This window comes from Lampetra fluviatilis, chromosome 12 (assembly GCF_964198595.1).
Source record: "Lampetra fluviatilis chromosome 12, kcLamFluv1.1, whole genome shotgun sequence".
In the NCBI taxonomy this organism is placed as follows: domain Eukaryota; kingdom Metazoa; phylum Chordata; class Hyperoartia; order Petromyzontiformes; family Petromyzontidae; genus Lampetra; species Lampetra fluviatilis.
Genome location: NC_136286.1, coordinates 5,941,701 through 6,013,789, shown reverse-complemented (window position 1 = coordinate 6,013,789; position 72,089 = coordinate 5,941,701). Strand labels below are relative to the sequence as shown.

At 43.0% G+C, this 72,089-nt stretch overlaps 3 protein-coding genes and 2 non-coding genes across 6 annotated transcripts; 2 read left to right on the top strand and 3 right to left on the bottom strand.

Annotated features, from left to right (window-relative positions):
- The first annotated feature begins 28,659 nt into the window (after positions 1 to 28,659).
- NANOS1 (nanos C2HC-type zinc finger 1) lies at positions 28,660 to 36,769 on the top strand. The gene is made up of 2 exons (XM_078861461.1): positions 28,660 to 29,687; positions 32,677 to 36,769. Exons 1-2 carry the CDS (start codon positions 29,025 to 29,027, stop codon positions 33,019 to 33,021), a joined length of 1,008 nt encoding a protein of 335 aa, XP_078717587.1. The 5' UTR covers positions 28,660 to 29,024; the 3' UTR covers positions 33,022 to 36,769.
- A 1,458-nt stretch (positions 36,770 to 38,227) lies between these two features.
- EIF3A (eukaryotic translation initiation factor 3 subunit A) lies at positions 38,228 to 52,926 on the bottom strand. 2 transcript variants are annotated; one of them, XM_078861459.1, is made up of 22 exons: positions 52,712 to 52,926; positions 50,588 to 50,778; positions 50,353 to 50,489; positions 50,023 to 50,186; positions 49,701 to 49,900; positions 49,353 to 49,561; positions 49,074 to 49,245; positions 48,274 to 48,378; positions 46,847 to 46,945; positions 46,375 to 46,491; positions 45,490 to 45,675; positions 44,949 to 45,296; positions 44,712 to 44,816; positions 44,479 to 44,592; positions 44,265 to 44,387; positions 43,912 to 44,065; positions 43,593 to 43,762; positions 43,405 to 43,502; positions 42,804 to 43,183; positions 42,048 to 42,624; positions 40,470 to 40,690; positions 38,228 to 39,363 (listed from the first exon to the last, which is right to left on the bottom strand). In XM_078861459.1, exons 1-22 carry the CDS (start codon positions 52,758 to 52,760, stop codon positions 39,119 to 39,121), a joined length of 4,164 nt encoding a protein of 1,387 aa, XP_078717585.1. In that variant the 5' UTR covers positions 52,761 to 52,926; the 3' UTR covers positions 38,228 to 39,118. The 2 variants fall into 2 exon arrangements, with proteins under 2 accessions (XP_078717585.1, XP_078717586.1); XM_078861460.1 differs by having other exon boundaries at positions 43,599 to 43,762.
- On the bottom strand, positions 47,234 to 47,366 carry LOC144935285 (small nucleolar RNA SNORA19). Its single transcript, XR_013637284.1, has one exon. It is a non-coding gene; the product is annotated as a small nucleolar RNA SNORA19 (small nucleolar RNA).
- TRNAS-GCU (transfer RNA serine (anticodon GCU)) lies at positions 47,883 to 47,964 on the bottom strand. The gene has a single exon. It is a non-coding gene; the product is annotated as a tRNA-Ser (tRNA).
- A 331-nt stretch (positions 52,927 to 53,257) lies between the features above and the next one.
- Positions 53,258 to 61,398, top strand: DENND10 (DENN domain containing 10). The gene is made up of 9 exons (XM_078861458.1): positions 53,258 to 53,312; positions 55,295 to 55,491; positions 55,961 to 56,040; positions 56,705 to 56,853; positions 57,035 to 57,146; positions 57,292 to 57,392; positions 57,498 to 57,605; positions 57,698 to 57,792; positions 60,051 to 61,398. Exons 1-9 carry the CDS (start codon positions 53,267 to 53,269, stop codon positions 60,225 to 60,227), a joined length of 1,065 nt encoding a protein of 354 aa, XP_078717584.1. The 5' UTR covers positions 53,258 to 53,266; the 3' UTR covers positions 60,228 to 61,398.
- The last annotated feature ends 10,691 nt before the right edge of the window (positions 61,399 to 72,089 follow it).

Below are 72,089 nucleotides of genomic sequence, written 5' to 3'. Positions count from 1 at the left end.
TCACTTTATTCCCTTAATTAATTCATATTCGCATCACATTGAGGCATCAAAAATAATTACCATTGTGATTTATTGGATGTGACTTTGTCGAGCTCTCTCCTTTTAGAGCTGGCTCATTCATTAACATTAGAAAATGACAACAGCTATTTTAAAATGAGAGGTGGCTCTGCAAGAGCTGGGCCCAGTAATTAACTTGCTGCTGCTGATCCATGCTATGCTGAAATGGTCTTGCAGTTTTATTACACGAGTGCCTTGTCGGACACAAGCTAATATAATTGGTTTATAACACATCTTCCATTAACCATGTGAGCATATCCAGTTGCTTTATTTAACCCCCTGTGAATAGGAGAATACATACAACTGTACAGTTATTTTATATTCCTCATACGGTGCATGCCGTTTTGACTTTTGTGTGTATTATCCATACTAAATGGAAGAGTTAAATATTGAAAAACCACAATTGACATGTCTCTTGTGATTTATTTATTGCCAGCACGTGTATTGACCCTCATGATATTGTGCTCATCAATACACATTACAAACGTGTAGAGTAAATTTAATAATTATTATACTCACGTGACTTTCCTTGAAAATAGATTGATGCAGCAGAATAGCATTCTGGAGAGATTCAACTGCAAGTAGAGCAGTCGTTTTTTGTATCCTCCCCTCTCCCCAGACCATTGATGACAATACATGTTTGTTTCTCCTTTTTACGGTTTTATGCAAACAGAAACAGGTAATTTTCATCTAAATTCAGAGAGCTCGTTTGCAAACAATGTTAGCCATTCTTCCCCCTGTTGCTGGTTATTTTATTTGCGAATCAGGCCGCAGAATTATCACGGCCAAGTAATAAATGGGGACTACAAATAGTGCGGGTATGCCAGTACAAAGAAAGCAAAGTGTAAATCACTTGAGAATGTTTGGTTTTTACGGCTTGCACACATTCCGACCTGGTGCAAGATAAAATCATTGTTTGCATAGGCAGCAAAAAGTGTGACAAAACAGGCTGATAGTAGGGGGCTTTTAAATAACATTGCTCACAAGTAATGATTCCGATGTCGATGCTGTGAAATATAGCTGTAATACATGTGTATGAAGTTGTACGATAATGTGTTTTTTTCGCATTGGGTCAAAGACCTGTACAATAATTGTTGGTAAAACGGCCTTTGAGTATGTTTTAACCACTGGAGACTAGCAATAGAGCACATTATATGTGCAATATATTTTAATCAATGAAACTAATTACTCTACTTGGATTTTTTAAAAATAGCCGACTGAAATAACAAGGATTGTGTCGAAATTATGCGTAGAAATTGTTAGAATTTTGTATACCAATGATCTAAAAAGTATCCACAAGTGTTCTTCCCCAGATATGGGGGTGTGTTTACACAGGAACTTCCTGACATGATGGTGTTGAGTTTGGTCACGTGACCAGGAAGTGACGAGTTAAGGGTCTCGAAGTCACGAGGCCAGGCGGGGGTGTCAGCCATTACACAGAGTACAAAATGGAGGCACAATTAGCGTCTCGGTGAAGACGGGTGTGGGACTTTAAGAAGCATTGTTTGCAAGTTCGTTTATGTTCTTATAATACTGAGAATGTTGTTATAATGTTAGGATTGCCGTTATAATTATGTAAATGCTTTTATAATGCTGTTAAATTGTTACGATGAAAATGGGGCCTAGTTAACAATGAAGCCTACTACTTGTATTATTGTGAAAGTTATTTGTAGTTGGAGAAGTCGAGCCAGACTTATGCCCATGTAACTTTCACGCGATCTTGAGAGCAAGGGAGAAGAAGTATCTCATCCACAGTTCAGTGTTATATGCAGCACTGTACATTTAGGCTGCAGTATGGTGATTACACAAAGTGACCTTATTTCACACAGTAGCTTATTCTCTTGTTGTATAGCTATTCAGTGCTAACGTAGCTGCCTGGTCCATCCAAGACCTATTGTTGAGATTGATGTTATCTAAGACAATGTTATGATGCTGCACTTCATTCATTGTATTGATATTGCAAGTATTATTAACAGATGCTGTATTTTGTGCTGTGTTTTACCATCAGTTTTACCTCGTTTCATTCATTAAATAATTTTAAGTCGGATGTTCATCCTGGCTCTGAAAGTTTATTGAATGCGAGGTTAACTACTCGGATAGTGGTGCAATGCAGCGCACAGTGAGGCTGAGACAACAAGTTATATTTTTTTCATGCTCCCTGAAATCAATCTTCAACTTTTTGCAATCTCAAGCACTTATATATAAGATGACTGCAGCTTAATTTGTTTGAAGATAAAGCAGGGACCCTGCCGTTACTTACTGAAATCACTGTTGACGGAATATTCTCCAATACAAGCAGCTCTAGAGAGCCTCTCTAGCCTGCTCTTCCACATATCGGCCTGCTCTTCTACGCTGGCCATAAGTATTGTATGTATGTTGAACTACTTTCGCACCATACGTAGGCAACCATGCTAATCGGAGGTGCAGGGTTGGAGTACTCACAGTTTTCCCCACCACGCACAACTATGGTGTAACCATTTATACTTATGGGTGGACAGAGGTGATGGGGAGGGTGGGAGAACTAAGAAACTTGCCCACTGATTTAACTACCATGCTGGGTGTAAAAATGTCAATCTCTGGATTACAAGTCCAGTGTGATAATAATGACACCATGGAAGTATCTTTTCATCTGTGCATTTTTTTAAATCACCATGTTATTTCTATCAGCCCATAATAAAAAAAAACAGCACATGCTCTTGTAATCTGTCAAATGCCAGAAAATCGGCATACAAATCACTCATTTGAAGCCCAAGCAACGAGTGCTGGCATGTCATTTTCTCCGACTGTACATCTCCGGAGAGCCATTGGGCCCCTCCTGTCATAGCCTCAGGGGTAAAATAAGCCAATTTACTATATCCTCACTCCATCCCTCACTCGACCCCACCAACTCACACCAATTACAGCAGCTAGGGACAAGGGCAGGGTGCAAAAGACCTATGCCAGAGTTTGTGGGTGTACCCGGTTTTCAACCCCAAGGGAACAAAACAACTCGGCGTGTTTGTTATCTCTCAAGAAATGGTGTTAATCCACGTGCAGACATCCCGGAACTAGAATGTGGCAAACACTGCGATAACATACTCCTGAATGTTCACACTTAGCACTTCATTCAAATGCACATGAGATTATATTTGTAAATTAAAATACACAGACCTGATACAAGTTCATACTGTTTCCAAGTGAAAATTCCAGAATGCACAAAAACTTAAGAATAGAGTACATGAGACTATCTTTGTAAATTCACATGAACAGGCATCATACCAGTTGATACTCTTTCCTGGAGAGATATCAGTGCAGCCAGATGGATGTGAGTGCCACAAGTGTCTCCAAATGATTCTTGAAAAATATCAAAGAATAAAAACTTAGCAATGTTTTTGTCTTCATTTCAGTAGAAAATTTCTGGGCAGTACTTGCTGGTATCCATCAGATTCTTATTGCTTGACTCTGACCCCAATTTCTGAGTTCTGGCACCTTGCCCTTATGAAGTGACTCACAGGAGACCCAATTATTTGCTACAAATCAATTTTCAAAGCCACGTGTGGCGATTGAAATCATTGAACCTTACCTGTAGTGGTGTATTTTCAAAAATTGTGTGAAATTGCAAGTCACGGTGTGAAATAATTTTCAGTTCTGAGAAACAAAATAATTAAAAATAACAAAATTATTATCAGCTCAAGCACACACTTCCTAGTTTCCCCCAACTCCATCAAGTGTAGTGATATCGGTTTATAAAGTAGGTTTTATATGTAATTTTAATTATATTACACAAGCCTGGGTGTATTAATTAACAAATACTTCTCCATTATATCATTCGGAAGGAATCACCCAACAATACAACACCAAACATTGAAATTCAAAATTGTGCACTAATTAATGTGAATGCTCACACTGCGCCATCTGTTCACTTCAAAACATCAAAAGAGATACAGAAAAACAAAGTAAAACAATTAAAAATGACAGCTATGACAGTCAGTCATATGGAGTAAACCAAGGAATATTCACCATGCTAATGTTGTCCCTCATTACACCACCTACTCCCCCTTTCGGCAGGACGTGTAAGGGCCACTGCGGATCCCTATGATCTTCATGTTAGCGGCCACCTCCCGTGAATGGGGCAGGCAGATCGGAAGGACAAGTGAGTGGGGTGGAAGGAAAATGGGCCCGCAGGGAGCATAAGAGGTGAGACAAGATCAGTGAAAGGTCCAAGAACTGTTATAATAGGTGAGGGATCAAGCATGTGGGTGTGGGCATGTGGGACAAAATAAAGCATTAACGACGCCCAATTGAGGTTAATCATAGCCGCACCCTCATACCAGTGTGTGACATGTGTTCGATTTGATTATGAATATTTAAGATTTCATGAATACCTGGATAAAAAAAACGAGTCGAAGGAGTTAAATTAACTGTGGGATTCGTTCTTCTTTAAGCTTAACAAATTGACCTACAGAGGCACACCGTGATGTTTATAAAAAAAAATACACGTGCTGATGATGTCAGATTAATAAGCAGGGCTGTGTTTACACACGATTTGATTGGGTAAGCAAATCGTATTCTTATTAAACTGCAAATAATGCATCATACCTGTTTATACTACTGCCATAAAAAGGGTATTAAGATTGTGTTGCTGTAATAATGTTACAAAATTCTGCACATGCAATATATATATCCTCTTGTTGTTTTTTTTTGTAAGTGTGTATACATATATATTTTAACCACCAAGCTCAGGGATAAGTGCCGCCTCACACCCATTGGCTGCTGGGCTGCCTCCCGTGTCGCCATGGCAACAAGGCCCTTGCATTGGGAGGGATGAGGGTCACAAAGCAGCCGGGGCCAATCAGAGCGCCGCTCTAAATAGAACGCTTTTGCGTTTTATCTCAAGAATCTATTTTGTGCAGGACCAAGCCAGCGAGAGAGAGAGGCTCTGATTTTTATTGAAGATCTTTATACGAGCTGCCGTGGGTTATCCAAGGACAGCGTGTTTACAATTAGGCCTCGTTATTTGAGGATGACAAAAAAAATGTTGATGAGGGAAAGTGACTCGACGGGCTTCTTTCACGAATGGTGTTTGTTAAGGTGTTAGGAGCTTTGTGAGGCGATACACAAAAGCAAGGCTAAGAGAACAATGCACGGTGAAACCATGGCAAGTTGAAATTAGGTTAATATGCACAACTCCCCCGTGAAGGGAGTTAACCTCAAGTTTTGTTGGCTGTCACTGTTTAGATTTTACATCATTCCCTCCGTGTGACAGCTGACATAACAAAATCACGAGGGGGGCTACATTTGCACCCTGAAAAACTACATGAAAACCATTAAAGTGCAGCATTTGAAAAAATAGGTCATCAGGAAAATTTTCAGTTCACTTTCGATAAAAAAATACATAGCATTTTCATAAAAACTGGCACATATTTGATTAAGCAAACGTGGTTCTCATTACAGTTAATGTTTCTTATACATACAGCACTGCAATGACGTAACAAACCATACCTTCTTGTGCCAGCAAACAGACATTTAATAACGTGCATTTGCAATAACAATCTCGCCCCAACTCCATCCGTGTCAAAACCCATTCTGTTGCCAACAGCACAAACTACGGTACAAACAGTGTAGCATTTAAAAGGCCCTCTCCTAAAGTCCTCAGCAATGGAACCCTAGCCAGCTAAAAGACCGTTTAAAATACACACACTCCACTGATCTTTTTTTTACCTGCGCCTTATGACAAAGCAGTTTTAGGTTGGCATGTTCCTTATGAGCAACAGATGAAGGACAGCTGTGGAAAGTCCGAAATAATTGTATCGTGTCAAAAAGACAAGAAAAACATGCCATGCAATACAGTGTAAATTAGTGATGTTAGCAAAAAAATACTGCACTTGCGAAAAAAGAACGAATACACGAGTTTTTTCCAACTGACCTTTTCCAACTGACCGCACTAGCATGTCATGTTTATGTAAAGGATAACAAAGCAGGAGGTGGTTCCACAAGTTTAGGCGAGCGTTGAGTAAAGGTTGGTAATTTTTTACTACGGTCTTGTTTAAAAATAGTTGGAAGAGTAAATAAGCCAATACGTCATCAGTCAGCATGTGTAAGTAATTTAATGTCCATATGACCAAATCACCCAAAATGGACCCAGTGTTGAGCCTGGATAGTGCGTGCATGGGTGACCACCTTGCATACCAAGTGTTGTAGGCTGTCACTGGGCTACATTGTCAAGAGGGCAGTGTAACAAAATACATTTTCGATTTTTGTACTGTAATATGCTCCCAACATCTATGATCCCCACCTTCACAACCTTGCACTGAGCGGCGTGGTAAAGTGTGGTCAAAATAACCCCCGCCTGTGGTTTGCAAAGCTCGGGGAGGCCTTCATCCAGCAGAGGATTGACAGAAATGATGTACATGCACACCTTTACATGTTAATTTGTGACTGCATAATATATTTTAACCGAAAGCAGCAACTGTATTGTTTGAAGTGCATTTTCTATAATTATGACATTTACTGCATATGCTCAGGATGGAGGACATTTTGTAGAACGATCTGAATAGAAAAATTATCACGTTAGACAAAAACCTCATTGCAGTAAATGTTCTCACATTAAGAGGTCTATAAGCTCATAAGTTTGAGAACATTTGGCCTTGAACTTCACCCCTTCTAAAGAGCAGTTCCCCGAGGCCTGAAAAAAAATCAATGCCTTCCAAATAGAATGCGGACACAAAAACATAATTTCTTTGTACTAAAATCATGAAGCCATTATGCTACACCCACGAAATCAATACATTATCTGGAGATGTAATTTCACTAAAAAATCTAATTAATTTCCAGTTGTTAGCAGATGCCACCCTTCTGTGGCCCCAAAATTGCCTTTGGGTGATCTCATGAAGGTATTTTTAGATCCAAAAGGCAAGCAGTTGACGTACATTCAATACGATTAAAAAAACTTGGAAAAAATGTAAAGCAGGTCCACATTTTCTACTCTGTGTTTTATGAAGCTCTAAATTAAATTTTGACACCATGCAGTTTTCTGTGTGCTAATGATGCCTTTTTTTGCTTAGAAACCACCACTGTGTTAATAAAGAAAGGAATGACATTACAATGACAAAAGAGTTTCCACAGGCACTGCAGCCCTCTGAATTTCTAATTTATAAAACAGGCAAAGAAATCATGAAAACAGCTACTATATTAGAACTCACATTTCGGTTGTGAATTGGAAGTATTATTAGGAGATGGGTATAATTCTTGTTTAAACATGTTTTGCGGTTCATGACATTGTCATAAAGGCCATGTGTTTTTAGCATTGCCTAAACATACAGCATGAGGAAATAGGTGCAGTCAAAAGGCAAATTGTCTCCCTACTCTAGCAAGTAATATGCTTGTGCTCATCTTCAATGGTGGCTTCAAGCCTGGGATGGAAACTCCTTATTCCCATGGTGGGGGTCAGTCTCTTCATAGGATGACCACTGCTGATTTTCCACAAAGTGGTACACTTTTTCTCAACACCACAGGAATGATATGGTTTTGTGTAGTCAGAAATTAAGAACATTTTTATTTTACTGGAAATAGCATAGAACATATATAAACTGGAAATTGATTGTGCTATATGTGTTCACAACAAATAAAAGTATGGAAGGTCTTTGTAAATATATAGGTTTTTAATGTCCACTGTATGTATAGATGTAGAATGATAATACATTACCATTTGGATAAAAATGGACCTGAGGTATTATTTGTAGGGGTGTAACAATTCACTCCCTGAGTGATTCGATGAAGTTCCATAATTCAGGGTCACAATTCGATAAAATATTAATTTCTTTACATTGTAATAAATGTAGTGGCCTCTAGTGCCTGCAGGCGTCAAGTGAACACATTCCACGCCAAATACTGTATATTAATTTTAAAAACATGCAACTCAAGAGGCCTACTTTACTATTTGTAAAACACATAATTTAAATCAAATGTCATTATACTTCACAGCTATGAATGTTGGTCCATTCAATATCCATCTACTGCTGAATTTCATTAAAGTATTTTATTTATTTCCAGACTGAAAACTGCAACATGCGCTCGTCATCAATGGAATTACCAACACCATAAATCAATGCCGAGTGTGATCTGTAAGGATGAGCTGAGCTGAAATTGTTCTCTAGATGCCAGGTTTGCATTCCAGCAGATACCTGGGCATCTACTCCAGGTAAACAAAAATCCCCTTTGGCCACAGAGCCACAGCTAACATACAACAACTTGCCTGAACAGACCCCCCCTCTGTATATTCACTGCAGCAGTATAAGTCAACAGTGGTCGTCCTATGGATAGACTCGTCAAAGCCATAGGAATGTGAAATATTCACAGGCTTAGAGTTGTAAACAGGAGGTGAGCACTGTCTTAATTTTCATTTGGGCAGATTCCTTTGCCTGTTTTTCACCTTTGGAAGACAAAGGATTTCGAGCAATGGTTCTCTGACATTGTGAGTCAGCAGACCAATTTTAACAATCCAATATTTTTCATGAACCACCGTGGAAATAAAAAATGTGTTGTGAAAAAAATATTGTATCTGCTGCAACAGTTCTGCAGACCACTTCCCACGGCCTTGCGGAGCCTCCAGGCCATGGGATGGGAACCGCTGATGTATGTGATGACGTGCTGTGTTATAGCTTTGCATAGATTAAACACACACTGTGCAAAACAAATATAAAGTAATTCCTTACATGAATGCACTGTAATAATATATATACACACACAAAAGTGACTTTACTGTAAGCATGAGATCAGCACAACTCATTCTGAAACAAATTTTGACCACGCCTCTTGCATAAACACAATACAACTCTAACCCTGGGGTAATATAAATAATGATATTTTTGCAATACCATATACATTCTGCATATAAATAACAGAGGCGGGGCAGTTACATAGGCATAAAACTGTGGCAGTCAAGCTATACAGTTGCCCTTTACTGAGTGGAAGCAGCAAAAATATTGCTCTAACCCTACGACCCTCATAAACATTCAGAGATGACGCTTCTAGGCAGCAATCCATCTTCATGTACACCTATCCCCCTCCAGAATCAATGTGCAAGGCTGTAGTATATTTGCAGCGCTGCCTTGCATCTGTCCGGCAAGCTGAATGGGTTTATAACCTGACGACGATTGATTTCTTCCGGGAATGGCCCAGGATACTGCCACCTCTTTGTTACAATCCCTCTGTCTCCCTCTGCCATGTTGGTTACACACAGGCTGACACACAGTAATTACTCGCGGTAATGGATGTTGTTGAGCATGCGGAAAGCTTGTGTTTGAATAGCCGTGCCCATGCGCACATCCTGGTAATGCGTTATCTTCAAATTCCTCTCGGCTTGTAAGAGTTCTAAAATAAGCCCGTGCGTTGGCCACAAATTCCGAGTCCCCTCCCAATAGTTGTAAAAAAATGTTTTAATTCCCTCCCTTATGAAATGATGTCCCGTCCAAAATCTTTAGTGTGAAGAAGCCAAAAAAAACCTTTCATTTCACATACACATGATTACTGTGCAAAAGAGAGCGCTTCGTCTTTTACATGTGACACCTAAATGAAACGCAAGATAAACTGTGGGCAAAATCCAGTGCTTATTCGTACGAGGATGCGCTCATCGTCTGTCCACGCCACTCCTCTGACTTTGGACCCAACCATGAGCCACCGCCACCACCAATTTGCAAATAGCGCTGATGGGTGGCACCACGCAAAAGGGGCCCAGTTTACAAGAGATGGCTTCATACGCGGTGGTACCTTCATCTCGCCCAACCCTGCCCGCCCTCTATACAGAGATTGATGGGAAGTGTGCAGGTGAGACGAGTTACATTTCAGCAGGCCTGCGTGATAATCGCTCAGCTTTTCGTGCCCAGAGCTTTATGAATACAAATGAAATCGTATCAAAGCCAAAGCGCTATACAGTGCGAGAATACGAGCTTGGAATGAAAAGCGTTCAGTCGCACACACACACACAAAACCCCTCTTCACCACCTGCGAATGTGGGGGGGGGGATCATGTTCGCCGGTGTACGATGAACACCGACCCCGTCTGCCGCCAAATTGTCCATTACAGTAGTACTTAAAAAACACACATACACACCAGCCTGGCAGCCTGTTGTCCGGCTCAGCCTGTATTCAAACTCGAATTATGAAGCAAGGGGTGTGTTTGTGTTGTGTGTGTGTCCGCCACACACCAGTTGAGTGGCTTTTGCACGGGTTGTCTAAATTGTAGCTGCTCAATATGCATGACATACGAGGGCGAGATAACCCCATCGCATGTTCGATAAAAAAAATGCGTGGTCTTTTCTGCTGCTATTGTACGACAAGCTTGGGTACACTTTCCGCTGTCAACAATTTCAGGGAAATGTGATGGTCCATTCAGTATGCTGATTAAAAAATGAGCCCTTTTGGGTGCTTTGATCTCGGCAGTCTCCTTCATCTCCCGACCTAACTAAACAAAAGGCAAAAATCATTAAAAGCAATTTTCTTGCCAAGCTTAACTTGAGTGTTGGATTTGACTGATAACACAGCCTCCCTCATGCATTATGCAAAATCTGTTTTCAGATTATAGTTATAAACATTTATGCTAAAGCAATACTAAGATAACTGCCGTATTTGACAATTGTGTATTGGAGATGTTATTAAAATGTATACGAAATACACATGAAAACCATGTCAGGAATGTATTCAAAATACATTTTTAGCGATACCTAAAAATAAACGTGGAACATTTTTGTTTTGCAATACTGCTCTGTATTTCAACAGACACTATTAAAATACATGATATAATTGTGTTTTGTAACAATATTTTTCTCTTGGGATTTATAAAGTACCTATTGAATTATTGTGCCATATGTTACTAATACTACAGTTATCACAAAATATAGTTTCATCGTAATTATGAAATACAATCCCAATATCTATGCATATTATTCCAAGGTTTCTACAATAAGTATTACAGTGCACATCGAAAGTTATGTCAGCACATCTTATTTTTACTTTTTTTCCATCAATCCACTGCTGGGTGAGGGTTTCCCCAATTCCGCTTGGCTCATGATGGTTATTTGTCAAACACATTCCTGCGGAGGGAGCTGGTAGGAACGTTGGGTTGCTCGGTCAATGGCCAGGGTCAACGGCGGCGTGGTGTATTCCGCAAATATGGCCGACTGTGAGGGCAGGCACAAGCCGGCGTGAGTAGGTTAAACGTTGAGTTTTATAAGGGCACCACGGGGTTACCAGCCCCTCCCCACCCAGCCCCACCCTCCCCACCCAGCCCCTCCCCACCCTCCCCTCCCCACCCAGCCCCTCCCCACCCTCCCCTCTCCACCCAGCCCCACCCCTCCCATTTTTGGATGCACGACGGACGGACACAATAATCCCCTGTAGGCTGGTGGAACCAGGTGGTTCCTACCAGTATAACCTTACCACTTAGGTGAGTGCAGGTTGGTGAAGACAGGGGACCCATAGTGCAGTACAACAATGGAGTTGGCTACACTGCCCTCTGCTGGAAACATATCTGCGCAGCAGCCCACAACATATGTTATGCACGGTGGTTACATTCGAGCGCTATCCAGACTCAATTCTGCTTAGCTTCGGATATATGTGATGAGGTAAGGCACATTCCGCGTGACTTGATCATGTGTGGGCAATGTAAAATAAATAGTTGCAAACAGACCTCTACAACACACTGCATATTTCATTTACAAATGGTACAGCAACAAGTATCGTGTATGTAAAGTATGTTGAACATTGCGCACCTTACGTATTATTCTTACATGGGAAATGGGATGCTTTATTTAAACTTTTTTTCATTTCGTATTAAAATTACAGATTACAATATTTACCGTATTTCGATTTAAAAATAATCCTTTCTTTTAAAAAAAAAACTGCCTATCCATTGAATATAAATTAATGTTTACGTCAATTAGCATATTTGTTTACGTCACTATTTTATAGGATTTAAGATTAACTGTATCATGTTGGTCATTGTTGACCTAAGTCTTGGCGACTCGTGATGATTACAAGGCCAGAGTTAATTTTATTTGTAAAATGCAACCCACCCCCAATGGGCAAACGGCAAGCCAAATATTTACTTATTATGGGCCCTTTGATACAACGATAATGCCAGCTCCCCCTGATAAATATAGGCAATCTGTTTTGCCATTGTAATACCATTATGACAGTGCCCTGTATACGATATGTACAGTACTGTGAGGTTGTATCAATGAGTTGCATACATTCAATCATTCTATAACCTATGTCAGTGCGATTTTTGTAAATAATTGTATGATGAATAGAGAGTAATTTGTTAATAATGTAATTTTTTTCCTATACAAATGTTGCTGTTAGATAACATATTAAATGTCATCAAGTGTGGTGGCACCCTTGCACAATTTCACATTAGAAGATCAGTGAGCTCTTATAGTTATGTTTGTCCTCTGAGGATATAGACAAACACTTTTTGATGAATGAAGCTGCAATACGGTGAGCTGTATTAATTGTGGCAACATTTACAAATGGGTCACACGGCTCTAATGAGGACATGAGTATGATTTTGATGTTCACAAAAGTGGCAGGCCAAGTGATGCATTAAATCCAGCCAATGTCGCCTATTTTGAGAGGTGGAGTTATACTTAATGGTAATAAAAACTAAAATAAAATAATTGTATTGGAACCGAGGTTCCAACAAGGCCAAGCGGGAGGGCATGTGGCACAGTTTGACGCTAGCTATCATGGAGTCTGGTCGTGTTGCTACAGTTCTCTGCGGTGAGTACAATGTCTTTAAAAACAATGGCGCTACGCTTCTAAATAAAATTTACGCTAACCGCTTGCGCGTTCCGAGAATTAGCGGTGAACGGGACCCACCCTGCAATTTGCAGACATCTCGGAATGGGAAAGGGTTAAAACACATATCAGCAGCCATCAGGAGAAGTGTGGGAACAGTTCATACAATAATCCTCAACGTTGAATTTCTGTGATGTTTTTTTTCTTTCAATTTGGTGCCAAAAATCTGAACTGAAGACCATAAAGCAAACTGTATCTATGTTTGGTGTGCATTATTGGCTAGATTCCTATATTAAGGCAATGCTTTTGTATTTATATGCAGCTATTCTACTTATATGCAACGTTGCCACAATTCATAACATCGTCAACATATTTACATCTTCAGAGGACATATATATTAGAACAGATGGTTTTTTCGTGTGCAGTTGTGCAATGGCGAAACCGTGTTTTTAATTATATTGCAAAATCTGTAAAAAGAGGGTGATTTCTAGGCAGCAAAAGGCATGACCGTCACCATAAGATCCGTCCTCCCATCATGCCATGCACGTCACGTAACATCACCATGCAGTATAATGCACTCGGCCTTATTTTTTTTTCCAGCCTGCACACACTCTGTCTGATGAGCTTATAGTCATTTGGAGAAACTGTTATAACTATTTTATAATAAAAAAAATTGTACCAAAATTGCACTGACATAGGCTACATAATAACTAAAAGTACTGTACAGTTTATGCGGTTATTGAAACACATGCACACGTACAGTTAAGTAAAACAATACTTACTGATATTGTCACACATATGGAATGATCACTTGTGTGAATGGAAACACTGTTTTCATTGTTTTTTTTAATGTGAGCACAATACGGTATATAGTCTGCGATTACAGTGCACACAAGCATGTATGTTGATCTCAGACTTGAGTACAAGCTGTCAACAGCATCACAGTGAGACCTGGCCTGAAAGCAAAATTACGTGCGATGGAAAGAAGCCTCTTAAAAAAAGTGAGCCTCTTTGTGAAGCCCAAATGGACCAGAGCCACAGAGGAAAAAGAGCTCACGAGCGATATGATCTAAATCCCACCACCATCTGACAGGTCTTGCCCCACTACAAGCAGTAGACATGGGAACGCTTTATTCACACAACACGGGGTTAACTTTATCAAAACTGAATTATTTATCTATTATTTATATGCAATTAAAAATCATTTAGAATCTGCAGCGATAGTTTACATCAATGTAGTTGTTATCCAAGAAGTCATTAGTGGAGTGTGTATGGTGGTACGTTGGTTTGCGCGCTGCGTTATCATTGACCAAAGATGGAAGATTTAAGAAAATTGTACCATTGTTTCAACTGCCGCGCCAGGAGATCGAATCGGTGATCTCTGGATTGCAAATCCAATGTGCTAACCATTACATCATGGCTGCACCCGCTAGGGAGGACCAAGCTTAATTTTTCACTCTCTCCTGTCCAGAGTAATAGTTTTTTTATGATTAATTTATTTACTCTAACAGTGACTGTGGACATTTGGGTATAAACCCAGCATGGCTTAATGTCTCCCAATATCCTGCAAAAACATGAATGTTTGAAAAACTGTAATAAATAATATATTCACGCTTCCTTGCAAATAATACATTTTGTCGGATTATTATTGGGTAAGCATCAAACACAGCAGCATACCTTGCAGTATATTTTTTAATCCAGTAATACTGCATTTAGTTTTGAAGACAAATACCCCACAGTATTGTGTTGCATTTCACATTTAGCACCCTGTATCTGCCAACACGTTTCGATGTAACAAACTGGAACTATTAACAGCCTTAATAACACACACACCAGGTATAAATCCTGCAAAGTATTAATACCTTCAGCAGGGGCACACTTGTGCACCCAATAAGCACAACAGGATTTTCTATAATTTTTAGCTATCTGCAAATTACATCGAAGTGTTGTGACGCAGGTTTATTTACATCTAATCTGGCGTTGCTTCTCTCCTCGGTGTGCTGAAATAAACATGGCCTTCAGATTGCTGGCTGCTGCAGAGCACAGGGCGATCGGCTGTATCAGCACGTGCGCCGAGTGTTCGCAGCACTGAAACAACACAAGCGCAAATCTCATCTCGGCCCCTGCCCCGATAATCTCATGGGCCCGTCCACTCGAGCACTCTGCTACATGATTACTCCAGCTTAACATGGCACATCAAATGTAAGCCTGTGCCTCAATAATCTGCTGCATCCTTTCATAACAGACTGCAATATGCCCAAGTGCAAAATAAAACGAATGCCCTCTTCTGTGTGCTTTGGCCAGTCAACATTGTGACATTTAACAGCTATTTAATAGAACAGATCATTTTTCAAGCCTTATAGCTTAACTTATCAGCAGGATGCCTACATATTTGTCTCAAAAACAAAACACTGAAATTACATTCTTGACATTGATAAACTCAGTTGGCGACGTAAGGTGCGCAATTAGTTCAACATGCAATCAAGTATATAACAAATAATTGTTTTTATAGATATATAAACCAAGTCTTCATAGAAAACATAAACTATGAATTGTAATACACCTTTGATTTCTCAATCATACGACAAGATACATACATAAAAGCATACTATAATTTATGAAGCTCCATCTTGCTGGAGGCCAACTCATTTGTTATAGTTGGCAGTTTCAGATGCGGTTGGTCTAGACCCAGTGGGAACAATGTTAAGTTTTCGCAGTCAAAGGACTGCATGGACAAATAATGAACTGCCTCATTCGTCAATACATGTATAGGCTGCCAAGACTGAGATGGAGAGAATTCAAGGCAGCAGTAGACAATGAGGTAAAAAAAATAAAAGTGTTTTTTTTATGTTACTCTATTAGCGTTTGCACTGTGGGTATGTAGGGATCTAAAGGTAGATAGGGTACCTCTACCCCCACATCCTTACCACATGCCCGTAATTGAATGAAGTCCACAGATACTTGTACTTTCCTACATTGGTACACATAGAAAGGCAGCAACAGCCGCCATGCACTTTACCATTAGATCCCCCTGGGACAGCACATGTCCCACTGGGGAATACTTAAAATCAACCATCTGCACGAGAAAAACTAAAATAATACTTTATTATAGGATCCGCCTCCCAGATCATCGTGGGCCACACGCACAATGCGAGCATTGAAGAGCGAAAACCTCCCCCAAAATGGAGCCCCCACTGCGCACAAACGGAGGTTGCTGCTGGAATGTGATCAAAGCCCCCTCGTAACCAAGCCAGCAATAACAATCCAGGCCTCTTATTCATTTCCCAGACATCTGTCCAATGGAGCCCAAATGTATAGGGATTGACAGAAAAGTTGAAAAAGGTACAAGCTTGCGCCGCCACTGCAGCACACCAAAACCGGCCAGGGGAATGTATTAGACGTATCATCATCAGCAGCCATGGTCATTCCACTGCTGGATGAAGGCTCCCTAAGCCATCACACTCTCATGGTCTCATGCAATGTAATAATCCATCTAGCACCTGTACACAAGCGTATTTCATTCCTCCATCTTCTTAGTGGAAATCCTCCTGAATGCGATTAATTCCTTGGCTGCCGCTCCATTATTATTCTTGACGATCGGCAATCATTGTCCATTATTACACATATAACCGACTTAATAAATTATACTGTAGAGTACTTAAATACTCTATTTGAAATGAATTAAACTTCATAATTGATTACATTATCATATTTCTTAGTTAATGTATTATGGTCATCTATAATAGCCAAATTTTTAGTGGCAATAAATATATTATACTATTACATGTTGATGTCAGATGTTGGAGGTAGATATATTATCACTGAGCAATGCCGTACATCAGACAAATGCACGTCATACATCATTATGGCAGGTCTTAGGGGATTTGTATCCAAGTTGTTGAACAGCAGGATCCATCAGTGAATATGCAAGTACCTAGCAATATACAAGTACCGTTTACACCAGTAATCACTATACAGAGGTATTTATGATGACAATTTTAGAATCAAATTGCATCCTATATAAAAAATATGAAATTTTTATTCACAAAAATAGATTGTACAGTACTTTGATATACCAGGCTGTGTTTCACCCAGATTTTATTTATTGACGCCAGAGTAACAAACAGTCAAGATCAGTCTTATCTCCTAACGGTATTCCTTTTGTCTGTACTCCCAAATCGCTGAGTGTTAATGCATGGAAATGTGGATAAGAGTAACATAGAAGTGGTGGCAAATTCGTCCTATTATCCTGTACCTTTCCAAGTATGAGTCACCTGGACACTGGGAACTTTCTTACTATTATCTGTGAATGCGCAGGTAATAGCAGTAACATGGCAGCGGAGAAACTTAAGTTCTATTCACATTTATCCGCATGGGCAAAACAGCTTGCATGGATAAGCACGGTTTAATAGGATCCCCGTGGTCGCGTGGATTTTTCTTCAGGTCCTCTGGGGTTTTCACTCCAAATTTAGAATCAACATACCTTAAGAGTGTTTGGCTGCTATAAAGTCACTTCGTTGAGCTATCATTTGTGGCGAGGTCGCTTCTGAAAAGAAGCTATACAGCTCAGTGGCCCTTTCCTGGGAAGATATAAAATAGTTTAGTTTTAGTTTAGTCACTGATAGCCCCGAAATGAGGGCAGATATAAGAGGTTTCATTTGTAGTGGGCCTTTCATCCTTCCCTCTATTACTGACCCTGAAATTTTAAGTCTGTTAATGATTTTATTACGATGTGTTTTATAGATCTTCAGCATAAATTGTGCGCTGCAAATGAGGAATATTGAAAGATACTATAATAATGTACCTACCATAATTTGTATATTACAAACATGAATGCCATGCCGTTCCATATGTGCAATGTGCACCAGTCCTAGGTTGTATTTTATGGAACAGTACAGTGCCGCAATATGGGCTATAACCTTTCAGATACGTTCTGTACATATAAATGCGATCATCAAGAGAAGGAGTACAGGTGCAGTTTCTCCTGTTACTGCACAGTCGCAAAGTCATGGGGACCATGCCCCAACGGCTGACCTTTACCCTTTCGGGCCCCGTGTTTTGATTTGCTTGTGGGATCTTGGCATTTCGGCAGTGGTTCCTCACGTCAGAAATGTTCAATCACTTGCAACGTAGTCAGCTGTAGGAGGATGAGAAGGTAGAGATATGGGTTCATTGTGAAGTGACATAGGCCTGCTGCTCCCACGACACAAATACCGTCTGCAGTTCTTCTATAGAATGTATACTTATATATGTTCACGCAGTGTACCATGTTTAATTATAACATAATGTAATTGTGTCCATTCTAATTTGTCCTTAGTTTTGTATTCATTATTATAAGTAATTGAGCGTGATTTTTTTACAATTCCCAGAGATTCCTAAAGGTTGCAGTGGAACCATTTTGAAATCCGACACTGTTTTCCCAGTTGAAATGTAAACAAATGGGTGTGTTTTCAAAATGAAGGGAATAGTTTCAATGCCAAGCACTCAAAAGCTGCAAGAAAACAAGTCATTATTGCGCATTGCTATGGATTTCTAATTGTTTAAAAGAGCCCAGCAATGCAGTGACCTTAGGCTGTTTATTTACTTAAAACTATGGAAACAAGACACAGTGATTTCAGCCTCTTATTACCACCAAGCCCTTCCTACAATATGCATTACACAGCAGTGTGATCACTTCCGTTACAGCAGCCTGTAATCAATGGAAAACTGTAATTTACTCTGCACATTTACTCTAGTTTCTTTGCATGGTCTGTGAATGAATACCACAACAAAAGATGGGTTTACTTCAAAGGAATTCACTCTTTCTTGCTGTATTTTCACAACATATTATATAGTAACCACAATCAATGTAAAATATACATTCAATAAATATCTGAACGTATTTAATGATTGTAATTGTATGCAAAAAATATAAACTATTCAGTTATGGCTAACAATATATCACCCTTTATTTCCATTACACAGGAACTTATTTTAATATTTACAAGATAGACACTGACATGGATTATTGAGGAGTGTTATATGTAATGTAGGAACAGTATATGCATACACATGTGTATATAGCGTTTGGTATACATCTTAAACCCGAATAAATTGTTGATGTGCAATAAACAAAAGGACGTCCTCAGATGCACGGCCTTCTTATTATTCATAAGTATGCAGTGCACAATTTGCATTCACATGACCCATTTCAACATGTATTTCCATAAACATGGATTCAGCATTGTTTATACAAGCCAAGAGTCTCATCCTCATGCACGCCTATGCAGTGGCTTAGTCGACAGCACTCCAGAGCATTCCTGAGTATTGCATTAATTAGACCAACATTTTTTTCCTCCTGCCCAAAGTAAGTCTGGATTTGGATGCAACACTACACTGCCCTCTCATTACCCCAGAAAAATGCACCTTAGTTTAGATTGGCACACACTCGAGTACAAATGCAGCAAGTGCACATACCTGCCCAGCCGTAAAGCACATGTGTGCCAGAATTATATAAGGAGAAGCATCGGCACTACACTTGCTGTGGATCACATCATTTAAAAAAATTATCAAAGCAAAAAAAATGGTGTGGGCTCAGGTGGCATAAAGTGAAGTTAAATTTCGCATGATTCTTACTTAGCCTATTGATCATGTTGCTCTATGCTAGAATGTTTGTAAGCATAAGTGGTGGCAACATGCTGAACTGATCGAATTCAGTTACAGTATGTGTCCTTATTTATTTCCTTTAGTCAATTCTACTTTCATGGGATTTTAGTGCACAGTATTTACTTTAATAAGTTATTATGTCGATCTCACAAGAAAACTCTCGAATCTAAGAATGCCAAGGCTTTCAGGATCAAAGCATAGACTTTATTCTATCCAGACGTATTTTTTTTAGGATGAGATAAGTTTGATTTTTAGTCTCATGTGAGCATGTGTGTGCTTTCAAATATGGCTTCAGTTATGGTGCCAATGTTTAGACTATTGAGAAGCACGAGATTAACTTTTAAACTTGCATCACTTTGATACTATAAAAGTAATATATAGTGCACATTTGAAAGAAGACCATGTATTTAATACAGTCCTGTACAGATCCATGAAAGTACTAATGAAAAATATCACATCGTTTTTATGCAATACACATTTTCAGTATTTTAACTGTTGTGTAATTAATTTACAAGTACACTATTCATACAATGTGTCGTTGATCCTTTGTTTTTTCAGACTTTGTTGAAAAAAAATAAAGCAGGTCGCACCCATGTGAGGTGCTATAAAGTACTGAGGTGTAATTTTTAAGGGTGTGACAGCTTTATGAATGGCTATACAATAGCCATGTGGGTGTTCCCCTTTGGAAAATGACACTTCAGGATACATGTAGCCTTTCTGGCTTACGTAGCTGTAGCCGTTCGTGCGCACAACCTTACAACAAAACAGGTCTCATTTTGCGTGTGCACTATGGATAGCGTAAGAATAAGCCAATAGTCGAGTGGATTTTAAGATTCACCTTGAGAAATTATTTCCAAAATGCTTCTTGCATTTCATGACAGCATTTCTGTACTGTACTGTGGGACAGCTGAGAAGTGCTTTGGATGCTGTTCCATTCACTGCTGCCTAGCCTTGCCCTGTCTCTGGGTCATCTGCCCAGCAGAGGCCCTGTTTGTCAATTTGAGATGTTTTGTCTGTTACACAGGCAAGCCACGAAAATGCAGTTGAACTCCTCTTGTCTGCAGAGATTTGAAACACGAACATCGTGGATCCTACTATCTGAGAAGAATATACGGATAACATAATCAGGGATATTGATAATAGGAGCACAGACCCTACAGCTTCCACAGATATGAGGAGTTGTGGGTAATAGGGTAGCGGATAGAAGAGTTTTATTGGTCGTACATTGTGTCCATTTGTTTCTGGCAGACATGTTTGGTAACCGGGTTGTGAATAGCTATATACGCAACAGCATGGTTGGTACTGTATATCAAACATAACATTGAATCCATATTAGGTTATCCTACAACCCTTTTGTGTAGGGAAATTTATTTTTGTTCTCCACCTCTACACTTCAACGTCTATGTTCTACCAACTTCCCCAACTCGCACTGATCAGCATTGTGAAGTATGGTTAAGATAACCCTTATGACCCACACGGTGTAGGGAGACCCTCATCCATTAGTGAATTGACATGCCCAACCTTTTTGTTATTGGACGACATTGACAGATAGTATTCAAATGTAAAATTAATTCAAAGTTGGCAGGGCAAGGGTTTTTGTTACCCTCTCTCCAGATTATGAGACACTTTCCCCTTGTATTTTAAGGTAAAAGTTGGGTCTTATAATCTGGCAAGTGTGTTTGTGTGACCAGATTTGTATCACTTAATTGTCACTTGGCACAAGTTTGGTATACATCTTACTTTCCGGTGTATCTTATACTCCAGAGAATACGGCAACAGTGATGAAGTGAACATTAACAAACACCTTCCATGGTATGCACAGGAGTGTACACAGACATTTTTGTGTTCACATCTTGGGCCCTCTGTATTCGTTCAGCTCTACAGTACCAGACACCTGCTGACCTTGCTGTGCTGCCAGATAGATTGCACGTCTGCCAGACAGGCCACTGGCAACAGGAATGGTATGCGTTTGAAACGGGTGTTGTCTAACACACTCCTGTAGGCTCTACTGTATTACTGCATCAGTGTAAAATGTACAATTCAGGCCAAGCAAACAAACACAACTTACAATTGCATCAGTCTTAAAATGAGAGTGGAAGAGTTGGCCAAACACGCTCTAGAGGGGCTCTCGGGAGGTCCCTCTAGTGGAGGCCCTACTGGCAAGCAGTGGCATGAGCAAGAGATATCCCTTTATCTTTTCTCAGCCTTTTACAGTATTGTTTTCGACTGGTAAACCATTCGTTTTACTTTCACCAACTGTTCATACATACATCAGTAATCCACCAACACATCGATAATTTTAGCCTTGTATAGAGGTACTGTTATATATTTTTTCAACACCTGAAACTTATCAGATAAAGTTCTGATCATTGTTTGATTAGCTTGTTGTTAGATTCGCCTGCTGAACAAAGTATTGCACAACAGTAGAATCAGTTGGGAAAACTTGATCAACATCAAGTCACCATAGCCAAAGCCATTGATGCCACCAAACCTCTTTGCCCATGGTGTGGTGGATGGGCCTACTTGAGGCTCATCTCAATTTAGTAATGAACAGATTTACCCAGGGTCCCACTACCCTGCTCGGAGTGCCATTTTCTCTGATACTCCTCAACCTCTAGGTGTAGTTAGTTCTACACTAGGGGGCTTGCACTTTTATTATGCTTCCCATCGGCCACATCCAGAATGGAAGTGGAGTTTGGACTATAGATAAGTTTAATTTGCTCTTGGTCAATCCACTACTCGATGGAGGATCCCCATGCCATTATGGTCATGATGGGTATTCGATCATACTTTGCCACGTTGGTGGAGTGGAAGGGGACAGCTAGAACCAGTTTAGACATCATTCACCACTGATGTTAGCTGTGGCTGGGGATTAAACTCACTTTGCTGGTTATTATAGCATAATGCGCTGACCACTGTGCCACTGCTCCTCCATTACAATGCTGTAACTACTACAGTTCTGTATTGTAAAATTTTAGTGTCTACAATTACCACAGCTGTCCTTGCTGATTATGGGCACTTAATTAAGGCATATAATTGAAGTGAAAGCTATGCAACTATGCAAGAGTATAGTGCAGAATATCCTTCAAGATAAATTCAGTTGTCAAAACAAGCAAATATACCTTGTGTTAAAAAAAAACCAGGACTTCCATTTCATAACCACATGGAATTACTCTACAAAACACCTTTTCCAAACACCATTCAATACATTATTTGAATGAACAGATTGCCTGAAATATTACCGACTGTAAGGTGTAGGAGAATTCTCGTCTGCGATCCTCTTACCTACGACTATTATTATCTGTGGGAGCTGTAGGGTTCGCAACAACTATTATTGGGGCCCTATTCTTATTGTCAGATTTTTTTCCCCATGGATAAGTGGAGTCAATTTGAGGATAGCGCTGCACATAATGATTGGCGATATTCGTATACATCTGTACATACCAATTATTGTAAGTGATATATACCTAACAATTACTGTACGTGATTTTAGATGTAATAAAGCAGCATATTGAACTTGGATAGCAGTCTTAATGAGGCCTGATTTGCAGGCATAATTTCCAGATGTGCCAATGAATGCTTTATCCAATTTAGGTTTGGACAATCACAAATCGCGATAAAAATATCAATTGGGTACAGTGTAGGACACTTTGATGTCGTAAAATGCAGGATGTATAAAATGTGCATCGCCATTTATATCAGGAAACATTTTAGCCAAGAGCACTGGAAATGATTGCGAGGCCTGCCCTGGTGTGTCCACCTTCTGTGGTTGCACCCTTGCCATGGGAATTTCCGCTTTACAATCAATGTGGAAATTAATTCACAATGGTTCATGTTCTCTGGTTCCCAACGTCAGCCTCGGGGGCCCATCACAGTCCAGCTGCCAACATCCAGTACCTGAAAGTGTGCACAAAGGGAGGGCAATGGGGAATGCATCCACCTACCTGCCTAAAGTTGTATCCCCACACATCAAATGAAGGGTGAAATGGTGGCGCAGTGGTTAGCACACTGTGCTGTGAACTCGGCAATCTGAGTTCGATTCCCAGGCATGGCTAACATTAGTGGCAAGTGATATCAGAGCCAATGCTGGGCTCCCATCCTTCACCAATTCACATATTGCATGGGCATGCATTGTTATAGCATTATATTTACAAAAAGTGCTCGACTGTACGTAGTTTTTTTGTATTATACACTAATTGCAGGTTTTCTCGTGCAAAAATATACAGTACTGTATAAACTGTACGCCTCGTCGCGCCTGTCCAGTCTCCATGACTGCCTCCTCAAATGGAATTTGTCACGCCACACTGACGTCCTCTAAACACAGATCAAAGTTTATCTACGTCAAGCATGCAATGCATATTGCTCGATCAGTTGGCATTCACCAGGGAAGAATATTTCCACATGCAGCACTGTGCATGAATACGATTGGTTTACAACAAAATAAGAAACATTGAAAATCAGGTCTGGCATAGACGACCTGTAGTATACGACCATCATGTCTTCTTGGTTCTTTCGGTAAAGTTACGTAGAATGGAAATAATAAAATAATAAAAATAAAACATAATAAAATAATTCTCACGACAGAGTCTGTCTTCTCGACAGACCTGTTCTTCACCTGAGGACGGCTGCTTGCGTTGTGGCCAAAACGTCGTGAGAATAATTTTATTATGTTTTATTTTTATTATTTTATTATTTCCATTCTACGTGATTTTACCGAAAGAACCAAGAAGACGAATCCCTGCAGTCACGAAAGCTTTAAATCGAGACCATCATGTCATCAATGTTTTTTAGTAGAAAACAGCTATCAATTTATGGACTCTCGTGCGTATGTCCTCTTAGCTAGCCCCTATTGCTCACCTTCACCAACCCACATTGACATGCGTGAAATATGGTAGAAAACATTTTTTTCCATGACCAACATGACATTGAGAGGGCTTCATCCAGCAGTGGATTGGCAAGGGCTGTATACCGTATATGTATTCACTTCAACGTAGGTATAGTAGGTAAACTATAGGTATAGTAAAACTATACCTACGTGACTTTACTGAAAAAATCAAAGAGTATGAATCCTTGCAGTCACGAAAGCTTCAAATCTAGAATTCTCTCCTAAAGCCCTCTCGTGGCCAGCAGACCTTGGCATTGGCTTTTAACGCCAGAACATGTTGCCATATATATTGTGCAAGCGTAGAATATATATTTGCTCTGCTGAAGAACATACGACAGGACGGACAATTTCCACACATGACAATATTCACTGCAGAATTGTGTACAGTATATTAAATGATTTGCCCCTAAATTAGAAAAAACGCATTGGTACAGTAAACGCATTACACAAGCTATATGGGAGTCGTCCAACACAGCACTTCCATGCTTTGTTTGAATTACTCATTAAGTAAACATTACAATTTATACGTTACAGCTATGTTTTCTTTAGCGTCCTCTGGGGCGAGTGTGTAATCTTACAACGGGAACCGGGCAGCAGCGACAGCACAATGTTCCCAGATATTTTTGTCGTAATCATTGCAGAGCAGATATCAAATGTACAACCTTGGAAACAAAGATATTAAATGACAGCGACCATTATGCTCCTCCCAAAAATCACGTCCAAAAAGTTGCACCGCACATGCTCTTGCTGTAATTGTATACATACAGCACCATTGTGGGGGGATCTATTTTCAGAATTGTGAGTAGTTTGGGGAGATTTACAAAAATAAATCTCAAGTAAAACAATTCGCCACCTGCAGACCTCGCATGAGCATTGCATGCAGCCCACACGTTGGGCACGTCAACCCCAGGGGTTAACGTGGGTCAGTGTGTGTGTGTACGTGCGTCAGGGCATGTGTCCTCGTTTGTCCCGAGTGTCTATCCCTTCACGTCCATCTGTCTGTCTGCTTATTCATCCCTGCACGTATGTTCGCCCATATGAGCGTGCGTGTCTGTGGATGTCCATGGGTGCTTATTTTTGTTTGTCGTACATGGTAATCCGTCCGTACGTGCGTAATAGCCAGCGAGTGTCCCGTCTATTGCCACATGCTCTATCCATATCTGCACGGGTATCTGTGGCACATATGTCAATGCGTGTGAGTGTTTGTCCATTCGTACATGGCAATATCTCCCTTGTGTATGTGCGCTCGTTCGTCCGCGTATCCGTCGATTCCTGCACGTCTTGTCCGTGTGTTCTTGATGTAAATCAGGTCGCCCTTGTAAAAATGTGGCGAGTGATGTGTCATGCGTCTCAATGAGTTTATTACACCGAGACAAAAGGTTCGATAAAGGATACAGCAACAGTAGCAGCTTATACGACGGCTTGCGGGTCCTGTGCTTGTCTTTTGACACGTCAGTCCGTGCGTTTACGAAGTATTATTACTGCACGGCTGGTTTGTCCGTGTGAGTGTGGCGGTGTCTTCCTACATGTGGATGTCCATACGCATCTGTGAGTTCTTGTCTCTTCGTACATGTCGATCTGTCCGTGTCCGTCTGTGCGTGTCGATCTGGACTATGCGCGCATGGCTTTGTGTACGTTACCATTAACGTGTCTGTTTGTGTGCTTGTGTCTGTGTGTGTGCTTGTGTCCGTGTGTGTGTGCTTGTGTCTGTGTGTGTGTGCTTGTGTCCGTGGGTGTGCTTGTGTCCGTGTGTGTGTGTCTGTGTGTGCGTGTGTGCTTGTGTGCGTGTGTGCTTGTGTCCGTGTGTGTGTGCTTGTGTCTGTGTGCTTGTGTCTGTGTGTGCTTGTGTCTGTGTGTGCGTGCGTGTGTGTGCTTGTGTCCGTGTGTGTGTCTGTGTGCCCGTGTGCTTGTGTCCGTAGGAAGCGATAGTGTAGCGGTTAGCGCGCTGCGCTACGAACCCGGCGACTTTAGTTCGATTCATCGTTCACGGCAACCACGAGCGACAATGATCTGAACCGGTCCTAGCCGCCCCCCCCCCCCTAGGTCGACTCAGCCTCAACTGAGTAACTGGGTGCGATGTGTAACAATCGACACTCGGGAGACAAAGGCGGCCCAGCGTGGTTTGCTGGCGACCCACCCCCTCGTATGCCGTGCGGGCCGTCGTGAGATGCTGGCTAACACCGCCTGCCCCCAACAGTCTACACGGGAGATGTGTTATTGTGTTGTTGCTGTGAATGTGCGCTCGTGAGTCGTCCAAGTGTGTCTCTCTCTCTGTCCGTCCGTGCGTGTCCGTGTGCATGCACGGCTCCACGTGATGTGCATGCTCGCTTGTCTCATCGTGCGTGCCAGTGCGTGCGTGAGTTGTGGGGGTGCGTGAGTTGTGTGGAGTGTGGGGGTGCGTGAGTTGTGCGTGAGTTGTGGGGGTGCGTGAGTTGTGCGGAGTTGTGGGGTGTGCGTGAGTTGTGGGGGGTGCGTGAGTTGTGCGGAGTTGTGGGGAGTGCGTGAGTTGTGCGGAGTGTGGGGGGTGCGTGAGTTGTGGGGGGTGCGTGAGTTGTGCGGAGTGTGGGGGGTGCGTGAGTTGTGGGGGGTGCGTGAGTTGTGCGGAGTGTGGGGGTGCGTGAGTTGTGTGGAGGTGTGGGGGGTGCGTGATTTGTGGGGAGTGTGGGGATGGTGCGTGAGTTGTGGGATGTGCGTGAGTTGTGCGGAGTTGTAGGGGGTGCGTGAGTTGTGGGGTGTGCGTGAGTTGTGGGGATGGTGCGTGAGTTGTGGGGGGTGCGTGAGTTGTGCGGAGTTGTGGGGGGTGCGTGAGTTGTGGGGTGTGCGTGAGTTGTGGGGGGTGCGTGAGTTGTGGGGGGTGCGTGAGTTGTGGGGAGTGCGTGAGTTGTGTGGAGGTGTGGGGTGTGTGTGAGTTGTGTGGAGGTGTGGGGGGTGCGTGATTTGTGGGGAGTGTAGGGATGGTGCGTGAGTTGTGGGATGTGCGTGAGTTGTGCGGAGTTGTGGGGGGTGCGTGAGTTGTGGGTGTGCGTGAGTTGTGGGGATGGTGCGTGAGTTGTGGGGAGTGAGTGAGTTGTGGGAGTGCGAGTGCGTGAGTAGTGGGGAGTGCGTGCGTGAGTTGTGGGTGTGCGTGAGTTGTGGGGATGGTGCGTGAGTTGTGGGGATGGTGCGTGAGTTGTGGGGATGGTGCGTGAGTTGTGGGGATGGTGCGTGAGTGGTGGGGAGTGAGTGAGTTGTGGGGAGTGCGTGAGTTGTGGGGGGTGCGTGAGTTGTGGGGGGTGCGTGAGTTGTGGGGGGTGCGTGAGTTGTGGGGAGTGTGGGGTGTGCGTGAGTTGTGGGGGGTGCGTGAGTTGTGGGGAGTGAGTTGTGGGGGGTGCGTGAGTTGTGGGGGGGTGCGTGAGTTGTGGGTGTGCGTGAGTAGTGGGGTGTGCGTGAGTAGTGGGGAGTGAGTTGTGGGGGGTGCGTGAGTTGTGGGGGGTGCGTGAGTTGTGGGGGGTGCGTGAGTTGTGTAGAGTGAGTTGTGGGGAGTGTGGGGTGTGCGTGAGTTGTGGGGGGTGCGTGAGTTGTGGGGAGTGAGTTGTGGGGGGTGCGTGAGTTGTGGGGGGTGCGTGAGTTGTGGGGGGTGCGTGAGTTGTGGGGAGTGAGTGAGTTGTGGGGGGCGCGTGAGTTGTGGGGAGAGTGCGTGAGTTGTGGGGAGTGTGGGGTGTGCGTGAGTTGTGGGGAGTGAGTTGTGGGGGTGCGTGAGTTGTGGGGAGTGCGTGAGTTGTGGGGAGTGTGGTGAGTGCGTGAGTTGTGGGGAGTGAGTTGTGGGGGTGCGTGAGTTGTGGGGGGTGCGTGAGTTGTGGGAGTGCATGAGTTGTGGGGGGTGCGTGAGTTGTGGGAGTGCATGAGTTGTGGGGATTGGGTGAGTTGTGTGGAGTGCGTGAGTAGTGGGGTGTGCGTGAGTAGTGTGGAGTCAGTGAGTAGTGGGGAGTGAGTTGTGGGGAGTGCGTGAGTAGTGGGGAGTGCGTGAGTAGTGAGTTGTGGGGTGTGCGTGAGTAGTGAATTGTGGGTGTGCGTGAGTTGTGTGGAGTGCGTGAGTAGTGGGGGGTGTGAGTGAGTAGTGCGTGAGTAGTGGGGTGCGTGAGTAGTGTGGGGTGTGCGTGAGTAGTGAGTAGTGTGCGTGAGTAGTGTGCGTGAGTAGTGAGTAGTGTGCGTGAGTAGTGAGTAGTGTGCGTGAGTAGTGAGTAGTGTGGGGTGTGCGCGTGTCACGCGGAGTAACCATGGCGCGCCTCCCGTTGACATCAGTGCACTGGGAGCGCGCGGCGCGCACCAATGGAAGCGGGGAGAGGAGCGGGCATCCTTCTTCGCCTGCGAGCTCCCGCCCACCGCCCCCGAACACAACCATAAAAGCGTGCGCCTCGCCTCCCTCGCATGCAATAAAGAGCAGACATTTCCAGCGCGTTGTGCGACATGGAAAAGCCGAATCAACAATAAACGCGAGAGAGAGAGCGAGAGAACCTGTTGAGAGGTGTCCACCGACTGCCATCTTCTTCGTTTTTCCTCGTCGTCATTATCATTGTTGTCCTTGCAATCAACATTAACGCCGTCAATCACATTCGTGGCCCACGTCCAGGCGCAAAGCGAGATAAGTCATTCGCGCCGTGGAAAATAACAGACCGACCACTTAAATGCACGCCAATATGGACTATTTAAATTGCAATTACCTACGCGAGTCGTACGAGCACACCTTCAACTCGTGGAACGACTACCTGGGGCTCAGCACGCTGGTCACCAAGAAGGAGAAGGTGGTGGCGACACCGGAGCCAGCCCCGCCGTCCATCTGCGAGGCTCTTCGAGCCACCCTGGGGCTCGACCTCCCTGCCAGCTCCCCGCTGCCCGTCGCCGTCATCGGCGCGGGGCACCACGGCGCCTCGTACCCGCCGCCGCACGAGCGTCGCGGGGCCCCCATCGCCATGCGCGGCTCCCCGCTGGGTTTGAGCGCCCTGGGACCCCCCTCGGGGCTGGAGCTGCCACCCCACCGCGGCGCCGACTCGGACAGCCTGGGCAGCAGCTGCTATTCCGAATCCCCGCCGCACTCGAGTCCCCGTGAGGAGCTGGAGGAAGGAGGGGTCAGCGAGGACAGGGTCGCCTTCATGGCCGAGCTCGAGGAGAGATTCTCGGTGCTGAGCCTCTTCGGCGGCGCTGGTGGAGGAGGTGGCGGTGGAGGAGGAGGAGGTGGAGGAGGAGGAGGACGGATCGGAACCATAGGGGACCAGGATCCTTGGTTTGTCGACTCCGAACCCGAATCGTTCCCATCGCCCTTCTTCGAAGCGGAGCGGAGGAACCGAAAGGTAAACATCTCGTGCGTGCGTGCGTGATTGCGTGCAGTAAACAACATGCGCACATGCACACATTAAAGCCTGGGCTGCCATAGCCGCGGGGTTGAGGATGTGCATGGCGCGCAGTGTGATCATCAATGATCTATACAGCACATCTCATCGTCTTCAATATTCTCGTAACGTCATTCAGTCTGTTCCGCACGCACACGAGTTGCGCGTTGTGTGTTTCCACGGCGGAATTCATCAATGCTCTCGTCACCCGTTTGAATGCGCGTTCATGGCACAAGGAATTGTTGACGATTGGGATTTGCTCGGCAGCATCTTCATGGACATGAAACGCGTGTCGGGTTTCGGGACGAGGGCGATGCGAAAGAGACGATTGCGTTTTGTGGTGCGTTCGAAGAAGGCAAGCGGAGCGCTCCTTTGTGTGGCGCACTTGCCTAATAGGCACCACCGCCTCCCCCATTGTCTCTTTCTTCACGAAATGACGACGCTTACTTAATGATGATTTATGTCAATGGAACAAACAAGAAGTTAATCCACCGCAGGTTTAGTTTTTTTTTTGGGGGGGGGGGTGTCCGCTTTGGAGACGGGGGAATTATTTAAAACAATTACACCTCGGCACGGACACTCATCAATGAGGCTGTGATAATTAATTGAGGCAGGACAAACGCAGTTTTTAAAGCCATCTTTTGTTGGGTCGCGTGAACAGGTGTTTGCATTCCGTGCGTAAATTAGCACGGGTAACCAATTAGACAATGGAGGTTGTAACCCGTATGATGCCTGCTGCGTTGACATAAAGTTATTTTTGTTGTTTTTAATCCAAGCACAATTACGTGCCTTTGATGAGCACGGAATATTTCCCTGTAATTGTCTGCATCGGGTTTTTTTTTGTTTCCATTACGTAAACATTGGCAGCTGCGAACTCTTCCGGCCATTGAAATTCCTGCTATGCGGCAGGGCAGCTGGACTACACATTTGACATTTTGTCGAGACTGTTGAATGTGTTGTGGCGTGCCTCAAGCGTGTCTAATATGACTGGGTGCTAATTATCTCGGTGCGACGCAATCCTTGATACGTACACGAGCCAGGGTGGTGAAGTATGGTCAAGTAACCCCCATGACCCCGCACTGAATGAGGTCTTGATTCAGCAGTGGATTGCACAATATGTTTGTGCACGTTGGTAGGCGACAGAATCCAGTTAAGGTTTAGAACATTAAAAAAAAATTTCAGTGATCCAATACCTCGTGCTGTATTTGGTATAACTTTTATGCAGTTGCTTGTTGGCATGGTTGTTAGGCGATTTTAATTCGTAACTCATGTTTGATCATGCACATACGACACTCGATTGTGTCTGGGTGAACCGGTGATGTCACCGTTACTGTCGATCCATTTCGCAGCCAGTTTCACTCCGTGAACCACGAAGCGCTTTTGTGCTGCGTAGTGGCGATGTCGTGTGGTGGTGGTGATGGTAGTGGTGGTGATGTCGTGTAGTGGTGATAATGGTGATGTCGTGTAGTGGTGATGTCGTGTGCAAGTTGCGTGCTGCGTACGCGAGAACGATGAACGTTACGAGTCACGTAGGCATGGGCTAACCAGCACTCGCATTGTTAAGTAGGGCATTCATTCCTATTGTGAAGCCACTGCTGTATTGAACGCCACACCACGCCATGTCGGTTGTTTGGTGAAGAGGGATGGCGGGAGACGTATCCATGTTATAATTCGTCACTGAAATTAGCCGTGATCGGGAATCGATATTTTATAGCCAAGTTAATAGAATTCAGTGTGCTATAAGGGCGCTTTATACAATTAAATGATTATATTGTTAACCACTTCGACACCATGTAGGGGGTAAATTAGGTGCGTATTAAATAACACCACCTCTTCCATGCCATGTTAAAATGCGGTTCAAACATAGACCTTTTTAACACGGTATTTTCCATACTTTGTCTATTTTCATCGCTACAATTCTAACGTCGCTACATATAAAAATAACAATAATATAACTGGGAAACACGCCCAACATCATGTCAGAAGTTTCTCGAAACGTCGGACACGGCTTAATTAAAATATTTACCAGGCCACCCCCCCCAACCCCTTCCATGCGCGCCTGGGAAGGCGGAGGAGGGGTGAATGTATTCCGGAGCTCAGCTGCGGACGTCTGCGGCTGCATTTTTGAAATGAATCCTTGGTCCATACTCTTAGGTTTTTCGGTAAAGTCACGTAGGTAATAAAAAAAAACTAAATTAAATCACGACGTCTCGGAGGCAACACAAGTCACCTTGGTCGCACATAATTACAAACAGCACGCTGCACAACCCAAAGCCACGTGCATCATAGGGCAATGGTTTTTAGCCTGCGCACGTTGGTTCTCAGGGCATCTCGCACCCCCATGGGGGTGCGTGACAGCACAAACGCAGAAACAAAACGTTTATGCAGTGCAGAAGTACAACTCGACAACATTTACTACGATAATGATGAGCCAGCCCCCCACAATAATAATAATGAACAGGTGACGTCCTCCACATGTAGCACCCCCTCCCTCATTAATAATCATGAGCAGGTGACGTCACTCCACATCGAACAGCCCCCCACATTAATAATCATGAAGAGGTGACGTCTTTCCAATGGACACCCCCCCCCAACAATAATAATTAGCGGCTGACGTCACTCCACATGGGGGGGCTCCCCCCCCTCCCCTCCTCAGCGTCAACTTAGAACCCTCACGTCACGCGATCTCCGTAACGCTGTTGAGACATCGAAGTAAAAAGGACGTCATGATGAACAAGGAATTTATAACCTTTAAATAAAATAAGTCTCTGTCACCGCGCCCTTACAAATTGCACACAAATCGATGCAATGAATATCACGTCGCGCTCTGATTTTCGCTTGCAAGCTTCAAATTTACTGCAATACACCCGTCGTCCTTGGACGGGCAAAAGGCTAGTTATTAATATTATCGTCGTGGATGGTCGTCTTCCCACCCCCTTCCCACCCGCAGGTCCGTGGTAAATGCGCGGAGCCGCCGCGCGTGTGCGTCTTCTGCCGCAACAACGGCGAGGCGGAGGCGGTGTACGCGGGCCACGTGCTCAAGGCGCCCGACGGCCGCGTGCTGTGCCCGCGCCTGCGCGCCTACACGTGCCCGCTGTGCGGCGTGAACGGCGACCGGGCTCACACCATCAAGTATTGCCCCCTGTCCCGGGACGCTCGTGGGGACCCGCCACCACCACGCAAGCTGCGCGCAGCTGCGGCTGCTGCGGCTGCGGCGGCTGCTGCCGCTGCCGCTGTGACGGCGACCCCAACCGCCGGAGCCCCAGCACTGCAAGCGAGGCGCAGGATTATCTGATGGGGATTGGGTCATGATGATGACCAGTGATGGTTTGGGTGGGTTTGATGATTGGTGGTGGTAGCGTAATGATGATGTTCTGTGACGACGACGATGACAGCGATGACAGTGATGACCACGTTAACGAGTACAAATTATGGGAATTTGATACAAAAAAAGTAGAAATTTAATTTTCGTGGATATTAATTAACCCAAATGCAGCGGCAAATACTTCCCAGTAATTATCCAGTCCCCGTCCATCCACCCCACACCCATCGAAGTCCTGGTACGCTGCATAATATTGTTGTTTTAATTTGTAAAAAAATATATAATAGTTACACTAATGTTGACTGTGGACGCCACCACATCAACTATGGAAGGCAGTTAATATCTGCCACGTGGAAACTGCATTCGCGTTTTGCGAAGGGCGTGAAGGGGGGAGCTAGAGAAATCACTTCACGAGTTGCCGTGCGAACATGGACCAACATGTGCCTAGTTCTGGAGTGTTTTGCCACTGATCCTAACGCAGTAGGTGTATTCATATTATTATTGGTACAATCTTGTCCTTCTTTCAGAGGGACTGATTAATGTGCAGTATATCTCCAAAGGAGTACTTGGTGCATTTCATTATGGCTATTTAACAGTCGCTTAATTTGGTTGTGGTATTTGGTTAATCATAGGCTCTGGCTGGGCATTGTGTTTGCCGTTGTTTCATACACTATCATTATTTTCAGTTCTGCATTTTTTTATATCAGCTACTTTTTCATTTCTCGTGATCAAACGATTTTGGACAAAGCACTAAATTGACAGTACTGCTGGTCATATTTCAACTTAATTTCTCATTTTCATTTTACCTTATGCTGAAACGCAAACATTGTACATTAACCACATTTAAGCAATACATACTCACCAATGTATTAACATTATTTTGTGTGCTTTACTATACAACTTTATTAAACAAGTACTATGGTTGTGAAGCAAGGATCCTCATGACAGAGAGAAACGCATGTTAAATTGGTACACTGGGTAGGCAAGATTGAGTAGCCCTGTCAATCTTCGTGTCAAGGCTCGGTGGAAGGGATAGCCCTTTCACCTGAGGGAATAAAACATTTCAGAGCTCATTTCGAGGCCCACTGATTGCCCTCGTTTAAAATAGCACTTTCCCACAAATTAAACAGGGGCCAATGCACGTTGAAAAAAAAGTATTGTTAATCTATAGTTGGGTCAATGACTGTTCCATTTGAAAAAGTTGCACTTTGCCCAAGCAAAGGTAGGTCTCCATTATCCCACACTCCAATTTTCTGCACGTTTGGACATATCTTGTGGGGAAAAATGAATCAGCTGGTTAAGCAATTTCTATATTCCATCTCAGCGTGGTTTCAAGTATCAGGCATAGCATAATACAGTTTTTTCTTACCATGTTCTCTTCACATTCAGTCAATAATGTAACTTTCCATGAAAATATCATGAGTTGTGCAACCTTAATTGGTAGAGTTGGATCGGGGTGGGGGCTGGAGGGTGATTTCACCCACTGCTTGAAATCTTGTTTCTGCCCTTGTCCCCTGTCCCTTAATACCAACCAGAAAGCCCCTTATTTGTATGTTGCTGGCACTTATTCAAAACATTCCATGGCCAAATCAACTCCAAAACTAGGTAAAACAAAGTCAATTTCAGACACAAGTCAATATTTGACGCATTTTATTAGATGCCAATTCGATTGGATAACTACTAGAAATTCAGTGTTTATATGTAAAGGGCATTACACAACATTTGTTCTCCTAAAAGGGAGCATTTTGTGTTCAAAATGGTCAATAACAGGGGAATTACTCTTGCTGCTTTATATACATTATAGTTACGGAAGTAGTCACAATACAATTGTCTCCTAAATATATTGTTGATTACTGAACAAACGTCATCTACTTTAAAGTTATGAGATGTAATTGTGCTGTTAGAATTAAGGTCACAAAAGACCACACACTGCACTTGACAATTAAATGGAAATTACAATTCAGAAATAGCGCTTAAAAGCATTGTCTGATCAATATGGAATAATTGTGGAATGTTTTATTTAATTCTGAACACTTTTTAAATTAGAACCTTAAATGATGTAGGGTTATTTCTCTGATTTATAACGGTTGTAAATTTTTTTCAGCTTCATTTCCCCTAGTACGCATAGCCTCCATGTTGCACAATTCCTATTAAAATCAGCCAATGAAAATTTTATTATAGCACATTAAAAGTGCTGGTGATGTTTTTTTTTGTATTCCTGGCCTGGATAAGTATTCTGCAGTAGTTACACCTTGATGTACCTTGTACTATATGTAATAGTAATATTTGCTGTTTGAAAACTGTTTTACATATATGGCCCGCCAGAAGGGACTGTTGTGTTAAGCTGCCCTTGTATTTGTTTAATACTAATTCCTGGATTTCTTGGTGCGTTACACTTTTAAACTTCATACGTTATGCATTTTAATGACTTTTGTGCTGTATCACGTTTGCTACTGAAGAATTTGGGTTTAACTATACCATTAATATGCCAATAGAATGTACCTTATTTTGCCACAATCTAAAATGCTCCGTTTGTAAAATATAATTTTACAATGTTTTTAACTTAAAGTGTTTAGTGATCAAACAAATTTGCGTAGTATTTTGTGGGGTGCTTATAATTTAACCTGCATAAAACCCCCAGTATTACATATGAAAGGGAAAAAAATATTTACTGTATCAATTTATTTTCTGAATATTACACAAGGTCTGCATTTAAATTACGAAAAAATTGTTCCAAATATTGCATAGAAGTAAAATTTAAAGTACATTAAAAGAAAAAAAATAACCTTTTATATATAGCATTTATATATTGGAAAATTTACATTTTAATGACCTACACCTTTCAAGCACTGTTTAATTTAAAACAAATGTACCCATGTAGCTGGTGTCTAAAAAAATTAAAGTGTATTTTTGCTAAAGTACATTGGTACGTTTGCAAACTTGAACAAGGCTGTAAATGGCCTTGTGTTTAGATTTATGTACGATCTTAAGTCCCTGAAGCACTATGGTTTCAGTATCGCGCAATAGGCATTACAAGCCCTGCTACAAATGGGACCCAGTGTAACCCCGTTGCCTGAAGCCACAAATTCCCCAGTGAGTTCAGCACTGTATATGAAATTGTATGCTTTTTTCCAATGAATGTAGCAATTTTTGTTTACTGTATTTTTGTTATTGACCAAAGAATATATGATGTAAATGGTGTATTTTGAAATATTTTCATCAATATTGGAGGTTTGTAAAGGCCTTCTATGCTGGTGCAAATGATCAGAATATTTTATTAATAAATAAAAAATAGATTTCATTGACTGATTACTGTTACACTGCCTTTACGGAAGCTTTTTATAGGTTTTTGATGTTTTTGTATGTGATGATTTGTAGCTGTAATTTAAATGTTAAAATGCATAATACTAAAGTAGCCTAAATGACAATGTAAATATTTCAAATACTGAATGGAATTTAAAAAATGTATCTATTTGCTGTTTATATTTGAGTTTATTGATCGGTCCATGTTGATTTATTGGTATTGCAGTAATTAACAAAAGTAAGTGTGTTTTTGATTTCAATTGTAAATCGCACATTTGAGGTATTGCCAGTGCTTTGAGTAAAAGAATTTAGACTGCGGCGCAGAATGTGAAATACCTTATACCGGCATCTTGTATGACGATGAAGTACTAAAAAGTACATATACACTTTGCTTAATAAACATGTTTATACAACATAAGTGTGACTTATTTAATAGATGTTGAGTAAACTACGCGTAATTTTAGGTGGGTAGACATTTTCTCGGAATTGTAATCTCAAATATTTCTGGGGTATTTGTCGATGCTTGGCACACAAGTGCCAAGGCCAGCCTATCCCATTTGTCCACAGAAATATGTATAACTTTCAGATGTCGCTTGAGCACATTCGCCAAGCTGTAGCACCGTCCTCCATGGCATTTTCCTTGGGACAGCTCTCCATACAAGACTGCTTTCAGCAGTGTCATGCATTTGAACATGCCAGCCCACCTTCGCCGAATGGCAGCAAGGATGGCTTCGATACTTGGCACAACTCAATGCTTCCCATCTCAAATAATGTAGTTTAACTCGAGCACTATATGCATTTAAAGAAGTTAAACAGAAGGCCCTTTTAAAGTGATGAATTTAATGTTGTTTATTGGACATTGCATGTTTACAGTGAAACTAATTATCCATACAACGTATCATTTAAAGTCATGGTATATTAGTTGTGCATGTGCACCACTGCAAATGCTCATGTTTTGCTTTATGCAATTTGCCAGCTGTGATGTACTCTAAAAAAGTTACTCCTAAATTGTTTAATAAGCAAATCACAATCTTCAAGGTAACTAAATGAAAGTCATGTATCTAATGAACTTCTTTCGCAACGTACAAGACGTTCAGGTGTACAAGAAGGCAGTTACAAGGAAATGAGTCCTCAACCGAGATTTAAAAACGCATAGCTCAAGTGGCTTCCTAATATCCAGGCAGTCGCAGAAGTGCATCTTAATAGGATTCAGCATACAGTACTGAAATTGGCCACATTACCAGCCACATTGTACAATATTCTGTGGCTGGTAATTAACATGACATTTTCACCATGACAAATCAGATGACTATAGTTGGCAGCATATGGAATTGACAAATGTACAAACACTAAACACAACTTGGATTAATGCATCTCAAACAGCAATTTGGCCATACTAATTTTTGGAAATTTTGAAATTGCAATATAACTGCGATCTCAACTTGGGATGTTTACTTAATGTAAACTCAAGCTGTTAACCTGCAAGACATTGGTTACTAAGGAAATTAGGCCTTTCCAAATGTGGGAAGCGTTAGCATTATGCAATTTATTGGTGCACACACACCAATGTCATACAATTTTAACTAGGCCAATGCAGGCACACTAGGGCTTGAAGATTTGGCAACTCTCATGCCTAACAAACCACATCTTCCCATCTATTAAGAAAGGCACACCTGTCTGCTAAATGTCGGCAAGTCTTGATATGAAACACAGCCACAAAACCAGATAAGCATGTGATTTGGCAAATAACCCACGAGTGTTATGTAAACTTGAGCCAGAGTACATTAACTCGATCCATAGAATAATCAGTCGTCTTTTATCTTCACACTGTGAAGCTGCAGCACAACAGAAAAATGAAAACACTAAAGGCTATTGCTCAAGACCTTTGTTTTTATTGGTTTTAGTATTAAACTTCCACACAACTAAGGAGATTAAATCATGAAAATGCTCTGTGCTTCCAATCCACACGACTGTGTTTATAACCAACAAAGTCAAGTTTTCCACGAGAATACATTTTAACTTAATGCATCAGAAATGACAACAGGGCAAAGATTATAATTGTTAAATGCACATAATATTGAATACATTTAACCTTGCAAGCTAATTTTCCAATCTTAAATTTAATTTGGCTTTAATTACTCAAAAATAATAAAGCCATACTTCAACATGATAATCTGCAATTCTTACAAATGGTTGATACGCTACTTATGCTTGAGGAAAATGTTAAGCTTAAAATTGAAAGACATTGGGTTAAGGGCCAGGTTTTATCCTGTTTGACCAGCTTTTCAATAGTCAATCCCCAGAATGAATGGTACTATTTTCAAACTTAAGCCATTTTATCAGTCTAAAATCCTGTAAACACAGCTATATCTTGTTACATTTTCAAAAGCTTCAGTTTGAATAAATATCTAAAATGAAGCCTATAATCACAATGGATAGGCAGCCTGATATAATTGCATGGCAAAAACACAAATCACACTGTTGAGGTGCATGCAGATTTTATATTTATGCATTTTGTGCCTTTCACAAGCAAAGCATATACTCCATTTGATTAATTCTGAGGCTGCAATAATTTTCTTCTATCAAATTCAGAAAAACAACAGATTTTAAACAAAACAATGTAATCTTTTTTGAAGTGTATGGGGCCAATTTTGGAATTTAGTATTACATTGGACGTTGTCCAAAAACATTTCTGTGCATGCTTTGGATAAAGAAATCTCACAACTCAAAACAAAAACCAATTATACGGTTGTGTGGAAATGTGGCTTTAGCGGCGGACAGTTGTCCAGCCATCGTCATCGGTCTCATTGCGGACTGGGCGCTTCGGAGGTGCAGCAGCAGCAGCTGCAGGAGCAGCAGAGGCCGGAACCTCGCGAAGCTCTTTGCGTGGTGCAGGCTTCTCCCTTTCAACGCGCTCACGATCCCGGTCACCATCTCGGCCCACGAAAGGCGCTCGGCGGGGGGCATCCCTATCCCCGTCTTCACGCCGGTCTTCGGACCGCCGCCACACGCCTTGAAACATGAAGACGTGAGAAGTGGGTTACAGGGGAAGGAGTGCTATGGAGCAGGTACCAATATATTTGACCCATTATTTGGATCCAAGGCCCTCATATGATCATACAAATTGCATTGTATGAAAAGTATATGATTACACAACAATGGTGCTTATTAACGCCACAAAAGATGTTTTAGCATTTGAGTAATTTAAGCAACCAATTTTGACACCAAGTGAGAAAATCTATTTTCAGGTAATAAAATGCAACATTAATTAAAAATCATTATTAAATTCGATATATCCTGATATGTCGACAAACTACCTTTAGAGGTAGGCATTAACTAGCTTTTATATTATTTCAATATAACATTGTATTGTATGAAAATACTGAGTTACAAAAGAAACAAATAAACTTTTTTCAACGGTTTTACTTAACTTGACTCCTGTGTCGGTCAAATCTTGAAATCAAAAGTTAGTCTACTTTCTGTTGTCCAATCAATTCCAAATTTTGCACACGTACTCAGATCCGGTGACAATGCACGCCTGTATTAAAATCGGCATCAAGTCATCAATTAATTGCCTCCTTTCAAGCAATTACAATTTTTTAATGGACGGCATATTAATTATATATTTTTGTGTAGGTGAAAAACGCCGTGGTCCCTAAAGTGTGGAATCGGTTCGCACAAAAAGCAAGCCCCGCGTGTTTCTTGTCATCAAGATGTCATCCACTTCCCGTTGTCCAATCGAGTTATTTACTTTTTAGCGTACTTTAAAATAAAACCGTTGTTTAAAAAAACTTTTTAAAGGAGTTTATTACCTAATGGCCTCTCACGGGCCCGAGGATCACACGACCACTGTTTCATCACCCGCATTTGTGTTTCTGGTCAAGCCAATTGAAACTGTACTGCTAAAATGCTTTGGGTGTTAGTTGGCATTAAATTAAAATGTCATATGTACTCTGCATTCCTAGTGCCAATTTTGGAATTAAGCATGAAATTCGACACTTCTGACCAAGTATTGTATATCAAAGGGCAGCCATGTACACACACCATTCTCAAAGGTGATCCCAAAGCTTATGTACGAATACCACCAAATGCCAACAATATTTTATGGTTCTGCTCACCTTCATCGCGATCTGCTCTGGGTGGCGGTGCACCCCTTTGGTCTTCCCAGTCTCCCCCTCGGACTGGTGGTGGGCCACGCCTCTCCCTGTCAAGTGGCTCCCGACGTGGAATATCCCGATCTCTCTCACCATCGTCACGCTTTGGAAGGTCCCTCCAACCGGCGGAAGCCTGAGAATCCTCTGTACCAGGCCTCCGCCATACACTTCCTCCTCCTTCCTCTCTGTATATTTTAATCACAAGACATTAAAGTGAAGTATTAGTCGTCATCAGTAAGTCATAGTTTGTTCATGCAAAGTTGACATTTCCCGCAAAGATCCCAAGATGGCACGGCACGTCTTACGTACAAATGCAAGATTTATATTTATGTAATTGTGTAATCGTTTCTGTAAAAGCCTTAACACAAAGATAAGTTTGAAGGTTTCAACTATCTTATCAAATTCATGAGAGCTAAAGTGACCTTATTTAGCTTGGTTGGACAAGCAGAGCATAACATGTGGGTTTTATCAATTGACTGTCCAAGTATTTATTTTCCCTTATCTCCCATCAGTGCAGCTTTCAAGGTTGACCGAGTTTGAGAGTTTTCAAACAACCCCCATAGGACAAACGAGTTGATATTTTATGTAAGCTGGCACAAAATTAAGCAGCCACATGTAGAGCTTACAACATTTCCTTCATGTTTCATAACGTACATGAAATGTAAAATGTAAAAACAGAACAGAAACCAGGGAGAAAAAATATGGATAAGTCATGGCTATTAATTAAGAAAACATTTAAGCAATCAGTGTAATGTGATGGGTATCAATGCCATACAATACTTATGCAGCATGTTCATCTATGCAAAGTTGGTTAAATATGAATTTGCTTAAACAAAGATACAAATTTTCTATAATATAAACACACGTTTTGCTAAATCCTAGTCAAATGGGGATAAAAACTAGTTTATGCAGTACATTTGGCTTGGCCAGGGTACTAAAAGAGCATTTTTCATAGTGCTATAAAAACATTGCGACTGCAACTATTACAGAGAGTATGTTCATTGGATCGTCCGAATGTTCATCAGTATTTTAAAATATAAATCACCCCAAGTGCAATTGTACCACATCTTGAAAAATACCTTCCCTCAATGAGGTCCAATGATTGCAATGCAAAGGAAGTGCATCACAAGCCAGGACAAGCAAATGAGAATCTCATTAGCAGCAGCTCGGATTAATTACTGGAATGCGATCTGGAGCTGGGTAATAAGGCTGTCACAGCACACCAACACCAAATTGCTAACCACCACCACATTCCCTACCTGCAGGCAACCAATGATTGCTAAATCACAGCAGATGAAAAAATAAAAGCTTTCAAAACCTGCCATGGCTGAGTGCTGGTGATCTAATCATGTTGTTACTTGAAATAAATCATGACTTGTAAACTCACATTTAATAACCGATGCAGCTACATTGCGAAGCTAAACATAATATGAATACCATTTTATTAAGATGCGCACTATGAGTTGCTATACTATAAGTGAGCTAAGTGGAAAATACAACGGGTACACAACTAGTCACCAATATGGAAATGAAAATGCATACCTTGGTGGACGGCGGTCTCGGTCCCCGAAGCGGTCTCTGTCGCCAAAGCGGTCTCTGTCGCCAAAGCGGTCGCGGTCCCCGAAGCGGTCGCGGTCCCCGAAGCGGTCGCGGTCCCCAAAGCGATCTCGGTCCCCAAAGCGGTCTCGTTCTGGCGCTCGTTCTGGGGCACGTTCTGGGGCTCGTTCTGGGGCACGTTCTGGGGCACGTTCTGGGGCACGTTCTGGGGCACGTTCTGGGGCACGTTCTGAGGCTCGTTCGGGCGCTCGTTCGGGCGCACGTTCAGGGGCTCGTTCTGGGGCTCGTTCAGGCGCTCGTTCAGGCGCTCGTTCTGGCGCACGTTCAGGCACACGTTCGGGGGCTCGTTCGGGGGCACGTTCGGGGGCACGTTCGGGCGGTGCTCGTTCGCGGTCCGCAAAGTGATCGCGGTCCTTGGTTTTTGCTTCATGGTCACCGAATTTGTCTTCCTCGCCCTCTTCGCGTTCAGCCGGTTCTTCTCCATCACCCTCCGCCGACTGTGACCCCTCGCGAGGGGGCTTCCACACCTCATCACGCGCTTTCTCACGGTCACGCCACCCACCTGGCCAATGCAAGGACAAACAGAAATGTATACACCTCTGCCATTAAGGTGCATTACAATTTGGGTTGCTGCTCATTACAATTTGTATAAATACTAACGAACATACCCCCCAAAATACATATCACATCTTATCAATACTAATAATTCACAAAATGTTGCCATCGGGAAAAAGTCCTCACCCGGCTTGACAGCAGGTTTCCAGGCAGAGAGAGGTTTATCAGATTCACCCTTGGCATCCTCATTCCATCCTCGCGGTGCCCTCTCTTCGTCCTGGCGGAACGGAGACTCGACACGACGCGGCGCTGGCTTCTCATCCTCCCAACGCGATGACGGAGCGGGGCGCTCATCATCGTTGCGACCCCAGCGAGCTGGCGGCTTGTCCTCACCATCACGACGAAGGGGCGGTGGCGGTTTTTCATCGGCATCACGCCTCATAGACCTATCTTCCAGATCGCGCCTTATCGGCTTCTCAAAATCTCGCCGAGGGGGCATGCGTTCTTCGTCCCGGCGGCGGAATGAACGGTCATCGTCGCCACCACGGGGACGCCAATCCCTCTCACTGTACGCAGGACCAATAATAAGTGAAATCATTCCGCTATGCAACTGTATATTTTTCACAAAAATAAGAGAAACTACTAAGTTGAGATTATATCTTATGAAGCTCGTTTCAAATAAAAGCAACAACATATTGTTCTAACTTCATCACATTCCCACATAACCATCACCAAAATGCCAAGTGCCTTCTATTTAGAATGATATATTTAGTAAGAGCTTACTGACCCATCATCAACTGGACGCTTGGGTAAATCATCACGGTCTGCAGGAATATCACGTCGCCATTCCGAATCTCTCTCACCCCATCGACCTCCATCTCCATCCTGCACATGAAAAACAAACACGTTAAAGCTCTTAAAGCTCGTCTCTTCCACAAAAGGATTCATGTTGCTTGTAATTATTTAAAAACTCACGGGTACCCGTTTTGATTCTCCCATCTCTCGTTTCCGCTCCCGCTCTTCGATTTCTAATTCTTTCTGTCTCCGCTTTCTCGCTTGCTCCTCCAGTTTTTGAATCTGCTCTTGGTACTCGCGCTCCTCTTCCTCGCGCTTCTCACGCTCAATCCTTTCTGCCTCATCTCGCTCTGCAAAAATGTCCACGTGAAAAGTTAAAGTTTTGCTTTGTTTTAATATGTAAGCCCAAGCCAGTTCTCATTTCAAATAATTAATTACATTTCATGAACGACGACATGCCGAGATGCTGCCCCCTCCGAGTGCAGAGCAAAACGGACACCTTTTTTAAGTTGCTCATCGTGAATTCTCTGTGCTTCTTCTTCTCTTTCCCGGTGAAATTTGAGTCTGCGATCTTCCTTCCTTTGCACTTTTCGTTCAGCAAGGCGTTTTGTCCGCTCTTCTTCCATGCGCTCTTCAAACACCTTAAATTTGGCCTGGAGTATGAACAAATAAATTAGTCAGAAATGTAATGCTTGATTTTTCTCTCCACTTCAAAACAGGCTTTTACCGCCAACCCATATGTTTTAAACATAATGCAACTCCAAAACAAATGATATCATAGTTGGCATTTGCCAGAGTATTTAGGCACGGCTTCACATTTACATCAGCTGACAAAGCATGTATAGTGCATACCAAGTAGATGGCACGGCGTGAGGATTTCAAGCCTGACAAGAATGAATCCTTGTCCTCTTGCATGCGAATCATCCTATTCTTGTTCTCCAGCGCATTTTCTCGCTCCAATTTCACAGTTGAAATCTTAAAAAATAAACATCATTATTTAGATTGTGCATTCACATGAGCAACATTTTTAATTCGGCAATAACAAAGGAATAACTCATATATTCACCCTCTCATCTTCTTGCTGCTCCCAGAACTCCATGTCCTTAATGCGCTGCTCTTCAAAAGCCTTCTTCAGCAATGGAACCTCCTCGACACGTTTGGCTCTCTCAAAATAGTCAATCTAATCAGGGAAAGAAATTAAATATTATAATGTACAAATAGTGAGCTTGACATGAACGAACAACTAAGTGTTAAATTAACAAAAAAACATCAGATTTAGTTGCCTTCGATTAACTGTACCTTTTTCTCTTGATTTTTCAAACGCTCTTGAAGCTCTTTCTTTTCCTTTTCAAGCTGCTCAACTTGCTTGGCCATAATGAAGTCAGGATCAAGTTCATCAAGATTCTGAACAAAAGCATAGGGATAACACATTAAAATTTTATAAGAAACAGCCTATAAAGTAAACTGCAGACTTACAGAGTACTACAAAATAGACATACACAAGTGATTATTCGAATTCATTGCACACACACACACCTCAATATCAAGGTCTTTGAGGGCTTTGGCTCCAAGTTCAGTCTTCTTGATCTGCTCCAGACGCTCCCGAACATGTTTGCGCTTGATGCTCTCGTGCTCCTGCATAATGCGCTGGTTCTCTCGTTCACGCGCTTCCTTCTTGAGTCGCTCCTCTTCCTCCTGCCGTATCTTCTGCAACACCGCCTCGCGTTGCTCCTGCTCCTTGCGCTCCCGGGCCACGTTCAAGCTCTCCAGGCGTTCCTTGCGCTCTTCGATAGTCTGTCGCCGCCCTAGGATCCGCAGGTGCTCCTTTTTGGAATTCTTGAGATATGCCATCACAGCCTGCTGCTTCTGCTCTTCTTTCTCGGTCTAATGTAAGACAATGTTGATTAACAAACAAAACTAGAGTGCAAACAAACGCCAATCTTGACAGCTGCAAGTAAATCACTTATTTATACATATATGCAGAATGAAGAAATCGTTCCAGTTTAAGATTATCTGTGTCTCAATTGCCATATATGCATTTACAATAATATGCCGACTCGGTTTTTGGCACACTTACCAGAATGTTAGGAGGTTTGATAATGTCAAGAGCACGGGTCAAGCAGGAGGACATTGCAGTCAGTTGATTTCGAATCTGGTCCGATGGCATGGGTTGCAAGTATGGGCCTGTGGGGGCATCATCTCTTGGAGAGTAGTTGAGGTCCGATCCGAAGCTCAGTGTTCGTTTACTGTGGTCCAAGCGCACCTAAGAGTAGCAAACCACGCGCATTACCAACAGCCAATATAAATCATCTTCTGGATAAAACCTTACCATATATATGAGGAAATTCCATATGCCACACTTTAAGCAGCAGGAAAAATGGCAATGTTGCCAGACCAGAAGGGATAACTGTGGCTGCTGTTGGTTGGGTGCCAAAGTGAAGAGATGTTAACTACCTCGCCTTGTATACAGGAAGACGTCAGTTCGTTCCAGACCCTGAAGTCTATGCATTTGGAGTTTGCATGTTCTACCCGTGGTTGCGTGGATTTTTATCCAAGTCCTCCGTTTTTCCCTCCACATTTAGAAATGTGCGTTTAGAGTATTTGGCTACTATAAATTTCCACATAAGACACTTAGTTCAGCTATCATTTGTGGCCAGATCACTTCTATTATAAAAGCCCGGCGTTTTGTTTGCCGTCAACTAAATTATAAGAGCCTTTCAGAAGGCCTGAGCTAGAATGAGGCAGCCAGAGGCCTTACCTGCTAAATAAAAAAGTATTAGTATAAGTTCAAATTCAGAAACATTTATAAAAAATTATACACTACTTAAATAGCTCAAATCATGAAATGCCTCATTCTTCTGTTCCTAAAGGGAGAGTGATTACGAGAATTAGACCCATTAGTCTCTTTCCACACATCTACATTGTTCAAGCAATTGTTCAATCGTGTGGTGAAAATATTTACCTGCAGATCACAGTGGCGGGCAGCATCAACGATGATTCTCTCAAGTGAAAAAGGGTCAATGAAGGGCACAAGAGATGCCAGCCGACTGAACTCAATGCCCTGATACACTTGGGCCACCTGTAAGAATAGCAAACGTTAAGCTTGTATCAATAAATCTTGACTTAAAGCATTCGTGACTGCAGGAATTCATATTCTTTGGGTCTTTCGGGAAAGTCACATACATAGGTTCAAATTAATAAAAACGAAACAAAAAACGACGACGTTTCGATCATAACACAAGCGATCGTCATCAGGAGAAAGAAAGCCTCCTGTTGACGACCGCCTGTGATCGAAACGTCGTAGTTTTTTGTTTATTTTTATTCATTTGAACCTATCTACGTGACTTTACCGAAAGACCAAAAGAACTTGTATCAATAACTACATTTTATAAACGGTTCCTAAGTTAACATGTAGCAGTTCTTTGACAACCAACCTGCTGGAGTAAGCGGAGGATCGTGTTGTTTTGAAGGAGATTGACATAATGCTGCAGTTCTTGTTCTTTCTCCGACTGATCTTTAAGCCAGTTTAGCACCTTTAAATACAAACATGACAAATTGTATGAACACAAGGCATGCAAACTCATTAAGATGGATTTTGAAAAAACATGTGCATTTAAATGTTTAATATTGTTACTTGCTACTATGCAAATGATATGCTGTTAGGGAGTTTTACTAATGAAATGAGGAAACCATCAAGAAAATAATAGTTCTAAAAAATATGGTCAGGAAAAAAAACGATTTATCCCTCAATTAAATCTGAAACCCTGAATTTCATTTTAATATATTGGTATGGTTTTCAATATTTTTCTTTTAAATGTGGGAAGTGTATGAAGGTGACTGACAGCATTGATCATAAAAAATTAACCAAGCTGTTAATTAACCAACAAATTTTCTCTAGCACATTAGAAATATCGCTACTCCCACATTGAGGGAGCAGGACAATGATATGTGCTATTACTGTGAAGCAAAATTTATTGTGTGGAGTATACTTTGTAAGGTGTTTATCATTTGTAAAATAAGAGAAACACAGAAATGTAAAATTGACCTAAAATAACACGTGTTTGGAACTCTTTTGATCGTATTTGAGAGTGTATATACATGCTACGCTAGGGTATGTTTTTGACTGTGAAAAATTAACCCGTAAAAATAAAGTTTTTCACTATAAATCCTTTATATGCGTGGCGGCTAGAGTCCTCTCGTCCTCTGGCTTGAGATGGCTGCCACCTATGGGTCAGATGATTGCCTGCCACCATTAAGCAATTGGTAATTATATATAATTTTTTTTTCCTAAAAAGTGTAACATTTTGGAAAAATATTCACGAAAATTAATTGTCACGCACAACGAGTCTGTATGCAAAATGTCAGCTCGATTGGATCACGGGAAGTGGGTAAAAAAACGACCGAAAGATTTGCACGGTCGTAAGCGCGCAAGCAAGCGAACTTAATATAAAGGATTAAAAAAGAAAATCGCGACGAAGGTGGGATTCGAACCCACGCGTGCAGAGCACAATGGATTAGCAGTCCATCGCCTTAACCACTCGGCCACCTCGTCTCACGCACTCACACACGCAAGCACATACAACCAGAACCAGGATGAAGACTTGCACGCACATACATACAAACAGACCCCCCCCCCCCCACACACACAGTCATACCATTATTTTTTCCTAAAAAGTGTAAAATTTTGGAAAAAAATTTTCACGAAAATAAATTGTCACGCACGAGTCTGTGTGGAAAATGTCAGCTCGATTGGATCACGGGAAGTGGGTTAAAAAACGACCGAAAGATTTGCACGGTCGTAAGCGCGCAAGCAAGCAAGTGAACTTAATATAAAGGATTTAAAAAAATCAAGCTGTCAAACCTTTGTGACACGCCCAGATAGTTTCAGCGGGTGAAAGTCAACCTCCAACCAGTTGTACAAGTCTTTCACTTCTGGCACAACGTACTGAATCACATTGAATCGCACCTGCGGAAGAACATTAACATAGAACATTTCAAGATAATTATGTAAATGCACCATTTGATCACTTTCCATCTGAATTGAAAGCACCATTTTTACTATGTTAAAGTCCTCTCATGACGACAATAAAATTACTAAATATTATCCGAAGGTGACTGACAGCTCTAGCTAGTGAACAAAGCTAGGCTGTTAATTTACCAACGTTATTGATCTTGCACAAAAGATATATCATGGCTCCCAAGAGTACTAAGAGCATGAGAATAAAATGTGCATATGCCAGGGTAAATGCCAACATATATAAAAACAATAAATATGATCAAGTTCTTAACTTATTTGCAATGCACATGTACAGCGTATGACAAAATTACCCGACATGTACCCAGTTTCATATTTTGAAAGCTGAGCAGGTTTGATTGCGACTCGATAGTGCTTGTAAGGGTGACCACCATGCACAAACCAGGGTTGTCATAAGTGGCTGCAGATCTATGTGGTGGTCAGCAGAAGACAGCTGAAAAAATATTTTATTGTACTATACTTCTAAGCTCCCCTGCCTTCAGAATCCTGCATTGGTCAGCATGCTAAGAAATAGTCGTAACACTCATGATCCTCAGAAGTGTGTGGGGGGGGGGGGCTTAAATTCACAGGTAATTGACAAGAGGGTTGCACATGTAGGTCGTACGGGTGGGTGGTATGTTGCATACCATGTCATTAATGAGGGACTGACGAGTGGGAGGACTCTGAAGTCCCAATAGACTTGAAAGGCGACGCTGCTTTTCAACGATGATCCCATCCATGTCTAACAGGCGAGCAATGTCTGTGCGCTCGGGAGTAAGAGGAATGGAGAGTGTGGCTAGCAGCACACGGGTGGCCATTCTGTTGGGAATAACGAACATGGCAAACATGGTTTAATGGCACCAACTAAAAAAATATACTGCATTGACAATAGCTTGGTAAATATATTTATATGTTTGATGCCTGACCTTTGCATTTCGTCTTGAGTGAGATTCTTTCGCATCTCACGGGAGAGATGAAAAAGACGGTGGAGTGTGCAAGCATGAAAGAGAGCATTGCCAGACTTCCAGAACACCATAGAAACTTTCTGGTAATAGTTGGCCATTAGTTGGGGCTTCGGGGGTTTCTTGGACAGTGAGAAGAGCCCATGGATATCTTCAACGGCCTTAAATGCTTCCTGCATAATCAAGACAAGACAATACAATCAAATTATACATATTGTAATACTGGCAAAAATGTTATCTGTGGTACTTCAAAACAAATGTAAACACAATGTTATTCATCTTGCATTGGGAAAAATACAGATATTAGCATACCTGCCACAGCTCCATGCTGATGGCACTATCCAGCTGCACCAGCCTTGTCTCCAGGTGCATGGCCTGGCTCTCCGGGTTGTTCAGATTGATGGCTGTGCTCTGGTTATGGTGGCGCTGAATCTGGCTGAGGTGCATACGCAAGTTGTCGCATAATTTACGGAATTCTGCTTTTCGTGTGTACTGCAGGCAGAATCTGAAAGCTGATGAGATAAGGAAACAAGATCAACATTAATTTATGTTGGCAAGTACTACAAACGTGATTTCAACAGTTATTTTACAGGTATCTTGCCGTTTGCATAAAAAGTCAAGTTAATCAAAATACCCTGTTGGGCAATGTCCTGGTAGAGACGTTCCACGCGCGAGTTGTTTCGCAAGAGATCCAGGCACTGGCGGTACGATTCCCACAGAAACTTGACCCATGGCGTAAGCAGGAGACGATCCGTTCGATCTTGGGTGTCTTCACCACTGACAGCACTCAACAAAACGCTGCACCACACACGCAATATTTACTCAAGTGTTTGACCAAAAGCTCTTTAGAGGGGGTTATATTCAAAAATATGCATTTCTTTCTTCCTTAAAATTTATATTCACTTGCAAGGAAATGCATTACAATTCTGCACAGGTCTTATCATGCGAATATTGAATAAGGTACCTTTCAGGGGTTTGAATCTGATCAAGATCTTCAATATCCAGCACCATCTGCTGAGATTCCTCCTTTGCAGCTTCGGTCTTCTCTTCTGCCAACTTTAGATATGCTCTCACCACATCCTCCAGAGACTTGATGTTAACCTACATCGATAAAATATGGAAATATCTGTTTAATATATGGTAAACCTACACTGTGTCATGCATGATTAAACATTTATTCGAATGCTTTTTTTTAATACCTGCTGACAGATGTTCTTGTACTGGTAGAGTCCCTCTTTGGCCAGGTGACTCTTGCGCAGGTCCACACACAACTCCAGGTACTTCAGCATGATGGGCTCGTGGATCTTTTGCCATGTTCGATGCTTTTTGCTCTTTATCACATCATACAGGACATCCAAAGCAGGCTGCCTCTTTCCCACCTCCAAAAACTCTGTACAGCAGTAAAAGGAAAAGGACACACAAATATTTGATTTGTACCATGATTTGTGAATGTACCAACAGAGTAATACAACACCGAGTTAAGTTGTCAATAATTGGTATGTAAAGTGTAGGTTTAAATGTACATATGACCACCAAATAATGTAGCAGGCTTAACTCACCAATACCATTGCTATAAAAATCAACATTACATCAAGGTGTGAGCACAAAACGGTTCTGCAAACAGTAAAACAATTTCAGCTCAAAAGTATTAAAATGGTCCAAAAATGTCAATCATTGCATATGGCACTCGATTCACAATCAACTGCCATGGTTGGTTGTGCAATTTTTATAACCGTTAAGTCTGGACACCGTGGAAAGATGGGCAACACAAACACCCAGATGTTGGGGAGCACCAACAACCATAGTTTAGCCACTATTGAATCAAGGGCTCTCCACCCTGTTAAGAACAGTCATGATCTATCCACCGCTGGATAACCTTCCCACGTTATTACCATCCCTTATGGTCCAGAGATGTCACAATCCAACTCCTGCATGAGCCATGTTCACAATGTTTGTTATCAGGCGTAGTCTTTTCCCTTTGGCTGCCATTCCATGACTAGTGTGTGCATATTCCCTCTTAGCAATCTGTACAGTACTGCACAAGCCCGACTTGTACGTTAAACTTCTTTCGCACCGTACGTAGCCAACCGTGCTAATTGGAAGACTCCCCTACGTGTTTCTATAACTCTCAATGTGGTTCCATGTGCGCGTGGGGTGGAGCGGCAATGGCGGATAATGCAGTCAACTAAGAACCCTTGCTCGATTCCAAATAATCAGTTTAATAAACGGGCTTGGCTACCTCCTCCCTTCACCAACCTGCACAAATTATCGTCAAGTATGGTCAAACCTAGTACCGAGACGGCGTAGTTAGGCCTTCATCCAGCAGTGGATTGGCCATGAGTTGTACAATACATCATTTCGACAAGCTTTACGAATCCTGCCTTTTGTTCCATGTGATACTTTTCAGTGTCAAATGTTTCTAATCCATGGCATCGCTCGATGAACGCACCCAAACAATAACATTCTTTGGTCATGTTTTATCCTACCGACGCCTACTTATTTTAAATCACGTGAATTAGAGAAGCCCTTTATTCCGGGATTGATCATTTTCATCTGCTGTCACCAATGTCTCGAATTCACACCTATGGTAAAACGCCTCAAATACATTCATACCGTTTCTACAAAGCATTTTTAAATGCTGTTGCATTTCACGCTGTTTAGAATTATTTTTCAGGATTGTACCATTACCAATTTGTGGCAAATCAATGATTACACGACGGATTTACTCGCGCCCGGCCATAGTAACGGGTAACGTCCAGTATATGCGCTACTAGGAATGATTGACATGGCACAAGCAACACCGCCTACACGTCAAGTCTCTTGACTGCGGTTCACATTGCAAAGGTTTTCATTTCACGCCACGGAGTGAACGTGGCTGCCAGCAAAGGGAACAAGGGGGCACTTTCACTGCTCCCATATGGAACACGCGGACACCGCTTGCTGCATGCACAAACCACCAGAAGGCTGGGGGGGGGGGCTCATTTAAACATTGTTACGTACGTTTCTCGCGCGTATAAAGCAAATCAGCAGTTCATCTTTTGAGATAGAGAGGGAAAGGTGAGCGAGGGGGATGGGCGGAGAGTGGAGGGAACCACAGGCCGGAGCCTTCAGACTCCCGAGTCTGGCGATCCCTTTTAAACGTTGCACTTAAAGGGTATGTGCGTGCAAATTAAACTTGTCCGAATAAAAAAACAGCGCATCGTGTTGCACTCGAAAGCGAGCGAAGGGGAAATGTGGAGCTGAAGAGGAGTGGAGAGGAGGGAGAGAAGCCAGGCCGCAGCCTAAGCTAGACCACGATGCCGCCACCGCATCCTCCTCCTCACCGTTGGCCCGCTTGAGGGCATTCTCCGGCCTTTGAAAATACACCGGCATGTTTGCTGATGTCGGCTTGTCACCACGTGCGGTAGCGAACAGACATCGACGAGCGCGGCTTTAATGCGGGGAGCGAGCGCACGACGATCGCGGGCGGAGGAGGCGGCGGCGGCGGCGAGACGCGAGGACAGCGGCGATCTCAAGATGGCGCGGCGCTCGCACCACGTGACGCGCCCTCGATACGAGGTGGGTTCCATTTAACATTTTTTTTTTCTAATATTCAATACGGTCACTTTAAGCGCTTTGGTTTTGAAGTAGTCTGCTGAAGTTGGTTTGTGAAAAATTATTTTTTTTTAAAAAAATTGGGGGTGGGTGTGGGGGGGATAAAAGGTTATGGGGGTCACGTGGTGAGGGGTTAGGGCCGCCCCGCCCCTCCCCTTCTCGTCCCTCCCCTCCCGCCCCGCCCCTCCTCTTCCCGCCCCTCCCCTTCTCGCCCCTCCCCTTCCCGCCCCGCCCCTCCCCTTCCCGCCCCTCCCCTTCTCGCCCCGCCCCGCCAGTCACGTGCAATGGCGGTGTCGGAAGTGCAGCTGGTGCTGTCGGCGGGGCTCATTGGTCGGTGCCGTTTATTCATTTAATTCAAGTCATTGCCTTTATCATAGTTATTGTTGTTGTTACAATTAGTGTTGTTGCTCATAACGATATGCTGTGGTGCAAGTGGTGAGAGCATGCGGGCACGCAAACCAGCAGGAACCCCCCTTCCCCCCCCTCCTCAATTTAGCACTTTGGCCGGGTTGATTAAAATTTGTACCATTTTGTGGCAAAAGGCACTTGTTGTGTTATCGTTATCAGTTTTGATGATAAATACCCCCTCCGTCATGGGAATGTCGAATAGCTCCTGCAGGCTTAGGGCTGTATGTAGGAAGTTAGGGACGTGCTGCATGTTTGAGTGTGACATCACTGACTTTGGTATATGAACATGCACAAGTGCATCCAGAAGAGGGCTTCTCCAGGACATACGGGCGATGAGGGTTATTTGACCATAATACTTCGCCTCTCCGGTCGGTGTGGCTTGGTGAGGAGGCCTAGATAGGTGTCGAACGATCTGTGCCCTCTACTGCAGTTTACGCCTGCTCCACGTGATTTATTTCTGGTGGTAACACAAACAACAAGCACGATCCAGGCTAAATTTTGCAAAGCTTCTGATGTTGGAAAGGATCGGGCGCATTACGTGTGATTTTGTCATAGCATGTTGTTTAATTTTGACAGTGATTTAGCGTTCATTTACGCCAGTTCATGTGTCAGTGGTCCAGCCTTCTGTTTTGCCCGCTGACTTTGAAACGGTGCGAAGGGACGATTGTGATTTAACATATATATAAAAAAGCATTTTAGTATGATCAGTCTACAGGCTTTCTTGGACCAATGTTTATCCAGAAGGGTTTAATCAAGCACAGACTATAGACCGGTTTAATTTTTTAGGGTTTCACCAGCAGAATCAAGCCTGCCGATACAATGCAGTGAGTGGCAAGTTGAATTGAACTGCATTGTACCACGTTATAGAAATTGCCCATTGAGACAGTCTAAAAGAAAGCTGTTTCTGGGTTGGACCAATCAGTTTCAAAGTCAATGCATATACTATCAGAGTATGTTTTTTGTTTGCATTTTGACCGCAAATTTATGTGGTAAATGCAGATATGATTCCTTGCAAAAGGTTTCAGTTTGGTGTTTTTACATCTTAACACCTGTTTTGTTGCCAAAAAAAGAGGAAAACCTATTCTCATACATTTATTTTGGAAGCATTTTGGGTATAGACTAGTGTAATTCGTGAACGTGCAATATAATTGGATTTAAGCGCAGCCAAAAATGTGCTGCTGAAGAGGCAGGAGAGGAGTAATTTCTAATTACACAAATCATCGTATTCAGTACTGGCCAATGTATGGATGTTGGAGGACTCAAGCTGAGACTTAAAACTCTCTAAACCTATGCCACGAGCCTTTTGCCCGTCCAAGGACGACGGGTCTATTGCAGTAAATCTGAAACTTGCAAGCGAAAAGCAGACCGCGACGTGATATTCATTGCATCAATTCGTGTGCAATTTGTAAGGCCGTGGTGACACAGACCAATTTCATTTTAAGGTTATAATTCCTTGTTCATCATGACAGCGTTACGGAGATCGCGTGACGTGAGGGTTCTGCCTTTGTAGTGAGGGTTGTAAGTTGACGCTGAGGAGGGGGAAGGAGGCGCCTCGCCCCCTCATGTGGAGTGACGTCACCCGCTAATTATCATTAATGGAGGGGGGGTGTCCACTTGGAGGACGTCACCTGTTCATGGTTATTAATGAGGGGGGCTGGTAGACGTGGAGTGACGTCACGCGCGAAACAGACATTCTTGGCTCATTATAGTAGTAAATTCTACAATGTCTGTTGAATGTTCTCAACTGCAGATTATCTTGTTTCAGATCAGGAATGTCATTGAAACTCTATAAAAAAAGGTAATAATGTAACACGTTGAACCGAACTCGTGCAGAATGAAATCGTAAAATTTTGCTGACTAAATGTAGCACATGTTGAGTATGTATTTTCTTTTGTCACGTGCAGAAAAGGACCGCAGCGGAGATGTTCTCTGGGTGTGGTGTTTCCCGTCTGTGAGCAGCGAACTCCGAACATTGCTTCTTAGGAAATGTCCACTCTCGGCAGACGGGAAGATACGCGACCCTTTTATATTTGGCCAACACCGCCGCGTTTGGTACTACATCACCTCTGGAGATGTCACAATCCCAGACGTTCTGCCCAAGGTACGTCTGTGGACCCTGTTTTTAACCAACACTACACGTAAAGATGCGTACCATGCAAACTATGAACAAAGTACGGCCATAATCAAGATGACAAAATGGTTAAAAACATTTTCTCATCATTGCTCAGGAGAATATTACAATTTTCTATAATATGATTTGTACAGTAAATTGTTAGATGAGCACGTTTCCAGAGTTTGTATGTGTAAATGGAACTATTTTGTGGAACAAATTGCCTCTACTTTTGGTTGGTTAGTCTCGTTTTTCTCTTTTGACAATGCAGTAAAAATACTTTTCTTTCACTGCAGTGCAATAAGGTTTAATGTCGCTATATATCACTTGGCCAGTAAACATGTCACACTGTTGTCATTGCAGGCAATGTGTTCGTAGAGCATTCTTTAAGACTGCTGTTACTAAAATGAAAACAGTTTAAGCATTTCATTGGAAGACACTGTTATTTTTCACTCAACAGGTTCGACAGTACAGCCTTGTGCTCACCTCCAAAGACTTTAACCCAGAAAAGTACGCTGCTTTGAGTCGTATTCTCAGCAGGCAAGTAATATTGCAACGTCATATTTTATTTAAAATATATTGTATTATTTCCAAATTTCATCATGATTGTGCTATTGACATCATGCCATGAGATAAACAATCTATTTGGAACTCTTTGTAAAGCAATTACATCTTCTCCCCCCTCCTCCCATCTTAGAGAATGGATCACCCAACCAAATGTTACAAACTACCTGAGGTTCCTTCAAGTGACCTCTTATCGACATTTACACTAGGGGGCAACACCTTCCCTCCTGCCCCGCTTCAGCATAATCTTTGTTGTATTTTTAATTTTATAAGCTGTTATTTTATCGAATTAATGGACAGAGACCATCAAATTTCGATTTAAAGCTTTGGTGACTGCGTGGATTCATGTTCTTGGTTCTTTCGGTAAAGTCATGTAGAAGGGAAATAATTAAATAATAAAAATAACACATAATAAGATTATATCCCTTCTACGTGACTTTACCGAAAAAACCAAGAACAGAGACCATCAAGTTCACTTGAGAACTAATTTTAAGCAGGTGGCGGCTGGGATCAGCAATCATTGCTTAATACCCTGATTCACTTTGCCACCTTGAATTTCAACACATTTCTAAAGTTTCGCTGTATGCGTGTATGTATGTCCAAATATATATCATTTAAATAATATCCTTTTATTTTTCAGGTTATATTGCAAATATGGTAGCCCTGCCAGCATGATGGAAGCATACCTCTCTGTGATTACCAAAGGATTGTGTCAAACGGAGGAGAATGGATCTTTCCTGGTTCAGGATTACCAGGCCAAAAAGACGTATTTAGCAGGATCAATTAAGGGTATGTGTGTATCCGATAAAGCAAATTTTTAATGTGATTTATGTTTATGACATTACTTAATTCATCTTGCTCCTTAAAGCATTCCCCAGATACATATCTATTTCACCAATGTTGAGTGGACTGGTCCTATAAAATGTTTCACGATTTATCTGCATTAATTAAGTCTTTCATGTTTCACTAGAGGTGGTGCGGCAGTTTGGGTTGGAAACAATCATTATCTACACCGCACTGATGCTTCGGAAGCGTGTGGCTGTTTACCACCCTCAGCTTCAAGTGCTGCAGGAATTTACCAGGTGCTGTAAACAATAAGTAAAGCTTTCTACCCTTTAGGCACACCATACTTTATGGGGCCTTCACTGACCTCATTAAGATTTAAGCTGAGAAAGAGGTCTGTGCCTTGAAAAGATGTTTGTGACCTATTCTGTGTTGTTTTCTCAGAACACTGCCAACTTTGGTTTGGCACAGACAAGACTGGTCCATTCTCTACCCATGTGTTCACTTGCAGGAAGATGAGCTACAAGCTCTTAAAATGTGTCCAGGTGTGCATATTTGTTGATATTTTCTAAATACTTAATTATTTTAACCGTAATAAATAATAAATATTGTAGCGAGATAAATTGTGGAAAACAATTGTGTTTTTACAGGGTATGTGGCAGGGTTTCTGGAGGTGGAGATTGAGAACCGGACAGAACTATTTGATGTTTTCATCAATCTTCCAGAGACTGAGATATTGGTGGAACAACATGCCAAAGGTGATGTGTGGCTTTTGTAACATGATAAATTATGTAAAAGTTTTCATATTTGTTGGTGATAAATTAACTCTGATATCTTTTTGTAATGTCAGAATCCATGGCAATGGGAAAGCTGCACAAAGACATCGGGCTGCTTATCGTGCAGTCTGCAGAAGACCCAGAAAAATGTGATGCACAAGTAGTGAAGGTATGCTTGGGACTAACTAGCTGCTCCTTAAAACCTCTTGAATCATAGATGTGTGAGCTTTGTAATTCATCAATATAGGTGTCATGGTTAATGGTTTATTGTCCATAACACTTCCCTAAAGAGGAAACAATATGTGATCGGTAATGTTTTGATCATTATGAATATGAGCCAAGAATGTGTGTGTGTCAGAGGTCGCAACCGGGTACCCGATACCCGTACCCTACCCGATACCCGGCTACCCGTACCCGGCCAGGTACGGGTACGGGTACCCGTTTTCGACCCTGGTGCGGCCGGGTACGGGTAGGCCGTGAGTCACTGGTGAGTAACTGTTTGTCACTCATTTCCCAACGTCTTGTCTCTTCTCACAATTCAAGTTCCTAGAATCAACCCACCCGCACCTGCAACATGGCTTCATCCCAGAGGTCGCAATCAGGTACCCGATACCCGTACCCTACCCGTACCCGGCCGGGTACGGGTAGGGTACGGGTACGGCCGGGTACGGGTACAGGTACCCGTTTGCAACCCTGGTGCGGCCGGGTACGGGTAAGGAATCAAAACCCGTTTGCGACCTCTGGTGTGTGTCCTGCGTGTGACGTCACTCCACATGAGGCCCACCCCCGCGTGACGTCACACCACATGAGGCCCACCCCCCTCATTAATATTCATGAGTAGATTTTTACACTAACGCAGAGGAAGGTGGAGCTGAATTAAATAATTTATTATGCAAAGTAGCTGCAAATATGACGTTTCTTTACAGAAAGTGATGGCAAAAAATAAATGTACGCAGCACAGTGATACATCCGTGCATGACGTCACTGCAAAAGAGGCCTCCCCCCCTTCATTAATATTCATGCCCGCGTGGAAATTTAGACTAACGCACAAGAAGGTCGCGCACTCCACATGCCGCACCCCTCCCCTCATTAATAATCATGAGTGGGTGAAGTCACTCCACATGCCAAACCCCTCCACAATATCCATTAATGGGTGACGTCACTCCACATGGCGAAACCCCCCCCTTAATTAATAATCATGAGCTGAACAATTTTTCTATTGGATATTTCATATTTACTGCAATATACACCCGTCCTTGGACAGGCAAAAAAGCTAGTAACTGTTAAAAGTGTAGTTTTATGGACAAATGTGAGTATCACAAGACATCGTATGAAGTAAAACGTGATTATACATTTCCTAAAACTCCCAAATGAGAAATAATTCAGAGTGGTTTTGTTTGTGGCAATGGCTACTTGCCTCAAATATGGTGTACACATATATTCAACGTCTTTTGGAAAAAAGTTATTACATATGTTGTAATTCATAACTTATTTCAAATATTAATAAAATAATGTTTTAAATATTCAAAATGAGGACAGGGATTTAAATGTGCATGCACACATGAATCAATCATACACCAGTCAGTGTTGCCAACATTAAACAAATGCTCTTTTTTATATTGCTATAGTGCTGGTTGTTGCTGGCTTCTTGAGCAGCTACATCATGGGACCTCTTTTGCCAGTACCAAAATATACTAATAGGGGAAAAACCCTATTAGGCTTCTTGAGTCTTCGGGCCTATGCTCCGCAATCATTTTAACAAAATAATATGATCAGTTTCATACGTTGATGTGTATATACATCTACATGCCAAAAGTAAACAACACTATATTCTTGATAATTGGTTTTTTACCCTTCTATCTGGCAACAAAACTGACACCTTTTTACAAGGAGTCATGTTTGCATAGACCGCAATACCTGCAGTCATACAAACAAAAGACATAACTGATAATGTGCACTGTCCTTGAAGTTGATTGGTCCACACCCGAGACAGCTTTCCTTAGAGCCTAGTCTCACATGGGTTGGACCAGATGGCGTTATGACTGTAGGTATTGCGGTCTATGCAAACATGATTCCTTGTAAAAAGGTGTCAGTTTTGTTGCCAGATAGAAGGGTAAAAAAACAATTATCATATTTTTACTGGCAAATGATGTTCCTATGGTGACTATATTCTTGGTTCTTTCGGTAAAGTCACGTAGAAGGGAAATAATAAAATAATAAAAATATTAAACAATAAAAATTCTCACTACGTGCTTGTGTTGCAGTCGAAACGTCGTGAGAATTTTTATTGTTTTATATTTGTATTATTTTATTATTTCCCTTCTACGTGACTTTACCGAAATAACTAAGAATATGAATCCCTGCAGTCACGAAAGCTTTAAATCAAAATTTTAATAACACTACTTTAATTGTTTTATTTATCCTTAGGAAATTGCACAAAAAACAAAGGAACTTCTGGCTCATCTGACATCACTAGCTGCCCCAACTGATGAAGGTGGAAAGCCAAGGATAACCATGGACGCACTGCGGGAACGCCGATTTCCACCAGCAACAGAAAACTTCCTATTTCATTTGGCTGCTTCAGAACAGATGCTGAAATTGTGAAAATGTCAGTTACAGAGTGAGATGTTTCTGTGTTGCAATCAGTTGCTCATTGTTACAATGGAAAGTGGAAAAACTTGATTTGAATGGTGCACTTAATATACTTCTCAATGTTTTAACCTTGCAATATATAACATGAACCCAATAGTAATTTACAAGATAACATTTGTTTACTTTCGTGACATTTCCAACTTTGGGTACATAGAGTAAATCAGTGGCATAGCATGGTTGGCATTGGCCATGGTGCAAGGAATTAAATTGAGCCCCATGTCCAATTTTCTTCTCATTGTAGCCCAGCGCCTGGGTCCCTCTGGCCCATTGGCCCTCGTGCAGTTGTAGCGAACAGTTTTGTGGTTGTCTTCACATCTGGCAAGTTAACAGTTTTATGCTGGGAAAAAAACTGTCGTACTATAAAAGATAGCTTTATTAACACACTAATTTGTTACAATGTGGGTGAAGGTTAGCATTCACCAAATTAATATTTGAAGACTCTGTAATGTACCGTAAAATTTTCTTCGCAAAAAAAACCTTGTATGTTTGAAGTTACTTATTCTTTGGTTGTTTCGGTAAAGTCACGTAGATAGAGAAATTATAAAAAATAAAGTGAATACAAATTAAATGAAAACAAAAACCATGACGTTTCGATTGCAACACAAGCGGTCGTCATCACGACCGGGCGTCATCACGACTGCTTGTGTTGCGATGGAAACGTGGTTTTTGTTTTTATTTTATTTTTTATTATTTTCATTCAAGTTATTATTTTTTTCAATCTACGTGACTTTACCGAAAGAACCAAAGAATATGAATTCCTGTAGTCTCAAAAGTTTAAAGTCAAAATTTGACGTCACTATATCCAATTATGTTTTATGTACTGTACTTGTAAATCATTGTTTTCACAAAGTGTTCTTTTTCAAATTCAACATTGCTTTCATGAAAAAATGTGAAACTTATTTGTAAAATTAAAATAATTTGGTCATATTTTTTATGAAGTTTTTTTTTGTCACTACTGCACATTTTGGGAACGTGTTACTGTGGTTTTAAATGGCAGGTGTTTTCCACAAGGTGGCAGCATAATTCAAAACAATGAAATGCCAATCCTACCATAGTACAGTACTGTACTGAAATACTTTATACATTGGGGATACGTTTTGGTTATTCGATTTTCAGATTTGTTGTCCTAAATTCGGATTTTTATATTTTCTGATTAAATTTGTAACACATACTAAGTCTTTTCATTTTTTTATACACTACATTAAATTTTGTAAATATTTTATTGTAACCATTTTATTTTCTTCCATAAATTCGCATCAGTAAACAAATTAATGATATGTAAATATGTTTTTTTTTACCAAGGTGATTACATGTGAATGGAAAAGCACGGAAGTGGTAGCACATTTTAGGATTAATCCGAAACATGTTTTTCAATCATCTGAACCTTTATACCTTGGCCTACTGGACATCTGTCAAACCCTGTGAAAACCTGGACATCTGTGAAAAAGAGCTTCATAGCTCATCGGATTTCCCCAATCTAAATACAAATTATAATTCTGGATATAAGGGATTAGCCCAAATACTGCATGAGTAACACCCCTCGTGGGCATGTATTGTAAAGCAGCACATCACCCCATTGTAAGAGGAGTTCTGACCAGCACGGCCGGTAGTCTCGAAGTGCATGAGGACCAAGTACAAGATTTACACCTCTGACTAGCACACAGCCTGGTCGAACATGAACGGCCGGCCGCCTATCCATTTGCTCAGGGTAGAGTGGTGAGGGAGAAGGCAGTTATGCAGCGGTAAACAGTGTTACGAGAGGACAGGGGGGAGAAAGGCGAAGAGATTGTAGCAAATCGAAAAAACAACCACAAAAGTGCAATAGCAGATGCACAATCGTTTCCAAGCTGTGGTATTGTTTTGCAGGTAAAGTTGCCTGGCTGATCGTAATCATAATTTAAACTTGTAACAGTATTTGCTCATTCTCGACGAGAGAGAACGACTCGGGTGTCAGGAATCGCAAACAAGCTGGAAAGCAGCCACGCGTGAGCCGGAGCCAACAATTCCCCAAGATCTATGGTCCTCTATGTATATTAATATTTTCAGTCAATTAATGACTATACATGTAGGAGGAAACTGAAGCATCTGGAGAAAACCCACACGCCTGAGGGGGGCAACATTGTCTCCCACACACGACGGACATTAGCCCACATTTTGCTGTACTGCCTTCTGGCAAGCCAGGTTTATGGTATCTCGACATCCACAAAAAGGGAGTTTCGCAACATTTGTGTGATCCACATACCCTCGTCTCCACATTAGCAGATGCACAAACGTTGTCCCGTTGCGTTGGGACTGTGTCCCTCAGTTGGGGTGCATGTTGTGCAGTGGGTGAGCGATGGGTTTTCTCAGCTCGGTCGGTACAGCTGTGTTCTGCGATGCGAGTCTTGGAGAGAGACTCGGTTGAAGTTCCCCCGATGCGTCGCAACCCCCCGGCAAATCGTATTGCCGTAGAGGTCGCAGCGCTTCATTGGGACGATGAGCACGTTCGGCAACAGATGCAGGCTCATTATTTTAGTACATTTCCCCTTGTGATAGCACCTGCTCACCAAGCAACCACATGGCAGTTTACGATCGAGACGTCGTGTTCAATCACATGGCGCATAACTGGGGAAATATACTAACTTTTAAAGGCGCTCAAAGGAAGGTCGCATGCTCACATTTTGCATGTGTAATCGTCCAGCGTTTCAGCCTTTGTGCAGTTGGAAAAAGCTGCCAGCAGATCCGGGGAGTTACGTCAATTGACAAAAGAACATAGTAAGGGCAAATTATTTCTTGGCAGAGAATTACAGAAACCACATGAGGTACGGGTTATAGCGAAGAGGCTCTGTAATTTACTGGGTATGGCGTAACAATGTGCAGTCGCCTGCATGGTAGGTATATAATTATTAACCATGGTCAATCCACTGTTGGATGAAGGCCTCCCCAATCTGCCGCCATCTGACGAAACTCCAAATAGCAGAATGTGTACCTCGGACAGCTAATGAACGATTTATCGTAGTAGTATCGACATATCGTCACAACCCTGTGGTGTAAAAGCATAGAATCGAGGCCGTCATAATCGACCATTTACGATCTATGCAAATAACATTTAATACAAAGTATATTTTGGGCTTCTGGAGCTTAAGAAGACGACTGTCCAAACGAGATAGACAATACCAACAAGACAGCATTCGCTGGACAGACAATACAAAATTAATAACGTATGTACTAGACATTTGGTATAAAGGAGGCAGAACAAATGAGATGTAAAATAAATAAGCATATCTGTGTTCTCCACGCGGCGTGATTCGGTATTATGACAAGTAAGATTCTCCAGGGCTGGTTTGAGTCGTGTATGTATGGTGAACTTCTTTCGCACCGTACGTAGCCAGCCATGATAACGGGAGGGCGGGGAGGAACAACAAATGAATAACAAAAATCAGCTCTAAACAAATGAATTTTCAATCTAGATTTAAAAGTGCACAACTCCAGTGGCTTCGTAATATCGGAAGGAAGAGCGTTCCAGACGGCCGCAGAAGTGCATCCGAAAGCACGCGATGCGGTCTTTGTTCGATGGCCATCCAAAAGCCGCTGCGAGGATGACCGGAGTTCGCATGATGGTTTATGCTCCTTGAAATCAGCAGGGTATTGCGGTTCATTTGTGGCAAGTACTTTGTGTGCAATAATGTGTGAAACAGCGTTGAGCCTGAAGTGTGCTAGACCACAGCTGGACAGCAGTGTTTATCAAACTTCTTTTGGCCCGCGTACCACTCAGCCGATGCAAATATTACTGGTAGGAACCTCCTGGTTACACCAGCCCACAGGGGATTATTGTGTCCGTCCGTCCGTCGTGCATCCAAAAATGGGAAGGGTGGGGCTGGGTGGAGAGGGGAGGGTGGGGAGGGGCTGGGTGGGGAGGGGAGGGTGGGAAGGGGCTGGGTGGGGAGGGTGGGGCTGGGTGGGGAGGGGCTGGTCACCCCGTGGTGCCCTTATAAAACTCAACGTTTAACCTACTCACGCCGGCTTGTGCCCGCCCTCACAGTCGGGCATATTTGTGGAATACACCACGCCGCCGTTGACCCTGGCAATTGACCGAGCAACCCAACGTTCCTACCAGCTCCCTCCGCAGGAATGTGTTTCCGTAGACCCCCCCCCCCACACTCCTAGTGACAAAAGCAATCTCTTCTCTCTAAATACCAGGCGTACAAAGTTATTCATATTACCGGAACATACTTTTTTTTACGCAGCTATAAGTTTTTTTAGGGGATGCATTTACATCTTAGGGGTCAAGTAGTCTAATGAGGGTAGTTTAACTCACTTCATTTTTTAAAAATTAAACATCACGAGTAAAATATGAATTAATGTATGTTTCCAGATCAACCTGCGTTTGCATCACAGTTCCGCGGGACCACCTGGAGGACCGTCCCGAAGCACCTGGTGGTCCCGAGATCCACACTTCACCGTGGTCACGTTGCCACCAGAGGGCAGTGCAGCAAAATCCAACATCGCACTGACTCGCGTGGTTCAAGTCTTCTTTTTTCGTACGGCCGATGTAGATGCAGAGCGACAACTCAAATTTCACGTTCAATTAGGCGGTCAAAGCCAGACAACCGAGTCAGGAGCAGCCGAGTGCATCGCTGAGATGTCCCCTTCGTATCTGTGGATCGGGCATTGCGTCGTTGTCTGGTTTGTTCAGGATGACCACAGACACGTGGTGAAGTGTGGCAAATAAGCCCCACGACCAAATGTACAGGGCGTGGTGAAACCCTCACTTACAAAGGGGCTTGCAATGTACTGCGTACATTGGCGACCAAACACATTCCTGCGGAGGGAGCTGGTAGGAACGTTGGGTTGCTCGGTCAATGGCCAGGGTCAACGGCGGCGTGGTGTATTCCGCAAATATGCCCGACTGTGAGGGCGTGCACAAGCCGACGTGAGTAGGTTAAACGTTGAGTTTTATAAGGGCACCACGGGGTGACCAGCCCCTCCCCACCCAGCCCCACCCCTCCCTACCCAGCCCCTCCCCACCCAGCTCCACCCCTCCCACCCAGCCCCTCCCCACCCTCCCCACCCAGCCCCTCCCTGCACGACGGACGGACACAACAATCTCCTGTGGGCTGGTATAACCAGGATGTTCCTACTAGTATAATAGTTCATTTAACGCGGGTCGTTTATTTACGTACGAGCATACCGATGAGTCCCCACCAGAGGGCACCGCTAACATTGGAAAACAATGACGCACCCACACGACGACGCACAAGACCGAAATGCTCTGCCTGGTCGCAGTTGAAACGATCCGTCACCTGGAGCGGGCGGTTTTCTGAATAAAGCAGAGCGCCTACCGCAATGACAACTCACAATTGACTGCCTTACTACACAGCAACGGAACCAATGATGAATGCATGATGGTGCCCAACCCAGAGGGCAGCTCTAGACGAGCTTGGCAGCAACTGATGCCCTCGGCAAACCATGCAGTCGGTGCGCCCCCACCCACAAGAGCAGGTCGAGGCTGAGGTTTTTGGTAAATTGGGAAACATTTGGCCATATTTTCCGTTTAATGTTTTTTTTAAGCGTGTTATTTTTTAAACAGAGACATACTTATTCGGGTTTGTCCGTCTGTCCAGGGGTCGTCCATAAATGACGTCTCGTGATTTTGGACGATTTTTGACCCCCCCCCCCTTCGTCACACGGCGTCACAAAAAGTCAGACTCCCCCCTCAAATATGACGTCACAAAGCTCTGCCCCCCCCAAATAAAACATGCTTCAAATCGCTTTAAACTATTGTCATTGTAGTGCGTATTTAATGTGCCGCTGCACTCTGATGTTGTAGGAGAAAACATTTATTTAAAAATATATTTAATTAAGTAGAACGTGATAATTGGTGTAAGTAGAACGTGCTGTCTATCTATATATATAAAATCGCAAATCTGTCTGTCTGTACGTCTGTCTGTCTGTGTGTGTGTCTGTCTGTCTGTGTGTGTGTCTGTCTGTGTGTCGCCGGACCATACGCAGTTTCATTGGACGGCGGTTGCCCCTGGCAACGGGTAGCGACGCATTCGCTGCGGGGTGGACGCCATTTTTAATTCCCGTTAAAAATATGCACACGCATTAACACGCGACTCTGAGGTAAATTCATCAAAGTTTCACGTCCTCTTCACTCCCCCCCCCCCCCACCACAATGTGTGCAATTACTATTATAGGGTCGGTAGATAATAAAATTATAGCGATTAGACAGTATTATTGTAGCGCGGGGGGGGGGGGGTAACGGCCCCTGTACCCAGCCTCAGCCGGATGGGAAATTTAGGCGAGGCCGGAGGCTCTGCACGGTACTAGGCCTCGACACCCCACCACACTATAGGCCGTACATATTACTGCACAGCGGCCCAGGAGATCGTGGCTGGGGAGGGGGGGGCAGGGGTAGCAGCCCATCTGTGTATATATGTAAGGTTATTAAGAAATATATTTTTCACCCGGGCAACGCCGGGTACTTATGCTAGTCTATATATATAAAATCGCAAATCTGTCTGTCTGTCTGTGTGTGTGTCTGTGTGTCGCCGGACCATACGCAGTTTCATTGGACGGCGGTTGCCCCTGGCAACGGGTAGCGACGCATTCGCTGCGGGGTGGACGCCATTTTTAATTCCCGTTAAAAATATGCGCACGCATTAACACGCGACTCTGAGGTAAATTCATCAAAGTTTCACGTCCTCTTCACTCCCCTCCCACCCCAATGTGTGCAATTACTATTATAGGGTCGGTAGATAATAAAATTATAGCGATTAGACAGTATTATTGTAGCGCGGGGGGGGGGGGGTGTACCGGACCCAGTACCCAGCCTCAGCCGGGTGGGAAATTTAGGCGAAGCCGGAGGCTCTGCACGGTACTAGGCCTCGACACCCCACCACACTATAGGCCGTACATATTACTGCACAGCGGCCCAGGAGATCGTGGCTGGGGGGGGGGGGGCAGGGGTAGCAGCCCATCTGTGTATATATGTAAGGTTATTAAGAAATATATTTTTCACCCGGGCAACGCCGGGTACTTATGCTAGTATTTATTTAAAGTTGCGCATTTTGATGTGACGTCACATTTCTCAAACATCCCCCCCTCGTCACACATCATCACAAATGTCTGACCCCCCCCCCCCTTAGGTGCGTGACGTCATTTATGGACGGCCCCCCAACCAACAAATTCTCAGAGATGTTAAGAAGTTAAGTATAATTCATATTCCCTCTGTACGCGCACGGGAGTCGAAATAATTACATCTTCGTTATGTTATTTGTATTTCTTATGAGTATTTTCCCCCTCCAATTGGGCCGAGTTTGCCTATATCGAAGGGCCGCCCCTATCCAAACCCTATTACGGGACTTTGTTTAAATGAGGTGGGGAAAGAGTAGGGGCGGTCATAAAAGAAATTCATGTGGGGAGACGGGGTCAGGACCGGATTCAGATTTTGTAGGCCCCTGGGCTACAGGTACTGTGAGGCCCCCAGTAATATTTTACAAAAAGAAAAATAAAACGTATTTTTACAAGGCTAACAACAAATAAAATTCAGCATTGACAAATGAAATAACCTTTCACTTAATCTCTGGAGGCCCTCCAGCTCGCAGAGGCCCCTGGGCTGCAGCCCCGAAAGCCCCCGTGCCTTAATCCGGCCTCGGATGGGGTGGGGGACACAACAGAGTCGATAGTTAAATAAACTTTCAACAAATGAATCTTATGGCGGGACCCCGGGGTCCCGAATAAACGGAAGTCAAAATCGTAATTAATACATAAAATTTGGTTGACTCCGTTCCACCGCGCACATCAACGCCGCGACCCACATGGCGCGGATCATTCTGTTATGTCATGTCCAAGCGCAGCAGCGAGGACGAATGCGCAGAAGAAACAAAACGTTTAAACTTTGATTAGCGCATCGTGTAGAGCTCCTCGAGAGGAATAGATTGCCGTGTCGTTCGCCTTCAACAGACATAAAATGACGTCGCAACGCAGTTTATGCGAGAGCCGGGGGCTTATGGGACCCCAGGGTCCCGCCATAGGGTTCAAATGTTATCCATTGAACAGGAGTATACTGCGACTAGATGGTCCACTTTTGTTATTGTGCACGTTCTGCTCTAGCTGTCACCCCCTATATGAAAGGCTGTGGTGTCCATCGCTTGAATGAATATAAGATTTGGAAAGTGGTCTAAGCCCTTAATATTTGTTTCAGAACGCGGTTAGGCTGGCTTGGAATTAAGATTATTGGCACAATGCACTAGCACTAGAGTACAAGGTTCGTGTATTCATAATGCAAGTAATCATATTCTAATTTATTATATATCTCTATGATCACCAACTAAGTATCATGATGACAAAATAAGGTGAGATGGATGTGGCATTCCAAAATAATTCCAGGAAGAACACTGGATATAAGGTTAATTCAAATATAATGATAATGGATCTTAAAGACTAGTTTCCAAAGGGACTGCATACGTTGACGTCTATGCAAGAAGGGGGTGGTGTGAACAACACTGAGGCTTGACCCAACGAACCGTTTGCGCCTGCGTTGAATTGCTTCACAATGCAAAGCTGTGTGCTCTGTCCCTCACAAAATATGCTGAGCGGTTCATAAAACAGCTGCAAAAGGCCCTATGCGCTGTTAAAATGAATTCATTTTAAAGGCTTGTACTATAGTTATCAGTATAATCAGCCATGATCTATCCACTGCTGAGCCATGATTTATCCATTACTGATTGAAGGCCCCCCCACTTCTATACTACCCCTTATGGCCCTTTGATACCACAGTCCATCTCACTCCTGCAAATGAGCCGATGTCATTACTCCATCTCCATGGTAGTTGTACTCTCGGGCGAATTATCTTTTTTGGCTGCATTTCCATCACCAGTCCATTGACCATAATCCCTTCTCGCGATGTATCGTGTTCAAGCCTACTTATTTTTCTGATTTGTATTTGTTCTCCGATCCGTGTGTTTCTCTGATCCTCAGTGTAATTCCAAGCAATGTATATCTCCATGCCTCTTTGGAGAGACACCACTGGAAAGCATTTTTTTTAGGGTGGACTGGGATGAAAGTGATAAAATAATGAGGCGAGAGCAGGATGGAGTGCTTTTGAATTTGATAAAGAAAAGCAACATGTCAATGCGCTTCAAGAATGTTTTAAATCTGAAGATTACCTGCTATGGCATACAGATTGGAAATAGTGTGCTGTAGTTACTACTAAAGTAAAATATTTGCAGTTCTCGACTGCCGCATCCTTCCAGCCTTGCAGGGGGGCGCAGGCTGCAGTATGGATACCGTGCAGGAGACATTTTAAACGTAAGCGGGATCGTCAGTGCCACGTTACGATGACAACACATTCATACACAATTTGAAACAAATTCCTAATACCGCGTTGAATAGACGCAAAGACAGCAGCTGTCAGTGCAAGTAATTCGTGCACGCCAATACTGTTGAAATGTTTAAGTGCCATGAGTGTGGCTAGGGGGGGTATAAGGACTACAGTAGTTTTATTTATTGTGGGTCGCAATCCCAAAAGGTTGAAAACCACTGCAATAATATTCGACTTACATTCACGAGTTTGTATTTTTACTAATATAGATTTTTAAAAAATTGAATAGATGCCTCTATAATAACCCATTGTGCTATGGGTGGCGTTCCAGTGTCTCTAAAGCCTCAGAGGATGTGAGACAGCTGTGTGGATGAGGCTTGTGATCACCACCCATCCGGGCAGTGGTTAAAGCTGGCATGACTCACACCATGGCCTCTAATTTGTTTCAGCATTACTGCAGTAAAACTTAATTTCTCCAAACATGTGGCTTCTCTAATAGGTGGGTCCGCAACAAGTTTACATACAGCTTTTCATATATTGCAGACCATAAACACGACGAATTGACAACGCGCACTTTTAGATGCACTTCTGCAGCTGTCTGGAATGCTCTTCCTTCCGACATTAAGAAGCCACTGGAGTTATGCACTTTGAAATCTAAATTGAAAACCCATTTCTTTAGAACTGCCTTTCGTGTTTAGTTTGTTGTCCTTCCACCGCACCTCTGATTAGCAAGGTTGGCTACGTACGGTGCGAAAGAAGTTCAACATAGTGCATATCAGTGTATTATTTACAAAAAAAATGGCCATGATCATAAAAGCAAACAACTCAACATATCGTTATCTGCATTTAAACATTGCTGCAAAGGTTCTTGCAAATGTGATCCTGTAAGAATGTTGCCTTCCTCTCATCACAGGCACAACATCTGTAGATTTGCAGAGATTTACGATGTCCCTTGTTGGAAAATCGTGGGCAAAAGTCAGTGAGGATACAGTAAATAGCATACGAGAGCCATGTGGAAGATCTGCATGTGCTAAGCCTTTAATACTGCAAATATTTGGCAGTAAATCATTTCCTATATCTACGGTCTTCTTAGGGCACTAATACTGTCTTAAGGAATTTTGAGGCAACCAAGTGATTGGATGCCAGATGTATGCGTACGTGTACCCATGCACATGAGTGACGGATTCTCTTTGTTCAAGACCACCACCAGTTCTTTCTGAATCTCTTTCCTCCGCTTTTTATTCAAGCAGCAACGATAATTCAAGAAACACAGCTTGTAAAGTCAGTGCAATCAGTTTAACCCGTAGGCTTTCGCAAACAATATTATCCATAAGATAGTTTTTTGGGTTAGATCGCGTAAATATAAATGTGTCGTTAAACCCGCCACCAACCGACGCAGTGTAATCAACTTCTTTAAATGTGTAATAGAGTTCACGACTCTTGGACGCCAGAGTTGGAGGCACACGGGTTTTATTCACACAGCACGGTTCTGGCATACAACACTAGAGGGGGTGTCGGCCCCCTCACCCGGCTAGCTGGGGATACACGCGCTAGCTACTTCCTAGCCTACCTCCTAGTCCTCCTCTAACGGGCTAGGGGAGGCTATCTGGCCCGACACTGGTAAGTCGGGCCCGGTACCCTGAGTCCCAGACCAGCGCTGACAAGAGCACCGGCTCTGGATCTCGGGACCACGCCGCTGGCTCGGTCCTGTTCGGCCCTGATAAGGACGGCGAACCAGGGGAGTCCAGGGCTCTAGCTAAGACGTCTTCAGTCTTCACTGGTTAGCTTAACAAGAACCCCGAGCCCTCCGATACATCCCCTTTTATACCCAACCCCCCGCTGAGGGGTGGGGCCCCCCCGGGTGCCTGGCGCGGACGTCGTAGAGAGCACCTCCCCGTGCACTCATGTAGCCCCGCCCACTGTGTTTGTTTGCCATAAGCTGCCATGCATAACGGGCTCTCTCTCTAACACCCCTACATCACCCCCCCCCCCCCCCCGCATAGCTTGCAGCCGTCCCGGCTGCCAACATACAAAAAAAATGACAATAAAAGCGCATTTACCCCCTGACCGCGCGTGTGCCTCACTATTTTTCAACAATAACAAGAACAACAACAAGAACACAACAAGAACGCAACAGCGAGAAGAGAAAACAACCCGACGCACCCCCCCCCGAATAAATACGAATTCCGGAAAAACAGCCTATATACAATTTGCAGGAAACCCACCACACACACAACACATGGCGAACCCAACATATGTACATCCAATGAGCCGGGAACACACCACCCACACAACACACAATGAACACAACCTATGTACACATCTTCCGGCCTCACAACAGTCTGCGCATTTTAGCGCACGTCCTTGCAGCGGGCCCCTCACACGGGGTAACCCCGGGTGGCGGACCGTCAGGTGGCAACTGTCTGTCTCGGAGTGAGTCCTCATCCGACGCCGCGTGACCCTTGGCATCCCCAGGAGGGGTGATCGGGCGTGAGCCCGTCACTCCT

What these genes read in the sequence shown, in the direction of transcription:
- NANOS1 (XM_078861461.1), top strand. Translation starts at nt 29,025, where the DNA reads ATGCACGCCAATATGGACTATTTAAATTGCAATTACCTACGCGAGTCG. An exon ending in CGGAGCGGAGGAACCGAAAG is followed by an intron (nt 29,688 to 32,676) that starts GTAAACATCTCG and finishes TCCCACCCGCAG; the next exon opens with GTCCGTGGTAAATGCGCGGA.
- EIF3A (XM_078861459.1), bottom strand. Translation starts at nt 52,760, where the DNA reads ATGCCGGTGTATTTTCAAAGGCCGGAGAATGCCCTCAAGCGGGCCAAC. An exon ending in TGAAAAATCAAGAGAAAAAG is followed by an intron (nt 44,593 to 44,711) that starts GTACAGTTAATC and finishes TTCCCTGATTAG; the next exon opens with ATTGACTATTTTGAGAGAGC. An exon ending in CGATGAGCAACTTAAAAAAG is followed by an intron (nt 43,763 to 43,911) that starts GTGTCCGTTTTG and finishes ACATTTTTGCAG; the next exon opens with AGCGAGATGAGGCAGAAAGG.
- DENND10 (XM_078861458.1), top strand. Translation starts at nt 53,267, where the DNA reads ATGGCGGTGTCGGAAGTGCAGCTGGTGCTGTCGGCGGGGCTCATTG. An exon ending in TCCCAGACGTTCTGCCCAAG is followed by an intron (nt 55,492 to 55,960) that starts GTACGTCTGTGG and finishes TTCACTCAACAG; the next exon opens with GTTCGACAGTACAGCCTTGT. An exon ending in GGTGGAACAACATGCCAAAG is followed by an intron (nt 57,606 to 57,697) that starts GTGATGTGTGGC and finishes TTGTAATGTCAG; the next exon opens with AATCCATGGCAATGGGAAAG.